Source organism: Polypterus senegalus, chromosome 1 (genome assembly GCF_016835505.1).
Source record: "Polypterus senegalus isolate Bchr_013 chromosome 1, ASM1683550v1, whole genome shotgun sequence".
NCBI lineage: Eukaryota > Metazoa > Chordata > Cladistia > Polypteriformes > Polypteridae > Polypterus > Polypterus senegalus.
The window spans coordinates 36,503,352-36,575,440 of NC_053154.1; the positions used below are offsets into that span (position 1 = coordinate 36,503,352).

General features: G+C 37.8%; 1 protein-coding gene across 1 annotated transcript; it reads right to left on the minus strand.

The window, feature by feature from the left end:
• Positions 1–15,131: 15,131 nt before the first annotated feature.
• LOC120524476 (matrix metalloproteinase-14-like) lies at positions 15,132–37,897 on the minus strand. The gene is made up of 10 exons (XM_039746319.1): positions 37,450–37,897; positions 30,110–30,258; positions 27,767–27,889; positions 27,365–27,672; positions 27,035–27,196; positions 26,752–26,936; positions 26,424–26,562; positions 25,316–25,466; positions 24,649–24,764; positions 15,132–19,154 (listed from the first exon to the last, which is right to left on the minus strand). Exons 1-10 carry the CDS (start codon positions 37,564–37,566, stop codon positions 18,802–18,804), a joined length of 1,803 nt encoding a protein of 600 aa, XP_039602253.1. The 5' UTR covers positions 37,567–37,897; the 3' UTR covers positions 15,132–18,801.
• Positions 37,898–72,089: the final 34,192 nt, after the last annotated feature.

Here is a 72,089-nt window from a genome sequence, read left to right on the forward strand (position 1 = left end):
TATAAAGCGCCTATTTACATATGATGACGATATAATTTTTAAGATGAAATGCAGCAAAATATGTTTATTATATTACACAGATAAAACTTTAAATTCATTTAAATAATTCATATCTATATATATATAATTCACTAAGGCAAGACAACCATGGAAAGCATGCCGGAAGGGGCGTGGATTCACTAAGCCGCCAACAAGTGAGACACCTATGACGCATGCAGGAAGGAGCCACGCCCACCAACTCCAAGACCATTGGATAAGACAACAACTCACAGAGCCACGCAACAACTCGGACGCTACGACACAGAAAAACCGGCTTCATTTATATTCGTCTGTCGTAGAGGTCACATGCAGCTCCGACCCACGTTGACTGTTAGAGGCATGTTTCTCGCGGAGGTGAATCGCCATATGCAGCGTGTAAAACTGTTTGCGAGGGGTAACCCATGGTATCCTTAAAACATTCCTTTACAACTGAGGTTAAAACACAATGAAGTGAGCAGTCTTTAAAAAACGAGTTTTCGGTTATGTGTGCTGGTTCATTCCGTGCATTGGTTAAAACCCAATGAAGGAAGCAGTCTTTAAAAACCAATAAGCCCTGTGCCTCTGTTTCATTACCGTCTCACCTGCTTCACCAATGCAGGCCCTGCAACAGTCGAGACGCTCTCTCGGCAGCTGACCTTCTCTGTGCCTGACCGGTTCACACAGAGGCACCACGTGACCAGGCAGTGTGTATGCTTCGAGAACAAGGGTGGACGCAACAGGACTATCTAAGAAGAAGCATGTTTGTCACGGATGTAAGTCGCTGTATGCAGCGTGTATTGTATGTTGCCCTCTCCAGAGTTGCATCTTTTCATTCACCTACAGTCGTATACACAATGAAGTGAGCAGTCTTTAAAAAATGAGTTTTCGGTTACGACGCACGACCTCGTGCAGCATAGCAAAGTGTTGTACACGCTACATACAGCAATTCGCATCCGCGACAAACATGTGTCTTCTTAGATGCTCCTGCACTTTGTACTGACCCCCCTCCCACCTCGCTGCTACTGTGGTCGGGTGTCTTGGTGGATTATGTATAGAAAGGCAGCCAAAACCGCACAGAGCAATGAAAAGTCTACGCGAGTCACAGCTGCATCTGGACTGTACAAAGATGACAACGACTCGAGTGACGAGTTGAAGGTGGGCACATGAGCAGGCGGTGCATACTGGACGAGAAATCAGCAGACTAGCAAGACGGAGGGAGCGGAGAGGATGTCCTTCTCCTCTCCCCCCGTTCCACCTTCCGCACCTGGTTCGTTCCGTGCATTGTTACAATTTTGCTTTTCTTGCTGATTTATTGCATTACCGATTTTTCAAATGTTAATTTTCTCCATGTGCTTAAAAATTATTAAAAAACCGGCCTGATTATGCAGCGTATGGTACGCTGCGGGTTGGCTAGTTGTTAATAATTAAACATGGTGCTGCAGTGCTAGCGAGGAGCTTGCGCTCCGTTCATGGATTGTTCCTGCCTCACGCTGTATTCTTGCTTTTGCTGGCGCGACACTGGAAGGATAGACGGATAGAATAATTAAACACATACTACGAAGATATTTCAATGTTCCTTAAAAGTTTTGAAGAATCGGCGTTCTTAGCTTACAGATGGCTTAACGTCTATTACAGAGCTGATTGTGTGGCGATTGGGTATTTGGAGAACGAAAAGTAAGGATAGGAATTAGGGGTTTGTACGTTTGAAAGAGACAGTACTGGTACAATAAATTATTTCATCGAAGGTCGCACATGGCGCAGCAAGCATCTTGCGTGAGACATGAACAATCACTGCGCCACCATGTTCCCATGTTTAATAACATGCTTTAAATCCTATCATCATGAAAATAAATGTATACCGATAATCCTCTTTCCGATCAGCTGCTCCGAGTGGTACAGTGAGAGTAATATGGAAAAAGATGATCCGCTGTGGCAACCCCTAATGGGAGCAGCTAAAAGATGAAAAAGAAGAAGAAGTTGCAGTGAGAGTAACAATGCTACAGCAGCTATTGTATTTAGATTAGTTTGACTATTCTGTGGACCATTAAATCGTTACAGGTTAATTACAATCAGATGCATTAAACTAATAAACAATATGCGGTTCATTTCAGTGTATTTATAAAGCTGCGTCAGGGATGTGGATCTAAAAAAGAAAGGGTAACCACACCGGAACAGTAGCTCTGCTTTGATGCTGGGTGCCGCCAGTCTGCAGAACCAAGCATAGAACTTGTGTACGTCAGGGTATGAACTACCGTGGAAATGTGCATGGCTTTACACCGAGCTTAGGTTTTATACATCATGATTTGAACATGGAAACAGGCTTATGCAACATTTTTGTGCATACGCACCGTTTATACATGAGGCCCCAGGGCTCTTCATGTTAACCTGTCTACAGTAGCATTAGCTTTACCAACTCCATGTTTGCAGGTGTTCCAGTTGTTAAGACCAAGTTTTCTTTTGTGGACTAAAGGCCTCTATGTGGTGGTTCATATATTTGAAAGTGTTAATGTATTTCATGCACAATTTTGCAGTTTAACCGCTTAATTTTGGTTCACTGTTATTGTTTTTTTCCTGCGTATTAAAAAAATAAATGAAAGAATATGTGGGTGTTCTTGTACTTTCCAGTTGGTACATATTTCCATAGGTTTGGAGACTAAACTAATGTGATAACTATTTCCAGGAAGTAATGAATAAAGTGTTATTGTTACAATTCAAGACAAGTAGTTAGTAATTTATAACAACTTTTTTGAGTAACAACCCCAACTCTGCTTCCAAACCAGTTTGATTTTATGAATAATATCATTCTGTTAGCTTTAACTCCAAAGCACCAAATCTCCTTAGCATTAGGCGGCACATTAAACAGCTACTAGCCTACCAGACCCACCTTCCCTTCCTTGGTTCAGGGACACCACTCCCACCTCTGCCTCTTTTTATGTCATGGGAAGCATCCATAACTGCCAAATACATCATCTCTTGTTAATTACTACTCTGTCACAGGTCTTCCATGTACACCCTAAGCCCACCCTTTGCCCACTCTGCCTCCCGCATTCACACAATAGCAGGGGCTCACTCGGGAAGTTCATTTCAGGCAGTGTTTCCAGGAGAAATCCTGTCGCTTTCCTTTACTTTGTTGGTTTAAGGATTTCTTTTTTTGACATTTAATGCAACCTTCCTTAGAAGAAAAGGCATCTTTCATCATCCTGCCAAAGTCCTGAAAGGTGTGGTTTCTCAAGGCTTGGCTGGGGAAGGTGGGAATCAGACCAGACTAATATTCAATTGTTGATGTGACCTCTGAACGGTGCTTTCCACAATAATGCTGATGTTGGAAAAGTGAACAATAAAAAGTGAAAGTTTCATATAAATATTGGCCATTAGGTGACTCAGTTGTCTGGGTTTGCCAGTATGGACCTTGCAAAGTCAATAGTAAGGCCTGAGCAAGTTGACCACTTCATACACAGTAAGTAAGACTGATGTGACCCAGATGACACGTATAAGACGAGCAAGTTTGACTAATTCACAATTACTGGTAAAATTCAGTAACTAGCACGAACTTCCTGAGAGGAGTAGGGAGGACTGAAACATGGTGACTACCTTATATTTTATTGGGAGTGACCTGTGGCGACTATTTCAGAAGAGTAAGGAAGGCCAACATTCAGTGCCCGCCACACATTAGGAATCATGTAGGGTCCAGATATAACATGAGCAGGTGATGGAGGCCAGCTTGTAAGTAAGTGAGTGGTGTGTTCCATATAGGCCACCTTTATAAGCAGACTGGACCGACTGATAAGGAACACTTCATAATTAACTGGGTGATGTGTCTATTGTTGCTCAGTATACTGGTAATAAAAATATACCCAACTTACAAATTTTTAAATGATACTATGCCATCGCCATGCTTAAGTTGATACCTGAACTTAATTTTGTAGTGCACAGGCACAACAATTTGCGGCAATCTGTGCATATCAGCATGCTTAAAATTCAGAGGAGAAAAGCTGGATTAAGAAACCATCATCCTAGGACAGACCCTGGCAAAACTGGGTAATAGTGTGGCAGTCAGGTTGCCTCTGACCCTAGACACGTGAAGTATGGTGGAGCTGGTTGGTGCACATGGGTGTGAGATGGGGGAACGAAGCAGCTGGGTGACAGGGGAGGGAATTGGGGGAGGTTTTGGGGAGTTATCCTTTATTTTCTTTGGTATCATTTTGGTGCTGAGGTGTAGTGTTGAATCATTGCTAAAATTTTCACTTTGGTGTCGTTACCATCTTTCGTGCCTCAGAACCAGTATCAAAACTGTACAGAAGCAAATAATGGATAACCCCTCCCCTTTCACCACAGATGCCTCATTCATCCATCCTGCAAATCTGCCCACCTCCCTGCCATGCCGCATTTTGCATATCATTAAATGAAGCCCCCTTTGAGTCTCCATGGTATTTATATAAATATGTGCATCTGAAGAGTGGGTGGGTCCCAGTCTCATGGAGTTCGGCTTATAAACAAGAGTGAGGAGCTGGAAATTGTTTACAGTTATGCCTTTCAATTACTTTTTTTTGCCCGTGATTACTGTATATTGTAAGTTTATTGCACTGAATAAAAAACAAAATTATGGATCACTGCACAAACATATCACATGTGTGTAGCTGGCTGATGAGAAAAAGATGCGTGGTGTCCCCTTGAAAAAGTGTGTAGTTCAGCTTTTCTTTAGTAAATTGTTACTTTTTACCAAATTAAACTTGTTATAAAAATGTGTGTGTATGTTTATGGTAGTAAACTTTAAAAATGATTAATATTACAGATACTAAAGAAATCCAACAAAACACTAAGCAGAAAACGATAAACACGACACAGTCCAGTTTTGCAGGTGATGGTAACTATTGATTGATCATAACTACAATGAAATGAAACCCCCTGAAACATTCTCTGAAAAGTTATGTAAAGTTTCATCCTATGTAAGTGAAGATTTGTAGAAGTTTGGCGTGTTTACCAGAGGAAGACATTCAAACCCAGACCAAATCACAGAAACAGGCTCAGGACAAGTGCTTAAATCCAAAGAAAACTGTAATCTGATGGATGTAATTGTAATTTAATTTGTGCAGTGAAGCATTGAGATAAAAAGACACTACAGATTTCGATCCTGCTGACACCTTATGGCTTTTAAAACTAGTGCCCTTGTCTTGTTTCATTGAGTAGCCCTCCTGGCAACTGCTGAAACTGCTCAATGATGCAGTACTTCTGGGGCTGCTGGGATTTGCAGTTGATTCAAGTAGCACTGCTCCAGCAATGTCTGTGGATTTAGGTTACAAAACTCGCAAAATAATTTCCATTTAATCATTGATGACAAACCTCTGAATAGGTGCATTTGCAAAACGTAAACCCGTATTTACTTCTGGTACCAGAATTAACATAATGCCGGTACCTTACCATTTTAAAATTTGGGTTTTTAAGTTACTTTTACAGTACCAATATACCACGCAACCATACTGAGGAGAGAAACCTGCTATCCTTCCATCCATCCATCCATTATCCAACCTGCTATATCCTAACACAGGGTCACAGGGGTCTTCTAGAGCCAATCCCAGCCAACACAGGGTGCAAGGCAGGAAACAAACCCCGGGCAGGGCACCAGCCCACCGCAGAGAAACCTGCTATTTGTACCCAAGTCAAAAGTTTAGTATAAATCCAACACTGGGTGTTGCCTACTGTATATGTACCACAAGTTAGAAGCAGAAAAGGCAGACTGAGGAGGACTACCTCATAATTAAATGAGCTGTGTAACCAATTAAAATGGAAATATACAAGGTGTGACAGATAGGCGATGATGTGGTGAGTCCTGACGCCGTTGTCTTCTCGGGGTTCTCTGCCCACAGAAAATTTTGATACAGGTCCTCCGCAATAGACGCTGGAGTATCCTGCCGACTACGCCACTGTGACAGATAGGGGGCGCTCTCGCTCCCTTGAACCCCTGTCCAAGACTCCAGACACCAGGAAAAAGTCCAAAGGTTGACTTTATTCATAAGCCACAGGGCACAAAGCACCCTCTCCTCCACAATACTCATTCAATAATCAATCACAAATACAATAATCAATCCTCTACTCCCAGACACGTTGCCACCCTTCCACCCAGCTCAGCTTGCCGTCTGGGAGCTCCCACAGTCCTTTTATATTCCCTCACCCAGAAGTGTTCCCAATCCCCAGTCCATGTGATTCTTTATCACTTTCGGGTCAGGTACAAGTCCTTTTCTTCACTGCTGTCGCTCTGCCTTTGACGCACTTCCGGGTTACAGGGCACATATGACTCTTGGCTCCTACCTGCAGCTCCCTCTTGCGGCCCCTGTGGTATCCAGCAGGGCTGTGGATAAAATGTCCATTGTCCATGATTCCCTGCTGGTCTTCGGGGCACCTCCATACTGCAGGGAGGGCTCCATCTGGCGGCCTGGGGATATTGGCTGGGATGACAAGCTGGCCATAGACCACAAAGGATTATGCTAAACTTTGTACCAGAAGTTAAAGTTAATTGGGTTCCTTACAGGCACCTCATTCTCTGAACTCCAAGGGGGGTACCAACACAAAGGAATTAAATCAAATAAAGATTTAACCTAAAAATGAAATTCATAAAATAATGAAAAAGAGTGCTCACTGAATGGAGAGAACTTGTATGTATATACAAATGATATGGCAAAAAAAGCCTCAGTTGAGGCTGTGGCCTTTAAGTGCACAAATCTTGGTTTAACTGGTAGATGCTTGCTGGGTCATCTTGTTCAATGTCTTTGAAAATGTCAAAGTCTTGGTTGAGGGCCTTGAGCAATTAGGATCCATTAGCTATATCAAGTAGGTCACACTGTTTGGCCCAGGTGACCATAAGTCAAAAACAAAAATCAGAAAGGAGACTACACCTCCTATTATTTCTTATTTCACTGACTAAAAATCCTTCTGAGTTCTAATGTTAACACATCAGGACTAAACTCACATTGGCTCTCGTTTGCTCAGTCCAGTGTGACCCTGTTAACAGCTGGCTGAAGCTTCCCTTCTCAGAGTTTACTGAGAAAACCCTCCAGGAACTGCTGCTGCTTCTGATGTTTTTATGTACTTTTTTTCTGAATGGGCTGCCTCAACAGGAAGCAGGTGTGGAGAGTGAAAAGCAGAACAATCAAAAGCAGCTGGCACAAAGCTGATGAGTTGCAAAGAAGTGTTTTACAGGATTGCCTCCACTCCTGTTATCCAGATCAAGAAAGCAAGCATCCGTGCCTTTGATCACTGTTAGGTTTGCCTGAAAAATGCCATCATTGAGGGCAATGGCGTGTGGCTGCCTCTGGGACTTCATAGATTGACATAGATTCCAGTTACTCATAATACTTGTGTAGTGTGCCATTTTAAGCTAACAAACTAGGCAGTATGTGACCAAGGTTAAGCTTTACTGTGCCTTGAAAAAGCTTGGAGCCAACAAAATTATGCTATTGCCTGCTGAAAAATCTAGAGTGTGCCCTTTAATTGACTGGCAGCCTGCCCATGATCCTGTCCTGGATTTAGTGGGTTTAAAAATGGATGAATACATGTACACCTTGAAGTCTGATTGATCACTTTGGAAGCAGAGTTCTTTCCGATATTCAATTTTTTTTTAACTTGATCCCCAAACTTTAATTGAGCAGGAGGAGCACAAGTAAGATGTATGGCTGTTGCCTGTAAGCTGTTGAATCCTAGCAGTAGTTACTTGTGTCTCCATAGTTGTTTTCACAGGATGAAGTATGGATCGATAATAAAGCCACTTTAGGCGTAATCCACAGCAAATATCTCACATCAACTACAGTGGACTGATGACTGTGAAAAGCACACCAGACAGAAAGGTTTTATTTAATTACACATCTGCCAAAGATAATAATCATAAAAACAGCTGTATGCCCGATATATTTAGGACATTTGGCTTTTTTTTTTACTGTTCTCTAAGCATCAGAAAGAAACAATAGCATAATTTATTGATAAACACAAGGAGGACTGTCTGGATGCAGGTAGTTAAAAGGGTAAAAAATATTGTTAATATAAATAAATGTTGTAATTGTTAATATATAACACTGCTCAAACCAGAATGTGCCAGTGAGGCCACATCTGTTTGCATAATTGAAGCTGTACAGCCAAGTACACTATATTGCCAACAGTATTGGGACACCCCTCCAAATCATTGAATTCAGATGTTCCAATTACTTCCATGGCCACACGTGTATAACATAAAGCACCTAGGCATGCAGACTGCTTCTACAAACATTTGTGAAAGAATGGGTCGCTCTCAGGAGCTCAGTGAATGCAAGCGTGGTACCGTGATAGGATGCCACCTTTGCAGTGGATGAGCGACTTTGGTGTGGAGGAACTTGACTGGCCTGCACAGAGCCCTGACGGCAACCTAATAGAAAACCTTTGGGATGAATTAGAGTGGACACTGTGAGCCAGGCCTTCTCATCCAACATTAGTACCTGAACTCACAAATGCTCTCCTGGAAGAATGGTCAAATATTCCCATAAACACACTCCTAAACCTTGTGGAAAGCCTTCCCAGAAGAGTTGAAGCTGTTATAGCTGCAAAGGGTGAGTGAACTCCATATTAAAGCCTATGTATTAGATAGATAGATAGATAGAAAATCACTATATAATAGATAGATAGATAGATAGATAGATAGATAGAAAATCACTATATAATAGATAGATAGATAGATACTTTATTAATCCCAAGGGGAAATTCACATACTCCAGCAGCAGCATACTGATAAAAAAACAATATTAAATTAAAGAGTGATAACAATGCACGTATAACAGACAATAACTTTGTATAATGTTAACGTTTACCCCCACCTGGGTGGAATTGAAGAGTCGCATAGTGTGGGGTCTCCTCAGTCTGTCAGTGGAGCAGGACGGTGACAGCAGTCTGTCGCTGAAGCTGCTCCTTTTTCTGGAGATGATCCTGTTCAGTGGATGCAGTGGATTCTCCATGATTGACAGGAGCCTGCTCTGCGCCCGTCGCTCTGCCACGGATGTCAAACTGTCCAGCTCCGTGCCTACAATTGAGCCTGCCTTTCTCACCAGTTTGTCCAGGCGTGAGGCGTCCCTCTTCTTTATGCAACCTCCCCAGCACACCACTATTAAGAATGGGATGTCATTAAAGTTCATGTGGGTGTAAAGGCAGGCGTCCCAATATTTTTGGCAATATAGTGTGTATACCTAACAAGACATTGCAACAAGTGTGTGCAACCTGTTCAGTCTTAAATGGAGGAGGCTGATACTGCAGGCACTATCTAGAGATTTTTGGAGACACCACCTGGGACATCTGACCTTCCCACTTTGCTGTGTTCATGTCAATTTCTGGTTAGTGTTCTGGGAGAAACAGGAGGTCCTTGTTAATATGCCCAAAAGAGAATCTGGCTCCAACCTTTTTCTGTTAATATTAAAAGGAAAATAAACGCATTAATTGTATACAGCATCACCCTGAAACACAATGAGGCCTCTAAAATACTATTTCTATATTTTTGTTTTACAGTACTGAACGAGGTGAATTTCAGTAATGTGCTTGTTTTCGTCTTTGTTTATTTTGTTTACTTTTTGCAGATGTTATTATTGTTATCCTTATTGTTCTTTAATTTTATTGTTATACATGTTATGTCATCACTGTTCCATTTTGCAGAGTGTTTTTTGACAGGCACCAATTAGTTTACATACATTGCTTCCAGAAGATGCCAGCTCATGTAAACAGATGGCTGAAGTCAAGGAAAAAATAAAGATTTTGTTTAGTTCTGTTATAATTTGTTTGAAGGTATGTGCATAAATGATACCAATAATTTTTAGTTTTCAGTATTGTTGTGTAATTGACTTATAATTTTAGTATTGTCACCACACTGCCATTTCGTAAATTTGCGTCTGCCACAATTGCTGCCATATTGTGGCGTTCTCTCTGTCTATTTGTGCTATTTTTATTGTTAGCAATGGTGCCGTTGGCAGTCGTGTGACTGGACATCAGCATTCATGTGCTGTCATCAGTGCTGTGCTTCAGAAGTCACAAGTTTCAATGATCTTTTGCGAAAATAATAGTGAAAGTCCCATTTAGTTAGTTTTTATCTTAAGGATTTGTTACTTTTTGCCCAACGTTTTGAGTTTGATTTCTGTCTTTTTTGCCTTCCTGGTTCTGATCTTTTCATGTAATTTTCAACTGCTCTTGGCTTGGCCCCAAATGCTTTTCATCTTCTAGTCCATCTTCCCATGTCTACTCTTGGACAGACTGTAGCCTAACTTTTTGGTCACAATAAATTATACACTAAACAGCCAGTGCAGGATTTACGTATCAGCTAGACAAGCTATAGCTTAGGGCCCCCGCCTTCTTGGGGGCCCCCAAAACAAATCATATTTGGCACTTACATAGAATATCTGGACAATAAAGGGCTCCATGTCTCAAATAGCTTCGGGCCTTATCAAGTCTAAATCCGGCCCTGTAAACAGCTATTAGGATGCCATTTAACAAAAGGTCAGTGATTGTTTATTGCCTTTGAATGTGGTTTTCATTTTTAGCTTAGTTGTTTGATTCTCTTAAAAATGTGCTCAGACCTGGCCAGCCTTTTGACTGTTCTTTTGGATTCCTCATTATAATGCTTTTCATTTCCTGGTTACAAAAACATTTCACGTCTGTTTGAAGCTGTCTGTTCATTTTACAAACATACGCTAAGGAAGAGGTCAGTGCTGCCTGCTCACTCATAAAATTTCCATCTTGTAAGCTCATATTTCCCATTTGTCTCTTGACAAGTAAACACTGTTCTTGTAGAGATGTAACTCAGAATTCTTCCAGTTAAATCGTGAATCAGTAATGGAAATCAAAAGAAAAAGCATCCAGCATAAAATTCACTAGCTTAATGAATTCTGCTAGGTTAATTAAAATATGTGGAAACAAACGAAAATAAAGGAGAAGTACATTCATGATGAATTGCAAAAATGTCTTGACACAAAGAATTATGGGAATCTGAAGCAAAGCACCATGTTATACTGGAGAATAATTATTCAAATTATTTTGATGAACAACATGGTAAGTCTGTGGATCCAATTAACTGGCAATGTTAAGAAGCTTGGTTTGAACGATTTTCTTCCCATTTGTACAATTTCTGGTTTTCATTAATACGTACCAACAGTGCTCACATTCAAGAGCAAAGTTCTTTTTTCAAGGTATACATAAATCAAATTTGTATCATTCATTTCACTGTACTTGTAAGGGTTTTTAGTTGTATGGATCTGTGACTGTAGCAGCTACACAATGAAGCATACAAAAATCCATCCATTTTCCAACCCGCTGAATCCGAACACAGGGGTCTGCTGGAGGCAATCCCAGCCAACAGAGGGCAGGAACCGATCCTGGGCAGGGTGCCAACCCACCACAGGACGCACACAAACGGGCCAGTTTAGAATTGACAATCCACCTAACCTGCATGTCTTTGGACTGTGGGAGGAAACCCACGCAGACACGGGGAGAACATGCAAACTCCACGCGAAGCGAGCCCAGGTCTCCTAACTGCGAGGCAGCAGCGCTACCACTACGCCACTGTGCCACACTACAAAAATCCAATTTGAAGAAAATAAATAACTTTTCATTTGTCATTTATGAAAACCCCCCAAAAAAATCCCCTTAGCTCTGAGGAACAAATGTCATCATTTAAAATCCTACACTGAGGTAATTAGACCATTATTAAAGCATGTGACAAAGAAGCATTTTTGTTTGCACAGTCTCTGTGTCATGATGTCAAAAGCTAACTGGCTGTCTTGGAGCAACAACACTTACATGATTTCAGGAAGAGCAGAAACCAGATGTCAATATATAACATCAGTATGGTGCTGTGCTTCTCAGTATTGTTTATAACTAGTTGCTAAATCAAACTGGTAACTGGCTTTATTCTAAACTGGGACAATTTAATGGATAAGAGTAGTGCCCATAACATTTGATCTGCCCCAATTGCCACCTAAATAAAAAGGTGTTTATTAGTATCAGCCTCGGTTTTTGCTGGTATTTCACAGAGACATTATAGGGCCAGTGTCAGCAATATACATAGCAAGTCAGATAACTGGCCTGTCCTGGGGATATACTGTAGTCACTGAGACATCATCAGAGCTCCTTTGTAATTTACCTAAAGTAAGGTGGTCTTACTACCATGGCAACGTTAAAAATGAGACTGTGAATTGCATCCCCTCCTTAATTCAAGCCTGCATGTTTCGTGACCTAGGATGTCAAACACACATTTTTTTTCGACTTGTCTTTTAAATACATTTCAGTCCTCCACTGCCGAGGTTTTAAAGGACCCCATTAATTCAGTTGTTATTAGTTAGTATGTTCTGACAAATACTCAGTAGGTTCATTGGAAAACTAAGACAGTAAGTCCCATTAACACTTGCATCATGAATTGATATGTCTGATTAAGTGCAAGCAAATGCACATCAACATATACAACGGCACAAAGTACTGTATGTTGTTCATTCCCATCCTCCTTTTCTCTATTCTTACGTAACAAAATGTATTATTTTTCAAGTAACACTGCTTCATCCACAGTCAAATGTTTGAAGCCTTTCCAATTTGGGAAATGTTTATTTTCCTCAATTGGATCAATGTTTGTTTTTCTTCTGCAGGAAAAGACTGGGAACACAAGGGTCACATCTTTCATTCTTGGTGCTTGGATTTTTGGCTTGTGGAGGGATTTGGCTAAAGTCCATGACATTTTAACTTAGCAGTGACTTCAATTGAGCACACTCCATCTTTTCAGCTGACAATCTCCCTTTATTATTATTATTATTATTATTATCATTATTATTGTAACAGTGCATTTTAGTGTCATATTTGAGCCAACCTAAAAAAATGAGGTAGATTGGGAGAATTGTTTAGAACAGTGAAGATTATTTTTAAGGACAAAATCAGAGAGCGGTCAGACGGGCACTGGTCATGAATGACTGGCCGACTAATCAAAACTCTTGGTCACACAATTAATACCTTAAACGTCTTTCTGTTTAGTTCTTTTTGGATTGTTCAAGAATAGAATTATTTACTTGGGATCGCTTCTCTATTTACACAAAGTCTGGATGTGAATTGACACACGGTTCAGACTTAAACAGCGGAATGCCATAATGTCACACAGTCGCCTATGTAGCAACATGCAGGCTCACAGGAAGTGTTGGTGCCCATGAGAATCCAGAAAAATAGCTAAAACAAAAATAGCATCACCAGAAAAAAATAGCTAAAACAAAAATAGCAAAGAAAATATGGCATTCTAGCTTAATGCAGAGTCAACAAAATGTTTGCTGTGAATGTGCTGATGAGGATTAACTCAAAAACGGATTTCTGTTATTTTTAGGCAAAGAACGTGGTGGCCTGCCCTCTGGGACATTCAGTACACTGTATGTAATTACTGCTGTAATAATACTGACAAACTGGGATAACAATTCATGTCTCTTGTGCATAGTGCCATGATTGTGTTGGGATTATAAGTTGAATGTGTGCAAGATCAGACTGTAGCAGAACTCCTGATCCAGGCTTTGGTCTTGTCATGTCTGGACTACTGCAACTTTCTGCTGGCTGGAGAGCTGGCATGTGTCAAAATGTAGGATGTTCAAACAGTCCAGGCCCATGTCAATCCTCTTTTTAGATCACTACAACGACTCTCTGTAGTGTCATATACTAAGCTCATATCCTTGATGCTTGCCTTCAGAGATGTCAGTGGGTCAGCACCTATATGTACAGAGACACTTGTGAGGGCCTGTGCTCCTTCTCGACCACTCAGGCTTACTGATGAATGGAGTCTGGTGATAGCACGTCTATGTGACATCAAATCACAATCCAGTCTTCATGTGTAGCTCCTACTGGTAAATTGAGCTGCCCATTTCCATTTGAGCTTCTGACTCCTTCAATGTGTTTAAGAAGCATTTCAGGACTCTGGTTAGGTGAATTTCTGTCTAACTGATATTAGCTGTTAAGGTTTTTTTTTAACCTAGGAATTGTAACTCAATTGCATTTTGTTCTGAGCTTTTTCCCTTGTGATCAATTCTGTAGCCTTTTGTAACATTTGTTCCAATGCTGTCCCCAACCTCAAGTTCCTTGATTATGTTGACCTCTTTTGTAAATTGCTTTGGAAAAAAACATCTTTGAAGCAAATAAATGCAAATGTAATTGCACCTTGTAAGATGATTTAAAATTTAATGAACCATATAATTGTGTGGATTATTAAATGTTGTCGTAGCTGAGGAAACTTACTTCAATCCATCTCAATACCTCGATGTTCAGAAGTATGCAGAGTTGTGCTGTCAATTCTAGTACTTGCTACCCACAAGGAGCCCCTTTAATTTTGAAGGCCTGGCTAAAGTCATCTAAAACAATATCCTGCTTCAGTGTTATGTTTAATCTACTTGGGACAATAGCCACTTGTGTTTTATATCTGTTTTGTATCTGTAGCTTGCAAGTGACCTGCATGAGTATCTGATTTCCATACAGACATATCTATCTATCTATCATATAGTGCCTTTCCTATCTATCTATCTATCTATCTATCTATCTATCTATCTATCTATCTATCTATCTATCTATCATATAGTGCCTGTCCTATCTATCTATCTATCTATCTATCTATCTATCTATCTATCTATCTATCTATCTATCATATAGTGCCTGTCCTATCTATCTATCTATCTATCTATCTATCTATCTATCATATAGTGCCTTTCCTTCCTATCTATCATATAGTGCCTTTCCTATCTATCTATCTATCTATCTATCTATCTATCTATCTATCTATCATATAGTGCCTTTCCTATCTATCTATCTATCTATCTATCTATCTATCAATCTATCTATCTATCTATCTATCAATCAATCATATACTACCTTTCCTATCTATCTATCTATCTATCAATCATATAGTGCCTTTCCTATCTATCTATCTATCTATCTATCTATCTATCTATCTATCTATCTATCTATCTATCTATGTGCTTAGATTTTTGGGTATGACAGTGAGAAGCAGCGATTTAAATATTAAAGCTAGACAGGAGTTAAGATTTTTCATGTATGAAATCTGATCAATAAAATGTAAACAAACGCTACAAAACACAAGTTGTCAGGAATTTTTTTTTAATTAAAAAAAAAATCATAGTTAACTGTCATCTACCAGCCCGCTCTGCAGGACTTGTTGACAGTTCAAATAAAAGCAAAAGAAACTTTGCTAAAGAAACCAGCAAGAAAAAAGTTTTATTGCTATAAAACAAAAGAAAAGACATGCCGACCACCCCCCACCCCACCCCCCCGAAATAAGCACACTGTGCTCCAGCAGAGTTCAATGGTGAACAAATGTTGCTATTTTTTCCAACATCATCAAAGCAGGTAAGAAAATCTGACAAACTGCTGTACAGAGAAATCAGTCAAATACTGGAATGCAGAATGTCGAATTGTTTCAGCAACAAGGATGTTTTTGTATTACGTAAACTGATAGAAGGCACGCCTAGGTTCAAACAGCACAATTGAAAATATGTATATATTCTTTATTAAGTGTTACATTTATCAGTCTTGTATTGATTTGTTTACCGACTGTATTCAGAGGGTACAAAAAGGCACTGCCACCTTGAAAAAACAGTTTGTCAGATTTTCCCAGAAACCTCCCACACAAAATTTAAAAAATATTTAATATACGAAAGCTGCGATACCTAGTTGCATTGTCAAGGAAAATGGGGAGGTGAGATGGTGGTGGAAGAGTGGGATTGTAGGAACCACTAGTGGAATATCACCTTCCTGCCAGAGATAACAGCAGAAATATTTTGCCTTCCTATTTATGTACTGGAAGCACAAAATCCAAAATAAAATTAAATCCATACAAAATGACAAACTGTATCATTTGCGATGAATAAAACAATAACAATAGAAGACATAAAATATTTAAATGTTATTCCCTTTATGTTACATTCTTTTATAAAAAAAAAATCTGAATTTTTTTTGAAGAATCAAAATACAATTATTTGGACCTGCCTGACCAGTTAACAACTGCAAGACTTCAAAATTAAGGGGGGTATGGAGGGGGTGGGGGTTGACTTTCACTAAGATTAAAATATTCTGAGAGGTCCAGTGGTTAATAATAAAAGAGTACTGGATCAAATCTTAAACCAGCCAGACTCATTGAGCGATCCTGAGGAAGTCACTGAACTGATGGCGCTCTATGCCTGCGACGAGTTGGGAAACCCAAGGCCATGTGCATACTGTAATGAAAAGCTTGCAACCTACTCTTTATAAAGTGCTTTGGGATGAGATTGGAATGAGAAATGCATTGACAATGTAAACATTATATTTACAATTATGAAGAACCAGTCTCTTCCCTTATTGGGTCCCAGTATTTTAAATTTCGGTTAATTGCCATCAGGCACTGAGACATTGACTGCTTTTCTGACAGTGGTATTCCTGCAATAAGCACTCTGAAATTGTGCATTGTGCATGATTTTCTACTTATACACTCTACAAATGGACTTTTTATTTTGCACGACAAATTATACTGGGTTAAAAACCTAAATGTCCCAATCAGTAACACCAGAAACCTTCAAGAAAATAAAAATAATTCAACGAGTACGAATAGAGTTAAAAATAACTAATGGAGAGCCCCACCTCTGAAAACAATGAAAATGAAAACAAAGGGGTCAATATACTCTAGGGGCACAACCACTAAATCCTGTTGGCTGTTATACTTGGGAAGTATCAGCAGTAAAACAATATGATGTGACAAAAACTAACACATATGTGCACATTGATCACCCTATACCAAATATTAGTATATGATTACAAACACAAGATTTAAAGTAAATAATTCATCTATTAGCTATCATCTCCACTAAAAGAGAGTAACATTATATTAATTAGCATATAAATAGGTTCCACTCTAATAATGTCTGTCACAGTCCTTGTTGTAATAATGATCATTTCTGTCTCCCTCTCTTGAGCCGAAAAAAAAAAATCCATATTGATTTTAGAAGTCACCTAGGTTCAGTTCCACCAACCCTCTAGTTATCACTACAGACAACAGCATACAAACAAAAAAATTACACAAAACAGCATTATCAAACCATTCCTGTGCTTCCGAATAAACCCTCATTAAAACTTACTATTTTTATGAGCCTCCACAATGCTATACTAAAGAATGTTTGCCTCCATTGGTTATCTTCAATCAACAAGCTCCTGCATTCCCTTTGGACACCTCTCCAAATGCCAAAATAAACAGTTCAGAAAAGTAGGGCTAAGCATTCGGTACTTGTGGAACCGAGAAGTGGCAGTAAGAAATTTTGATCCAAGTCAGGAGATTTTCATACTGCTGGCGCTGCTAAAATTTAATAAACAGACAGAAATTTGGAGAAACCAATGTGAGCTCATTGCTCAGAGGTGGAGCTCTATCTGGCCAACGCTACGCAGGCGTGACAGCGAGGTTGGTCAGTTTTACTGTGGTGCTTTCTTACTTTTACAGTGTGTTTAAAAACATAATGTGTCTGAATTAACAACTGCAGACTGTGGTTTTGGAGGCTTTGAATCCAGATATTAATCCATTAACCTAAGTGCTCCGGTCACCTGATCCATACTCTAACAAAGCCCCGGGGACTAAAACTGCATCAATAATTGTTTCATCACTTTTGTCTCTGTGCATCCAAAAAAATTAAAACATGATGAAAGAATTAAACATTTTACAAGGAATGGATAAAAATTGAGACACTATATGATCCTTTCCATTAGAAAAAACAAAGCTTAACATGGAATGTATAACTGGAATTACAATAGCACATGTTCTGGGAGTATAACAGGAGACTGGAATCCATCTTGTATGTGGTAGAGACATACATCAGTATTAAAAACTGGGTTGTCACATAATGGTAAAAACTAATTAAAATGAAGGGTAGGTTGCTGAAATCCCAACAGGTGTGTATAAGTGCAGAGAATCACTATTGGGTTAATTCCATTAGTGCCTAGTGTGAATACTACCAAAGGACCCTGAGCTACCGGTGGAAATCAGAACGGTAATCCTGCCCTCCCAGAGAATGGTACTTGTTGACACTAAGTAATAGGTGGTAGGTCTGAGGTGCTAATCCTGATACTGTATGTGCTTAAAGAGAAATAAATATCAAATTCTTTCACTCTGATGCGATGTAAAGAAGCTGAAAAAGGGAAAAAGGTCCTTTCAGCATATACAGAGTGAACATTACATTCTGCATTCAGATCATTTCCAGGGATGCAATTAACTATGGCTCTATGGCATGGTTTATGTGAAATAAACTATTCTTTCGTTATGTCATTTGGATTTAATGTGGGGGTGAGACAGTAAATAAAAAAAAATATTTTGCCTTTAAGACACTGCAGTTGTTACACATGTCCACTATGTGGCGCTGTATGCTAGGAAATATTCCCTTTAGAATTAAGGTATATAACTAGAAATAGACCACCAAACAGGTAGAGAATACAATTTAGTCCTTACGTACTGTCACACTCCCCTCACTCCATTATTACCCTGAAAGAGCAACTTGAGATGGCCCAGAGTATTTAGTTATGGTTTAGGGATGAAGAGAAGGGCTTACTTTGGAGAAAATGCGAGACCCCTCAGTGAAGCTATCCCCTGTTTCCTGGTGGTATACTGTGATCAGTCTCAGAGTAACCAGGAGTAATACTGGCAACAGTAAGGAAGGACGTGATTATAAGAGTGACAGACAAGGTGATCAGCAACACAGAGGTCCTGCCCAGAGCTGTCCTGCGCTCTGCAGCTTGCCTACAGCTGACTCACACCTTATCCAACAGAGAGCGCTGACAGTACAGCAGTCGGCGTGGTGTACCATATCTTTTGAAGAAGATGATAGCACCAAGAGCAGCCAGAACACACAGAAGAAGGAAGATGGGGATGATTATGGCGGCAGCATTAACTCCTTGGTCTGCTTCTTCCACCTCGATAATAATCACTTCTGTGTCTTTGCCATCTTTTCCAGGACCACCACCACCACCAGTTTCATCAAACTCTCCATCTCTGTCGCAGCCCATCCAATCACGAAGTACAGATTTGGGAAAGCCAGGCTCTACTTTCACATTTTGGTTGTTCAACTTCCAGTACCGATTGTCCTTGTAGAAATAGGTGAAATCTGCAAGAAAGGCAACACAGAGGTATCAACTGAAATAGCCCCACCCTACAAGTGGTGAACTGGTGTACAAAACAGTAGTCTTCCCTAGTCGTGGAATCATCTTGTTTTAGAAGATTGGCATCTCATTATTATTAAACACTAGTGGAACAGGCAGACATCTAATAAAAGGGAACGGAAAACAACCAGATTGACATGAGGGCTTAAAATGCATAGGTGTCAGGGTTTGTCAGCTTTGGACTAAATCTGTTTCTGGTGGAGTTACCGGTTGTTTGTCATGAAAACGGCAGTAATAGCATTGGATTTTGGAACAGCGTAATGTCGTTAGTCTTTGCCAATTCAGTTTGAAAGTACATTTTTACTTCTTGAACCTCTCTGTTGTCTATGTGTGCTTTTTGTTTTGATGTTCGTGAACTGTTGTATTTGTAATAGTTTATGCATAAGGAATTTTTTAAATCTTGTATTTTTAGGCCTTGAAAGTCTTTATCGAATTGTTTCATTCTGATCTATAATGTAAAGATTGGTGTAAGCTGTAGGTTGGTTTTTGTAGGGGTGTGGTCCACCAGTATAATTTTGAACACACAGACATCTTGTCCTGGGGGCTATCAACAAAAGGCGGAGTGGTGGCTCTGAGGCGAGGGATCTGCACTGACAATCGGAAGGTTGCCAGTTTGAATCCCGTAAATGCCAAAAGGGACTCTGCTCTGTTGGGCCCTTAAGCAAGGCCCTTCACCTGCAATTGCTGAGCGCTCTGAGTAGTGAGAAAAGCGCTATATAAATGCAAAGAATTATTATTAAAAGCCCCCATGAAGGCAAAAGATAAAAGGAGCTGTTGATACTGCATGTGTGTTCTAAATAGTGGTGTATTGCAGTCCTTGTGGAAGTTATGTCTTTTAGTAGTTAAGCAGTGCTCAATAAAAGTAGAAAGCAATGTGTGTTATAACTGCTTTGATCTTCTGTAAAGGTAGTAAAAAAGTACTTTTCAACTCTTGAACCTGTCTATTCTCTGTCCGTGCTTGTAGTTTTTATTCTTGTTCAACATGCTTTCTGTTTCTAAAGGCTTGTGCACAAGGCATGTTTGCATTAATCAAATCTTGTACTTTCCTAAGAAAATGAGGAAAGATGTATGCATTTTTAGGCCGTGAAAGCGTTGGCTTAAGCATTTCATCTGAACAAGTATGTACACACAGTAAGTTATTGAACCTGTCAGGTGTCTGTGCGTGGTGGTGGTGGTTATTTTTCTTCCTCCATTCAAGTAAATAAATATGCGCCAAACGTCATCAGTGAGGGCGACACGGTGACGCAGTGGTAGCACTGCTGCCTCGCAGTTAGGAGACCCGGGTTCGCTTCCCAGGTCCTCCCTGCGTGGAGTTTGCATGTTCTCCCCGTGTCCTCCCACAAACCAAAGACATGCAGGTTAGGTGGATTGGCGATTCTAAATTGGCCCTAGTGTTTGCTTGGTGTGTGGGTGTGTTTGTGTGTGTCCTGTGGTGGGTTGGCACCCTGCCCAGGATTGGTTCCTGCCTTGTGCCCTGTGTTGGCTGGGATTGGCTCCAGCAGACCCCCGTGACCCTGTATTCGGATTCAGCGGGTTAGAAAATGGATGGATGGATGGACGTCATCAGTGAAATGGGTTCTGCTTTGCTGAGGTTGTGGATCCCGTTTTTCTTGTCCAGATGGTGTATATGACTTGGTTTTGGCATCAGAGTGCAAGTTTGTGCAGGAAGCTGTCAGTGTTTGTTGCCCCCACATTATGTGTCTTGTAGTTGATGCACGTGTCATCGGCGTGTGTAATTTGTCTCACTGTCAGCAGTGGTTGCAAGGGTAGTTGTGGCAGTGAGGACCCACTACCCACTTGAACTCCATGTGCCTGTGCCTTTGTTCTATTTTTGTGCCTAACATGCGGTGTGATGGTTTGGCCATTGTTTTCATCTCGGCTATGTTGCGCTGGAGTTGAGGCCTAATTTTGAAGCTACTGTGGGCTGGATGTTCCATTCCTGGGTCATGTTGCATGTGTCATAGCATAAGCTGTCGATTTAAATTCAAGATGAAGCTTGAAGGACTGGTGTGCACAACATTTTTGCATGACAAAAAAGACAAGCCTTGTATATATCTGTATTTACAGATTCAATGCAGTCATTGCATAATTGCTTCCTTAAAGCATAGTAAAGTTATTTAGATTGTTAAGCCAATCTTTTAAAAGGCACGGATATTAGAGAAGATACAATCTGAAAATAATACTCAACACTAACATAGTGTTTTTATTTATAAAATGATTGAATCGCACACCACTGAATCAGACAGTAACCACTCCTGGAATCATAAATAACATTAGGCAATCTTTACATGTATATAAAACCAAGCACATACTGTATGTACATAGTGTATTCGATCTCATCAAAGACACTGAAACAGTAGAAGGAAACAAACACTATAGTATATCTGAGTTATCTTTTTCATTAAAATGCAGAATAGGAAGCCTGTTTTGTTTAACAGGAGTAGCATGATGGAACAAAATAATGGTTAGATAAGACAACCAAAATAATAAAAAAAAAAAAAAAAATCACAACAACTGCCCCTTTGCCATATACTTTTTGCAAATCCAATCATGACTATCTATCCTAACATTTTTTGAACCCATCTATTCCATTTCATGACAAAGATAGCCAGAGCCTATGCCAGAAATATCAGGCACAAAATAACAATCAAACTAAGATGAGATGCCAGTTTAACAATGAGGACACTGAGCCATATTCACTCATACTGGTTTAATTTAGGTAGGCCAATCAATTTAACATGCAAATTTTGGCCTGTGTTTTACAGTAAACCTGAAGAAAACAAATACAAGTTGGAATGTTTAGGCTTTACGCATCCATCCCTCCATTTCTTAACCCAAAGCAAGGCCAACACAGGGTGAACAGACATGCACACACTAGGGTCACACATATCTATATGAATCTATAGCCGTGTGGCAGAAGCTTCAACTACTTCACCTCTGTGATACTCCATTACTAAATATACTGATGAAAATTGTTTTTGCACGTCACTGAGAAGCACAAAGGTGTTACTGAAGTAAGCATTAAACAAAAACAAAGCGCAACAACTGAAGAGTGATAATCAACCAATCCTTCTTAGCAGGTCGCCACATTAGATTTACCGTGATCAACACTGGTCATAATTTTTTATCCCATACATATTTTCATCCTTACATTGCCAGATCTGATTTAAAGAGAAGTTTGATACTATACAGTAAGTTCCAAAGTATAGTGCCTCTGAACCAGCCTCCCACATCTGTCAACCAACTGGCATCATATCTGACCCTCACCATACCTGGAAGGGGGTGGATGAGATAAATGGCCTGTTTTAATCAGATCTGCACAGGGTCGGTTTGATCTGAACAGTTCCAAATTGTTATTAGATTCTTGTATGACTCGTGGATTGTGTATAATATAATAAAACATCATGTCTGAACATAAGGCTGCTCGTAATTGTACCTGTTACCACAGCACCTAGTGCCAAAGACAAGTAGTGTATTTTATAATTATGATATGAGATCTGAGCTTTTATATTGTGTTCATAAGAATAACTCAGGAATGCTTTGAAGTCTAGTTAGACAAGACATCAAGCTTTTTGGGGTTATTTTTGGCTCACTAGACCTGAAAAATACTTATGTTTAGCTCACTTTTTGTATCATATTTTACGCAGGAAATTACAACCATGTAATTAAGAGTAAACTCATAAGTGTCTTCAGCAAAAACAATCAGAAGGACTTAAAGTTGTGTATGCCACATCAACTGACACCAGGGGTTCACCCCCTAATTGTATGTGAGGGGTCAAAGTTACTAATTTTTACAAAATTTTGAAAAATGGGGATTGGTAATATAGGCATGTGAAATAGTATTTAAATACTAGTTTTGATGTTTTGATACTTGATTCTTTACTGATGTTCGTAGCCCTCTAAGAGCCACTCCCAGAAGGTTAAAAGTGACAAATTTGAAACATGAGAATATGGGGTACTGCTTTAGACTATTTCAAGGTCAGTGATTGTGAATATGATGTTATTTTTTATCCTTTACTAGGGTTCTAGTCGTTTATGGACTATTACAGGGTGAAAAAAGACATTTATATCACAATCGAGCATATTTAGACTTTCTAAACATTTAAATTGTAGCACACATTTTAATATTTTAAATATCTGACACAGCTGCACTTGCTTATTGTGTACTTCTACCTCGTGAAGTAAATCATCAAATTTCTTATGCTAATTCAGACTTTTTAAGGTTAAGTCTAAACACAGAGCAGTTTTAGCTCCTATATGCTAGCATTGTCAGCTTCCACACTAAAGCACATCATAAACAACCTGAAATGAAAAGTAGCACTTCTTTCCTACAATTCATGCATGCCATGATTTTCAATTCATTGCAAAAGCTCGAGTGTGCTAATACTATACTGTATTGAGTAAGTTTGCATTACTAGTCTCATTGTGGATGTGTTCTCTGCAATGGTTATATTTGATGTTGGTCCAGATTTATATTGTACTCATGAAAGGAAGACATTTGTGATATCTGGTACAGTTTAATCATCCCTGAGGGGGAAATGTCTTTTTGCTTGACCTTTGTCAAATTACATTGTATACTCATTTAGTAAAGTGTGAAGCACATACTATTATGAATCTGTGAACTCTAAAAGGAGAACAAAAAATAAATAAATAAATAAAGGGAATATCCATCCATTTTCTAACCCGCTGAATCCGAATACAGGGTCACGGGGGTCTGCCGGAGCCAATCCCAGCCAACACAGGGCACAAGGCAGGAACCAATCCTGGGCAGGGTGCCAACCCACCGCAGAATAAAGGGAATACTACATAAAAAATCATATGCAAATAAGGTAGTAATTGAATGACATATTCAACTCTACGGCATAGCTAAACTGATGATTAATAGCTGTTTCTAATAAATATGTTGTTGAGTTTAGACTTGGTGCAGAAATAGATCCATGCAAACAAACTCTGCTGAGACAATTGAAACTCTCCAGTAGCAGCTTAGAATCACGAAATAAATCTCAGTAAAAGTGAAACATGCTTAAGAACAAATTACTGTGACTTTCCATAAAATGTTTAATAAATGACAGTTTATTTGAATTTTGCAAGGCCTCTAAAATGCCTTGCAGTTTAAAAGGAAGATTTTAAAAGTGCCACTATGTGAGTTTTACACATCTGGATGTGAATTAACTAATCAAAATGTTACTGCAGAGGTGCTGGCAGACCAGAACAATTAATTGTGCTTGTATTCCTGTGTAATTAGTGGAGATAATGTGGACTTTCACAGCTAAAGACTTTTGCGTGAACTAAAAAGCTCTGCATAATTACTGTTCTGCTCCTGGCTGAATAAATACCTTGCATTGTGGTAATCCCTTACTATGCTTGTCTTAAACTAGGCATATCAGCACCCAAACAGTAAAGCTTCTGCCTAACTCTGAAGAAGGAAGTGCATCTTACCTCCATTGCCATCCATAAAGGCTCCTTTGGGAGATTCTGGTACTCCTTGCCAGACACTGATTAACCTGGGATAATCAGTATCAACTGATCTTGTTTCCTCTGTAAATCGGTAATACCTAAAAAACAATAAATTGTTCATTCAGTCCCAAGGTACCTCGTTTTTAAACAGCTGGTTGCCTTTAGATATTTGCTGTTCTGTCATTGTAACCAGTTGGTGGTATGTATGTCATAAACTGCAACCCGCAAACAGAAAACCACAATTCCACAATTGTTAATAATTAGACAAGAAGGCGACATCAAGTAGAGTGGCAGAGTTTCCTGTCACTGAACTGTGGCTGCCCTGAGGGGGTAAATTGCAGCCTTGGAATGTTAGGGCTGCTAAATATCAATGAGCCTGTCTTAGAGTGGTGAATCACATGCTAAAATGGGACAAAAAACAAAAAAACAAACTGTAAGCCTTCAAACAAAGAAAACAGAAACAGAAGATGAGTCAGAGATAGATCTCAGCGGGATGAAATAACTTTAAAAAAGAAGATCTGGAAAGACTAAATGAAAAAGGAATATTCAGATACATGAGTGCATACGGTATTTACTTCAAACTAATAGAACAAGAAGTAGTCAGGATAGCTTCAAATTTCAAGACAAAAAAAAATGACTAGAGACTCACTTGTTACCCCTAAAAAAATATGTTTTTCCATTGTTCAGCCAGTAGAGTGCAGAGTCAATCCTATCGCTAGGCAAACCAGTCCCCAATTCCTTGAGGGATTTAGGGAAGCCTTGCTCTAAGTTGGCTTCATTGAACACCCAATATTTATCTCCTGAAATAAAAGAACAAAAAAATCCTTTCAAATCAAGTTTCATTAAACCGTATATGTTAACTTGAATGAGTGATTAATTTCAGCAGACATCTGGCTCAAGCCTAGTACTCGGCTATAAATTTAAGAAAATCACATCTGTTCCATATTGCAACTATATTCAGCCAAAGCTCAAAAAGTGGTATGCCAGTTTGACGTATTGTACATTAAAATTTTGTGTTTTTCTTAACGTGACACAAACAATACTCTCAACTCTGTTTGATCTAGTTAAGGCTTTGTGGGTATATTGAATGCAAGATAGGAGCCAACCCTGGACGGGATGCCAGCACATTGCAGGAGCCCACTGAAGTACACACCCACAATCATATGAAGCAAATTAAGAATTGCCAATAAATAATAATAATAACCCTGCTTTTAGGATGTTGGAGGAATGCCCTAACAAGGCCTGGCTCTCCACAACCCTGCCGAAAATTGTGAAAATGGATAGGCAAGTAATCATTTCATAATAGTAAATAAAAAGAATACAATAAATCTACTAAGCATAAATATTGTAAAGCCAACCTATGGAGAAAGGAAATACACAAATTTCAGCAATAAAATTACAAATAAGGGCTCATAATAAGAATAAAATCCTTTGGCACATAAAACATGTAAAAACTGCAAAGGTTTAGTATACAATATGCAGACATAGTCCTATTGGAACTATGATTATTACTAAATGTAATATTAGATTTGTAGTCCATAAATCTGAAATTACACAATTACAAGGTTTATTAATTTGTATAAGGCATAAGGCAGCTGAAATTTACAATTCAGTGCTGTGATAAAGTTTTGTAAAAGAAAGATAATCAGAAAAAATGCTGAAGATACACTTAACTGCTGTAATTACTAGTGCAAAACAGTAAAGGTGTTGCTCAGATAGCTGATTTCTGCACAGATTCTTAATATAATGTGTCTAACCTTTGAAGAAAACAAATTTTCCATCCTTCCGTTCATAGGCACTGTTAATTGAAGGAGGAAGTCCTCGCCAGAAGTGACCAATTGGCATGGGGTACCCATCCATCACACGATTATTTCGGACTCGCCAGAACCACTTTTCCTGTTGGGAGGAACAGTACACAGTGATATGACAGTGATAAAAGTGTGCTGATGCTTTTATAGATATTATTGGTGGCTCTTAGCATTTTCAGTAGAAGTAGCCTCATAAATAAAATCACTACATCATGTAATTTCTTTTGAAATCCCACGTGATTTAAGCATTCTCCACCTATTGTGGACAAAGAAATACCTTGAAGACAAACATCTCTCCACGCAAAACTGCAATAGTGTCAAAGTTGCCATCACAAATGTTGGGACTATATGGTGAACCAGGGTTTACAGGAACATCTGGTTTACTTGGAGTCTTTGGTACTGAGGGTCGCTTGGTGGGCTTTTTAGGGGGCACGGTTGGGATAGGTTGTAAGTCAGGAGACCCTGAGAATAATAAAGGAAAAATTGAAATTAGGGTGATATTATTGTCATATGACCCAATAGATAGACAATTTTACTATCAGAAACATTATACTTCTTACCGTAAAGTAACTGGATTCCCCTGCGGTCATCTTCAGGTAGTTCAAAATTTTGAGTATCCATCCACTGGTAGAAGGGAGCCATAATGGCCGATTGGTCACCTGAGTGTTCCATTCCAAGGGCATGGCCTAACTCGTGAACTGCTACAAGGAACACATCATTGCCTACAAAGCAAACCAAATCAATGTTATTTTTTACTGTGACTGATGAGTTTTAAATATCGAATTAAATGAGTAGCATAACGAATCAGATTTGGACGATATATGAAATCTGATGCATGCCTAGTGGTAAAACCTAGCCTTAGAGTTTTATCATAATACAAATATTCTTACCATTTATGTCAATATCATTTACAGTCCATGGCTCTGATGAGTCAAAGTGAGTATCTCCCCCAATGCCAGGTCCTGGAAAATAGGCATGTGCCAGGAAACCACCTTCCCCGTCAAATGGTGTGCTGTCTCCATGGAAACCATCAGCAAACATGATCATGATATCAGCAAACTTCTCATGTTTGTCTCGTATTAGGTAGTATGGTATTTCTCGGAAACGCAGTGGAGTAACACTTTCCCAAACTTTGAAGGCTTTGCGGATTGCCTGGTATGTTTCGTATTCACCCACCTTTGGAGTATAATTCTGTATGCTGTAGAGAAAAAGAGGTTAGGAAGGTAACATATGTATTGTCTGACACATAAACACAAAAATAACATCATCAATGACAAAAGTATACAACGCACCAATAGGTAATTTCTTGATGATTCCATTTCAAACCCTGTAAAGCATAGCGCTTTCTTCTAACATTTGTTTTGAGTTCCGAGCCAAACTTGTCAGGGACTCCACATCTTGGTCGTTGCATGGCCCTGTAGGTAAGATGGAGTGTTAAAACATATTTCACAACATACATTTTAGTCTTCAAAGAGAATATCTCATTTTGACTGTCTTAGTTCAGGTCTTACCAAAAAACAGTCACCATCTTACTCTCTCTTTATTAGTTCTATATAGTCAATCTATATTGAACCACGTCCAATTGTCAAGATACAGCAGAACTGCAGTGAGAATGCACCTCAAGTGCATCTTAACTTGCCCAGAGGGGACTGGGCGGTCTCATGGTCTGGAATCCCTACAGATTTTATTTTTTCTCCAGCCGTCTGGAGTTTTTGTTTTTTCTGTCCCCCCTGGCCATTGAACCTTACTCTTATTCGATGTTAATTAATGTTGATTTATTTTGTTTTATAATTGTGTCTTTCATTTTTCTATTCTTTAATATGTAAAGCACTTTGAGCTACTGTTTGCATGAAAATGTGCTATATAAATAAATGTTGTTGTTGTTGTTAACACAAACGGGGCTGAGGGGGAAACATTCTGCTGTGTTTGTTTACCCTTGCTGTAAGAGATTATCTGTTTATTTTAGTGGATTATTGCACAATAAAGTCATGCTGTAGCAATAACTCTGTTCATATGTCACCTGTGTGTGCCTCACGATCACTGCATAACATTTAATGTTTCACTATTTCATGCCTGCTTTAATGCTGTTGGATGACATAATGGCCTTGTACGATAATTTATTAAAACTGTCCTGTTGTACTATGTATTTAATATACATTAAGTGTCCATGCATGTTAAAGTTGTAAGGTTTATCATTTTTTAGTTATTCGCTATGGTTGAAAATGTGTGTAAGTGCTCTCAGCCTGTACTCAGTGAAATGTCCATCCATCCATCCATTTTCTAACCCGCTGAATCCGAACACAGGGTCACGGGGGTCTGCTGGAGCCAATCCCAGCCAACACAGGGCACAAGGCAGGAAACAATCCTGGGCAGGGTGCCAACCCACCACAGGACACACTCAAACACACCCACACACCAAGCACACACTAGGGCCAATTTAGAATCGCCAATCCACCTAACCTGCATGTCTTTGGACTGTGGGAGGAAACCGGAGCGCCCGGAGGAAACCCACGCAGACACGGGGAGAACATGCAGACTCCACGCAGGGAGGTCCCGGGAAGCGAACCTGGGTCTCCTAACTGCGAGGCAGCAGCGCTACCACTGCGCCACCGTGCCGCCCTTCAGTGAAATGTGCACTACTGAATTGAATCTAATTTTGCTAAATGCTGCTTGGAGTGTAGTTTACAGTATGTCAATCACTTTTAACACCATGACAAAGCAAATTTGTGCAGCAACAAGACAGCTTTGGTAAACCCATATAATAGCCGTTTAAATAAATTGCTCTTGATACAAATTATATCACCAGTCACCAGCAACAGCAATTGTACATTCTAGCCTACAGAGAGTGCAAGATATCAAACTGAATACTTCACTGCAATAGAGGGACATATTGTAACACAGTTAGTGTAGCTAGTACAAATGTGATATTAGAATAAACCTCCACAAGTACTTGCTTTCCTAGTATATGTATTTACTGAAGTTGCCTCTGATGAGGAGGTATTGTTATTTCCACCATATACTGTATATCCTGCAGCCTATTCCTCATTTATTATTCTCAATCTGAAAGGCACATCTCCTCTTTATTGTAATGTCTATCCAGTTATTAGATGCCTTTCTTCATGCACAAATACTTTGGACAAGCTAATCATATGTGAATTTTCTCACCCAATTAATCCATTCTAGGATTATGGGGAGTAGGGACATATATTTCTTTCTTAGATTACGTGAAACGCCTTGAGCATGGGAAGGCACTATATAAATAAAATGTTTATTATTATTATTATTATTATTATTATTATATCTATGTCTGTGTCTATGTTTATTGACCTGGGAGACTTGAGTACATGGGAAAAATCATCCCTGAATAAGATAACCCTACTGTAGGACCAACACACAGAAACATGAACTCATATGAGGTCAATTTAGAGACACTAATCAGCCAGCACAGTATGCAACTCTTCCACATATGGGAGGACTTGCAAACTCTATCCAGTGTCTTCAGTGGTTTTGGGGGACATGAATATGTTAAACAATGAAACTAAACATGAAACCAGGTGAGCTATACAACATGCACAAAACTTCATGGAAGCTCATTTGAGAGCATGTATTCAAGCAGTATTATGAAAGTAACTTACTTCATGGTGTTAGCATCAAGTTCTCCTGTGATGGTCAGCCCATAGAATTTCTGCATTGTTTCTATTGCTTCTGTGACAGTTTGTGGGGACCGCATGGTATGTGTCCGCAAATCCCCTGGGGGCAAGTAGCCATACTGTTGGAGCCAGCCCTATACAAACAGACAAAAGAAGTACAGATGGTTGTGACATTGAAAAGATAGGCAGGAAGTACCACATCTCTACTGTGCAATATGCGAGGTAATACAAGAAAGGTATTCTCTCACTTCAACCAAGAAAAAATGGAGCTGATTCAAAGAGCCATTAAAAACAGATGACAGAACAGTGTGTACTTATAAACCACAGAACGAAAGCTTCTTCCTGAATGTTCAGAACACGGGGTTACAACAAGATTTTTCACTTGACAATTGTTAAATTTTAATGTTTACTTCTTGATTATATTAAAATGAACATGTTAAATAATAATGATTTAATTTTCTTTATATTGTAGGGAACAAACTGTCAATTTTTACAGTTTTGGCAGCCTACTGATGCATGTGACAAATACTCAATGAATGGAAATCGCATAAACTGGGCATAAGGTGCAAAATAAGTTATGCTTATTTTAGTTAGATAAAGTGAAAAATACAAACCGCTTCACCTTTAAATTTGCTGAGACAAAGAAGTTCAAATGGAACACAAAGTGGCTTGGACACCAAGCTGCATATCAAAAACAGGGTTGTACAGCTTAATATGAAATTAAACTTGGGTAATAAATAATTCCTTAAACATACATATTTGTCTAAGAGTAATAAAGATACTATTCTCTCTGAAAATTCCTTTTTTCAGGATATTGTTGGCACTTTTTCAAGATATGATCTCTAGATGGAAGACATTCATGTTTATGCATTTTCACTTACTCTGTCTCACTTCCTGACAAAGATGTTGATCTCTCTTCTTGGCAGCAAAAATCTCTTGAGCCCATGTTATTTTACTTTTACCAAAATACAATGGATAAAGAAGAAACGTAGGCTAGCTACTTTGATAAAGCCCAGCAGAGTGTTGGGGAACTTGTCACACAATTACTTCAAAACATCTCTTCAGTGACAAAACAAGAACTTGTACACCCTTATGAATGCTCCAAGCTCACTTTACTCTCAATTATGACTGCCTTTTATTCAAAACATTACCAGACAATATAGAGAAATAAAGATAATCCTGGAAAAAACAAATATCAGGACAGGACAAAGAGGATCTTAAATTTACACTTATGAATTTATATTACACTTCTAAACCAAAACTTCTACAAGTGACGCACTGGAAAGTAAAGTGACTTGTTCAGAGTCCCCAAACAACATTGAGGTTTCCGGTCCAAAAGCAAAGCTACTAAGATGCACTCTCCACCCAGATCTGTCAGCTATTTTCTATCTTACTTAGTCCTGAACAGGATTGCAGGGTGTGCTGGAGTGTGTGTCTCTGCTAGCAAAGGGTACAAGGCAGGAACAAACCCTGGACCGGGCACTGGTCCACCACAGGGTAAACACACACATAAATACCAACAACACACTAGGGCCAATTTAGTATCACCAATTCACCAAGCCTTCGTGCTTTTGGACTGTGGGAGGAAACTGCAACACCCGCAGGAAACCTAATCAGACATGGGGACAACGTGCAAACTCCACCACAGAGAGTACCTGGGACAGGAACCCAGATATCCTTACTATGAGGCAGTAAGCTGCCACTGTGCCGCCCTCTCTACCCAGATGTACTCTGAAAATCTATAAATGTATTTGTGATCAAGCTAGTAAGAATAGTTACTGGAACTGACTGTTCAACACGGTCTCTCTGGCATCTGGGCACACATATGGGTTCTTGTGGTTTTGAGTGGAGTATGTAAGTAAGAACTATTATTTAAATCTGATGTCAGGTTCAGGTTGGTATACATTAACACTTTCTCCAGCGTAGCTCTAGTTATATAAACGCAATGCTGCTATTCCAGAATATCACCCAGTATGTTTTTCCAACTTCCCCCTTTCTTTTTTTCACCATTTCACTTCAATGACTCACTAGCTCCCTGACTTTAATTACTACTGTATTTTAAACTGAACTGAGCTGAGGTAGTGTCTGTGCCCCCCCATCAAACCTGTGTCAGCACCTTTCTCTCCTCGCAGAACACGAAGAAAGAGGCAAGCAACACGTCCCCCAGCAAACACATACTTCCCAGCCAATCCCAACAGACACAGAGACAGACAGATTGCAAAAGGAAATGTAGGACTGTAGGATAACCAAAACTCCAGAGTTCTCTCCTCATAAACCGAGTTGCGCTTTTCCTAAAAAAAAAAAAACAACAAAACTGACAATTATACAAAAAGACAGAATGAAAATAACTCTCATTCAAAGAGACAGAGGAGGCGGGAAGCCTGGGATCCAAAAAGAAGTTACCAACTTTGCTTTCACCCACCCCCACCCCAGACCTGGCAAGACATCTTAAAAACACCTCCAGTGAACCAACTCCACTCCAGAAAAAGAGGCTTTTCATTTTCATCTGGCAGGGTTTTAAGACAAGTCTTTGTGTCACAGGCACAGCAGCAGGTCTGTCCCACGCATGCTACTTGGAGGTCTTTGATTACTTCAATGAAATGATTTTCCTCTCTTGCACTGCACAACACACTTTGTATATTTTACATCTACAATGCAACCAGCTTAAGAAACAATCTTAAAAGGGTTTATTTTTGGTCAAAGTTAAGTCATTCTCTCAAAATGTACAGTATCTTCCAAGTCAAATAATTTGCAGATCGAGTCTATAAATACAAACTACTCTGCCATACAGTCGATGACTAGGCCTTAATGTCAAATGCCTTGTGAATGTACACATTTTTTCTGTTTCATCTTGAAAAGTCTTAAAAGAAATCAATTCTCTCTACTTCAACTATTAAATGCACTGATTATTACACTGAATCATTGGATGTAATTTAATTATTTATGCTTCTATGTTTTTGTGTTAGTGAGTTAAGAATGCAATAGTAATTGTTAAAAGTATAACAATGTGATAAATTCACTCATCCATTAACACACATCAACTAAAACTTAAATTTGTTTTCCATTAGGTTGCTTCACGTGATGCCCACTGCAACAGGAGACAATGTGTAGAAGATAATGGTAAGTCATGTGTAAGTTCAGACTGACACCGTATCTTTCTTTTGGCAAATAATGTATTTATTCTTTTAGATCTTTACTTTGCTAAATATAACTGCCTGAAGCTGAGCCTTTTTGTATCTATGTAGAGTACTCCAAAGGAGGCAATGCAGCCCAAGTGTTGTTAAGACGCCTGATGGGCTCATTAAACCGCCTATTATACCTAGCCTGAGGCACTGGCTTGAAGTTGAGTGCCTTTTCAAACAAGTCCCCAAGCATGCTAGTGATGAAAAGAAGCGTAGTCTGCATCACTTTACATTACTAATTATAGTGATCCGCTGATTGTGCCTTTTTTCCATCATCATTCAACTAATTTTTCACATTTACTTGCATCAAGTTGTTTATTGACTGTGGAAGGAAGCATTTTATCTTCCAGTTTACTACAAAAATCCCTTATAGATGAAAATAACCCTAACATTTGGTTATTTTTCTGACTTATGTAAATTATAGCACTGTTTTTCTGACTTAAGTGAGGCACATTACAAATCCCTTTATTTGCACAATATAATGAGATACATTTTCTGATTTGGTGAACATTTTACTCATGCATGTTTAAAACAGCGAATTGTTGAATTTCCAGCTGTTGTCTAAACTGGATGGTTATTCTGCTATCTATCAGTAATTGAATGCTGTATAATTTGATGTTGTGTTTATACATCAGAACTGGTTTATGACTGGGACTTTCCACAATAATGATTCTCTAACGCACAGCACACAATTTAGGGTGAATTTTTTACTTGAAGTTGTGATATTTCATCACATACCTCTTGCCTCATCACTGACTTGTAACATGGGTGCCATTAGTGCATTGCTCATTTCAAAGCAAATCATACTTTTATTTAAGCAGCTCATTTTATCACTTCTTCACACATAAACAATAGTAGAGAGAATCACCACAGGTAATTTTCTGTTAATAACAAGAAGTCAGAAATATTTTAGTAACTTCCATGTTAACTAGTAGTTTTAACAAAAGGATCACTTGAAAGTAAGAAAGGTTTACATTCCAGTGTTATAAGTGAGAATTATGAAGATCTAATAGGCATGTAGGTAAGTGGTTGTTACTTTGTTATGAAATCAGCGACATGAAGTAATAAATTGTGCAGTGAATACTAAAATGATTTAATTTACAATAACTTTCTTAAAGCTTACTGTAGTTGTTTTCAGTTTTATATAGGGTTCTTTTTAAATACAAAATGTACTAATATTTGTCAAGGAGTAACACAAGTCAAAAGCATTGCTTTAAAAATGCAGCTAGGCATTCAGTTTAGACTTGGCCGCTTGCTGTGAAACCTTTCTACAAATGAGATCACGGAAACTGGAAAAGCACACAAGAGAGGGTCCTGGCAACCATCAGAGGGAAGGAGTGGCATGGATCATATGGCAAAGAGAAAAAACAAAGGAAAAACAGTGCAATCAAGTACAGAGGGAAGAGAAAATGAGAAATGACATGACTGAGCAGCTAAGGAACGCTTAATCTACAGAGTTCGACATCAGAATGGCTTTATTTGTGACATATTTTGAAAAGGGCCCATATTAAGATAAAATTAGAATGAATATAAATGTTTTTGTTGTATAAACATGTCACATGAAGGAATGCGTCTGCATAACTCCAAACAGGCAGACTAGGCTCGGCCATTTTACAAAAGATTTTGACAAACAGGAAATTAGGCTGAAACAAATTATCTTCCCCTGGAGCCTGTGGGCACTAGGAGATCGGGGAGATGTCAAAGCAGCCATAAAGAATATGACAAATGTCATGTGGAATGTAAATTGCTCACCCAAATACTCTCCAAGTACTTTTCACACAGTTAAGTTTCTTGTTGCTGTTGGTTTTTTTCCCAATCAGCTTGATAATGTGACTCTGGTACTTTAATTTCAATCACTGTTTATACATCCAGTTCTAACAGTTCCTTTGTTTCACTTTAGCAAGAAGTTTAAGAAATATGTCTTCTTTCTGTGGCTTTCACATAAATTATTTAGTCTGTTCTCTCTTAAAATTTTCTATGCAATGTGTAAATTACTGTATTGTTTGAAAGAATCGCATTTTCATAACTAAAAATTGTGCGAATTAAACTATTTAATCATATGCACCTATATTGGTTGTGAAAACTTTTGTCATAAAAAGTATACATTTTTAACAAAAAAAAAAAATCATGTGTTCAGGGCAATGCACACGTGTCTTCGTTATAACAGCAAATTACGTATTTTTACCTGCAGATATTAATGTTGACCAGACTACCAGAATTTTTTTTTTTTCAGTTAAAAACAGCAATTCACCACCGGTTTTGAAATTGGTTGAGACAGAAACCAAATCACACAAAGCACTCCAAGATCATAGCTTTCGAAGTCCTTAAATGCAATATATCCAATCCTGCTGTGACCTTGGGGATCAGCTCCTTGGCAGCGGGCCCAGCAGCATTTCGTGCCGAAGTCATTATGAAAATATGTCATCGATTCTTCAAAGCCGGACCCCATGCAGACTTCCTTAATAATTTTGAGGTCATAAAATGTGGCCTCGGGCTGTATTTGTTGCTTCAATTCTTTTTGCAGAGCTCTGCCCTTGCGCCACATTTCGACCTTTGCTAGTTTCATGTGTGGTTCAAAACTGTAGTCCCGTCATCCTCATGATGGTAACTCGCGACTTTGCAAAATATGTGACTAAATTAATGGTCTATTAGCGCTAGAAAAAATGAAACGGGGTTCCACACGACCACAAGCTAAATCTGCAAACGGTGTTCATTCCACAATGGCCAACACCCAACGAATCGGCAATGCTGCGAGTTGTATGGGTTAAAACACACACGCGGACAAAGGAGCAATCAAACCAGACCAAACCCTAACACTGAAGGAATATAGAACCTTCTGACCCAAACAACTTCTTAAGCCAAACAGACCCAGTTAGTACCGAAGAGGCGGGCTGGAAAAACCATCGCGATCTCGTGTCTTGCGCGCAATAAAGGGTTTTGGAGGGTTACGCAAAAACATTGACACGCACTGCGACAATCAAATTCCAGCCATCCTCAATAAACATGCTGACCGAAACAGTATTGGAGCGCAGGAACCGGCGGCCGAACCTAAAAACTCTTTGGTGCGTAGAGGAGATTGGGCCCATTGCGCAAATACTGTACTAGCCTCGTGTTTAATGGGACATCACGAGCCAGTTGAGAGATGTTATGTAGGTCTTGACCCAAAATACTGACGTCAGAAGGCTTTCAGACCCATCGCACGAAAACTAACGAGCCTCATGTTTAATGAGACCTCGAGCGGCAGCTGACAGTCGCTATACGTGTCATTGTACTAGTCGTATGATTAACACTGCTCGACTTAAAAAAGTGGCGGCGCCCTCGAAGCTATCTAACCCAACACCGTTAACCCGAATTAAACAGAAGTAGGACTCGGGAGGTGGTAGTCCCTCAATACACGTTAGCCTTCCGCGGGGTTGCTTTCCTCAAATCTTTGGCTTTGCAGGTTGAGCCGGTTTGATTCAAACGTTTATAGCAGGCAATCTATGTTTGAAGCAAGGATCAGAGATTCAAGAATCGGATGATTAAAAAGGAGTTCAAGAGGTGACCGAAACCAATCACCGATACCGGACATAGAATCTTTAAAAATACTTGGGTCAGTTAGTCAGCCTGCACCGTCAGCTAAGCACAACCCAAAGTAGGTCGTTCACACTACGCTGGAAGGCCTCTGTTACGGTCACGCGAAAACAAAATTACGAAACAACTGAAGAGTCACTGGAGTTCGTCCATCTGCTAAATCGCCAGAGACGTATACTTAAAAATTGTATTAAAAACGATCTGTTTTTCAATGGCATCATCCAGTATGGCACCGGAATATTTTTTTCGAATTCTGGAAACACACGTTTCACAGTAGCAGACAAAACGAGTCCTTCACTTAGTGACAATCGGGAGGTGGACAGTTGTTACTGAGAACTGTATTCTTAACAACTGTATTCTGTACATCAAAATTAAAACTTGAAAAGTGTAACAAATGGGAACAGTGACTGGTACAGTTCAAAGTATTACTCGTACACAGGCGGTTTATATACACTATACTCATGTCTATATAAACACACATGTGCCCACAAGTGGGTAACAAAAGATCTGGGCAGATTTCCTCCGACAGTCCGGCACGTTGTTTACTTCGTTTTGTTCTTTTCTACTCACCTCTGGGCTGAAGCTCTGTTTAACGGATGCTTCACTTAAATGCGAACAGACAATGCATAGGAACCAATGCAACCAGCAATACATTCGGAGGAACGTAGGAATCTTGAAGCATCTCATTTCTCACTTCACGTTATTCCTTGCGTACCCCAAATTGTCAGTGACGCGTGAAAATCAGAATTTTAAGAGCAGCAAACGAAGTTGCGATTGGAGTGAAACCGCGTTTCCAAGGGGAATGTCCCCGTACTTAAAAAGTTATTTAAAGCTTATTTTCCAAGCTGAAATCGTCTGGGTCTCCCAAGCAGACGCACGTCTTGCCAAAATCCGAACTTTTCTTTCCTTGGTAATTCTTTTTTTGTTTTGTTTTGTAGTCTTCCTCTGAGTTGAAGACGTGGTACTGCTTCCCCAGAGAAATCGGATTTGGCAGCAAGTTTTCACTGAAAGCGGAAGATGAAGAACGAACTCCAGCCCCCAAGTTGCGTGCTGTATTTTGCTGGAGGTGGAGTTGGGGTAAAAAAAGGGGAGTTGATTTTGGAAATCTTTTTTGTCCTCGACGAATCTGAAGCAGAGAGCTACACTTTTAAATAAGTATATTTTTCTTACACGAGACTGATGGATAATCATTGTAAATATTAAATGATGATTTAATTCTTAAAGAAGATTTTTGCTTAACAATAAAATTATTTGATCGTTTTTATGGCGGCTTTGCGGCTAAAATTCACGAAAAACAAATACCTATCGCCATCTTCTGGGCATCCTAGAAAATTGGAAAATATGTATTTACAGCGTCCTTTACCTCAGTCTTAGCGAGACACAGAAAATTCTATCTATCTAGATGAATGGCTTATCGCCTAATCCATTTGACACTAGAAGACATCTTCAATTACAGGGTTTAATATGCTTAGATTGTTTGAATATTCAAGCTATGCATACAAATATAACAGTTTTCAATTCTGAATATGTTTTGTTAGACTTTTGTCCAATAATAATAATTCATTTCATTTATATAGTGCCTTTCCCATACTCAATGCACTTATTTGAAAAGCAGGGTATATGTTACATTGGATACAAATATTTTCTGCATAGAACACTAAACAGATAAATACAGGATATACAAAACATTAAACAGAATAAAAGAAAAAAAAGTAAAATACTAAGTTTAATACTAAAAGAAATGCCTGAAACAAATAACATCATTTGTGATATAACTCACAAACACATATGATGAGTATAAGGACAGATAGGTAAACTGAAACAAAGGGGCTAATGTTAGGTTAAGTTAAAAGCCTTCCTGAACAGATGCGTTTTAAGTTGTTTTTTAAAAGAATGTACTGAGTCAGCTGATCTCATTAATTTTGGGAGGTCGTTCCAAGTCTGGTGGCTATGCATCTGAAAACCCTGTCATCCTGGCAGAGCAAGATTGCCAGAATCAGAGGGCCTTAGTGGCCCAATAGGAGCATAGTGATGGAGAAGGACACTGATGCAGTCCGATGCAATGCCATTTAAAGCTTGAAGGTTATTAATAGAATTTTATATTCATTCCTATAAGACACAAGGAGCCAGGGGAGGTGAAACAGGATGGGTGTCTTTGCTCACAGTTGCTGATTTGTGTAAGAACTCTTGTAGAAAAGTTTTGAATTATCTGGAGCTGTGATATAAGATTTGAAGGGACACCTGCAAGTAGGGAGTTACAATAATCGATGCAGGATGTTTTAAAAGCATGGCCAAGTTTCTTATCATTAGAAAAAGAGAGGAATGAGCAAACATGGAATATGTTATGGAAGTGAAAGTAAGAAAGTTTCTTAAGGTGGCTTATGTGGGTGGAGTAAGAAAGGGAGGAATCAAAAATGACACAAAGATTAGAAGGTCTAACTCAAAAGTGAGTTATGCTCTATCCAGGTTTTCATTTCACTGAGGCAAGTTGTGAGTTGAGAAAAGCTTTGATAAAGTGTTGCTTTTAACATTGAAATGAAGTTGGGTATCATCTACACAAAAATGAAAACCCAATCCATAGATACAAATAATATGGCCAAGCAGAAGCATATACAGTAGATACAGAAAAGCAGAGGGCTGAGAACAGAGCCCTGAGGAACTACTTGTGTAAGTGGCGGTGAGCTGGACCTTCTGTTGCCAAGACTAAGAAACTCTTGCCTATCAGTCAGATAGGACTTAAAGTTTAAGTCTTAAACCACTGGAGGGCAGTATCAGAGATACCCAGCATGTTCTCCATTTTGGACAATAGAATTTCATGTCTGACCGGAGTGTCAAATGCTGCACTGAGGTCTAATAGAATTAATATGCTGGTGTGTCCTGAGTCCGCTGGCATAAGAAAATCATTAGTTACCCAAAGCAGAGGAGTGTCACAGCTGTGAAAGTGTGAACGTTTTTGATACAGAGTAAATAAAAGGTGTCAAGGTCCATACTTTCAGGTAATTAAACAACAAATACAGTTTTAGAAAATTAACATACAGTGGACAGCACAATTCTACACATCTTTAATTTCAATCTTTGTTGATTTAAAGCTTGAAGTCAAGATCATGTGAGACATTTTTTTCAGCTTCAATAAAATGTTATCAGCAGTAATACTTATATAGAAATATACAATATTAATTTTTAGGGAGAAAAATTTTAAATGTATTAAAAAATTTCCAATGTATTTGTTTTAAAAGAATACACAACTTTTAAGTAATAGTAGAAACAGTAGTATTGTAGTATAGTAGTATTGTTAGATGTACAGAGTACAGCGAGAATCTTAACTGCAAATACTACCAACATGAAACTCTTTCTGGTGCCAGGATTAAAAAAATTAATTAAAATACGTAACATTATTTATACTTTGCAGAATGTTTTGTTGAGAATAACACGTTAGATCTGTTTGGACAAATCTCCATCAGTCTAAAACATCTAGATTTTTCAATTATCTCATGTTACCTCAGTCCTCAATGTCAGTCAAGCTGCATTTGGTATGGATTGCCCTCTTTAGGTGGGTCCACCTAAAGTTCATGTCTGACTGGGCCATTCCAAGACATTGCTCTTCTTGTTTCTTAAGCCATCACTTGTTTACGTTGGCTGTGTGCTTTAAATCTTTAAATCAAAAGATGCAATTTTTATTTAAATACAATATTGTAAAAGAGGGCAGCAACTGTTATGCAAACTATTTTGATATTTGGAACAATTTATTTTCTCCTTCATCCTGATCTAAGTTCTTGGTCCGCTGAGAAGAAGCACTGCAATACGTGATGCTACCTCCTCTTTATTGTGCTTCAAAGTAAGTACTTTGTTCTTTGGGTTTACACAAAACATGTTTTCTACTATTGAGGGTAAAAAGTTCTGTATTCTTTTAAAATGTAAAAAGAGCTGGAAGTTCTTGTTTTTGGAAAAAGTGGCTTGTGTAATACCAAATAGATTGTGAACAGTTGTTGACGTTCTTTTTGTCTCTTGATTTCCTCTGAGCTGAGCTTTTTCCTTTCCTGGTCATACATTTTGGAGAATTATCCCGATCTTTGTAATGTCCTGATTGTGCAATGTCTCTTCAACTTCTCAATTTCCAGAATCCCAATGTTCTATGCTTCATGTTTTGCCTTTAATGTTCCTTTGTTCTGCGGTGGGTTGGCACCCTGCCCAAGATTGGTTCCTGCCTTGTGCCCTGTGTTGGCTGGGATTGGCTCCAGCAGACCCCCGTGACCCTGTATTCGGATTCAGCGGGTTAGACAATGGATGGATGGATGGATGTTCCTTTGTATCCCTCTGCTTTTCTGCACCAATCATCAATAAGATCCAATAGATATTTTATTATTTTCTTGCTTGTCGTAATTGCCTTTGCACTATGCAACCACGAAACCTTCAGAGGACATCAGAAACAACTGATTTTACTTAGGGCCAATCAGAATCACTTTGGCTGATATCAGGGGAAATAGACTACCTTTGAATATGAATCTCAGCACTGTTATGAACTCTTATTTAAGAGGATGTGTACAATTATGCAACCATGGCATTGAAAGTTGTTTTTCAAAAAATCATTTGTTTATTTTTCAGTGAACAGTGAAATATTGTTGGTCATAATATCTTATTAAAGGTGAAAAATGTCTGACGGAATTTGTCCATATTTAGGTCTTTAAATCAGCCAAAGCTAAAATTTCAATACGGGTGTTTAGACCTGAAATTCATTGTATTATTATTTTGTTAAATGTCATGAATCCTAACATCTTTTGCTTACATTGCATCAGAAAGTTTCACCCTTGTGCAGAATGTTTTTGTATCCAACAAAATACAAGCAGGATTAAATCAATTTTTTGAGTGCATATGTAGCACGCTTAAGCAACTCAAGTATATTAAACTCCATAACTTGAATTTGTTTTAGCATATGCGATGAGTTCTGTAGTAGATCATTTTTGTAGTGGTGGCAAGGTGGGGAAGTGGCTAGCAGACTTGTGCCAACAAGGAGAGAATATTCACAACACATTCTGGCGGTTCCTGGCTCTCAATTTAAGCTCAGAACTGAAGATTGCAGGTTCTCGTTGTGCTTATGTGGGTTTTCCTCTTACAATCCAATGATGTACAGGTTAGGGTATCGATAGCTCTAAAGTGGCCATGTATTTTTGTGCCTTGCAATAGCATGGTAAAGGGTCAGTTCCAGCCTTGCAATAAATTCACTTATGAGGGGCAAAAGCTTCCTGTGACCCTGAGTAAATAAGTGATAAGAAGACTTATGGATGGATAGATGTATGTTTGAATCATACTCTTAGTAAAAAAGGATATTATCTTATATAAAATTTCCATTTGCAACAATTCCCAAACATAGACTAGAAGTCACTTAGAGACCATCTGCCTCACTGGAGCTTTTATTTTTTCCTCTCCTCATTTTCCATTTCTCATTCCTCCTTTCCTCATCTAGAGTTCTAATTTTTAAACCTATATTTCTGTCTGTCACTATTGTATCATATGGAAAATGCTTTGGACTAATTTCATCTGTTTATCCATTTCTAAATCTGTGCCGGGGGGAGCTAGAGCCCAACTTGACTAGACAAGGTATTAACAAACCTTGAAATATTTAATGAGCTCTTCACAGTGCATACAGTTCTCATGTAAACACCTGCACTCTCGTATGTCATGCCAGTTAAGAGTCACTAAATGACTGAATATAAACACTTTTATGACAGCGGAGGAAAGCAGAGTACCAGCAGAAAACACATGACAACAACAAGAAAGCTTTCAAATTCAGCAAGGTCTTTGATGAGGTCCAGATGGAGATTCAGATTCATCTCCCGTGAACAATAAGGCAGCTATGCTGATCACTGTATCACACAGTGCACTTTGTACTCTCTTATTTTATTTTTATTTTCGAAGTAATTCATGTTTTCACTATTAATGTGTTGCTCATATAATATAAGTAGTCTGTTTGAATTTGCTAATCTTATTTAGTGCTTTGAGCTGAGGTTTATTATGAAGGATCTGTTCAATTCAGCTATTCATTTTATAAATGTTGTTTTTCTTTTATCTGGGTAGAAGCATGCTAAACAAGAATAAATTAAATTTAACATTTTCAAATTAACCATTTGATAATATATTATTATTTTTCCAATTAAAATATATCTGGAAACACATTTGTACTAAGGTGTTGCCAATAGAGCTTGAACATAAGTATGAAGTGTTTTTTTATTGTTTTTCCAATGATTTTTACATTGTGTTAGAAAATGTCCTTTTGTGAAAGTGACTTGTCATTAAAAATGCTCAAAGTACCTAGAAATTCTAGAAAGATATCAGTCCTAGGTCAGTGGATATGTCAGGTTTGTTATATTTTATGGTTACCTTGAGTTTCCATTTTCAGAAATGTCAAAAACATGAAGAGGCTACAATGCATTTTTGGGCTCCTAACTATAGGTAGGTGCTTGTGCCTATCTGCTGCTTCCAGGACTCTCTTAGTTTTAGCTTTCCTTAACACACTTAATAATTATCAAATTAATTTTTCACAGTTCAGTTGATATCTCAAACCTTCGAAGCATGCATGTGTGGTTTGTGCTGTGGTTAAAAGGCAGTGCTTCTTAGACGGTGATTCAGCCTTACCAGCTCAGACGGCATACTTATAGTTTCATGAAATCAGCAGTGCAGTTATTCATACTGCAACATCTACTGGTGAAAAGCTGCACATATTGTCAATAATATCAGATTCAATGCAAATAAAATTTACAGGCTCTCAATCTTTTTAATTGATTACCAAATTTCAAGGCAAATGCTTAAACTAAATTGATGGGGTAACGTTTTAATGATAGTTGAAACATATTTAGTAATTCTTCTTCTTCTTTTTTCGGCTGCTTCCATTAGGGGTTGCCACCGCGGATCATTCAAAATTGTTATCCGCATATTGATTTGGCAAAATTTTACACTGGATTCCCATATTTAGTAATAATAAGTACATAATGAAAAGAAGTACAAAAGTAAAAGGGAACAGTTTTGCATGGAATTCTAAAAATTTTGGGTATTTATCATACATTTATTCTAGAACATTTATTTTGTTCAAAATTAGATATAATCAAATTATATATATTTCTGCAAACATTGCAATGAATTGAAAAATCATTAGATAAAATGTACAACTACAGCTATAGAAATATTGAAAAATTCTTTCAAAGGTGTAAAAAAATCCAAATAAATAACTAAATGTCTTCAAATAATAAGGTGGTGAATTCATAGACAATGGCTTTTTAAAATAAATCTCTATATATAGTCGTCATTTGGATCTTGATCTTTGTTTGTCCGCGAATGAATTAGAAGGTGAAGCACTAGATGGCAGTAGAGAGACAGCTAAAACATAGGCATTGCATTAAGAATCTCCTCCAGACTTATACTACTGAAGACTGTAGTACTCTAGTAAATAAATAAAATGTTAGATATTTCCAGTTTGTGTCTTAGAGCAGTGCCAGTGTTGCTGGAATTCTGTCCGACAGTTTTTAAATCATTTGGTCATATCCTCCCTTAAAATAAATCTGTTTTTTTTCTCAGTGCCTGCATTAAATGTTCTATTAAGGCATACCCCTTATTATTATGTACTTTTCTATAAAAATAAAAAAGGTATACATTATTTTTATCACAGCTTGCAATTGTTAGGAACCTTATTTGTTTGGTTAAGAGTTCAGCTTTTGCATTTTTTTGTTTCTCTAATGTTTGCTTGAGCTACAGATTAGCCATTCACTGACCCAGGAACATACAGTATATTCCACTCTGTAACATTAATTGTTATTTGACATACATTTGTTTATTTGCTTATTTAAATCACTAGATACTAGGAAATGACGGGACAGCTAAACCTACAGACTCAGCATAGGAAAAGTGAACCCCGTCTTTGATATAAAACACACATCTTTTAGATATTTCAAAAAAGATTAAAGACAACAAAGACATTTTCTAATACTGAAATATAAAGGAAGAAACAGGGAAACAAGAAGTTCAACCAAACAATGATTTGAAGAACATACAACAGTATTTGACTTAAAAGAATAGCTAGAATGAATCATTCATCTCAAGGCTGATGTTTGACTGAAATTGTCAATAGTTTATAGTTTCATTCCTTCAGCATGAGAACATGAAACTTGCTAAGCTAATTTTCACATGAAAAATATTCTAAAATTTTTAAAAATTAGTTCAACATAGTAAGTCTTAGAGTACCTCGGTGTTAAGCATGATCATGGAAAATCTAATGTGAAGTTCAGATAAAAACTAATTTAGATAATATGCTTTTGATCTCATTTAGCTATTGGGAAAGAAAGCAGGAATGCATTTCTAAATGATTCAGAACACAGAGAGAATCTCCCAAGTAGTGAAGCCATACTTAACTATTCTATACTTATCCGTGATTGCTATATTTAAATAAACAAGGTGGATTTTGGTAATGAATATGCATTATCCCAGAGATGACATGCTAATTAAGCATATTGTAGAGAAAAGTAAACAAAGAGAATAGTGTACAGTATCAACATAGAGGAGGTAGGGTAATGGAAAAAATTCAGTGGGACTTTTCGGCAATAGACCTGAAGTCACTAAACAACCCTTTAAGTCTTTTTGTAGCAGCAGTAATACTGGTAGTAGCTGTGTTATGTGTACAGAATTCAGTGAAATTCTTACTTTCGTATCTGACCTTGCAACATATCACCACTGTATGGCACCATGATAAACAAGAATGATTTACAATTACATGTTGAGAAATTAAAAATTATAGGAGTATCAAGATGAGTTCTAGGCCATAAATCAGCAGTCTTTTCCTTATTAAGACCAGCTAATTCCAATATATGGGTTACAGGGTGGTGAAGCCTATCTCAACAGCATCAGGTTCAATGGAGAAGTCAGTCCAGAATAGAATGCCAGTCTATCACTGGGCACACTCAATTACTTTAGATCAATTCAGAGTCACCATTCAGACTAAACTACACATCTATAAGATGCTTTAGGAAAACTTGACTACAATGAAAGAAACTTACTCAAATGCAGGGAAAAAGTGCAATCCCCACAGATAGCAGCCAGGCTGGAAATCTAATTCATTTTCCTAGAGCTATAAAGAAGGAGCACAGCACTGTCCACTGCAGAAATCAGTGACCAGTAAACCTAAATATTGTAGCATGGCTTTACTTTACATTTTCAAAATCTGAAATAAAGTAACCATGCATATTTTTGATGTTTATAGTAATATTTTTGATAAAAATATTGTGTAATTTAAATAATGGCAGGAAATATTGCTGATTTTTTAAAAATTGCTTATTTGATTGAAGTCTGAGGTTATAACACCATCATTTAAAGAAAGACAAGAACCAACATTGCTGTCATGAAAATCCTTGACAGAGTGCACTCACCCTCACCGGGTCAGTTTAGAATCCTGACGAAACCTGACCTGCACATATTTGGGATGAGAGATTAATTTTAGGTTATCCTGATGAAGACTCTGAAACACAGGAAAAAGTATTACACAGATAGTGATCTGGGTGGAAATTGAACAAGCGTCAATAGAACAATAATAAAAGTGCCCTAATAACTTGCCACTCCTTTTTGTATTTAGTATATTTAAACCAAAAAAGGATTAAATGCAATTTGTGCAACATTTTATTTGTGTAGCTCACATTTGTGGGGAGAAATACATATGCAGAATATTTGTATAGCTGCAATATAGCTAATTAATTAATGCTACTTGTTTCAGTACTGGGATATGAGGTTATAATGATCAATATAGTTTAATACCACTGAATAGTTTCTTCACATTAGTGGTAAAGACAAGCCTTTCCCCTCCTCTCCTGACAGGTGTCATGATGTTATTAGGGTAAACTAGACATCACCACTTTTCTGATTAAATCATTTCTAGTTTTCAAAAGTACCTCTCCTTGCCCAGCCTCCTGCCTCAGGAACTATATACGTCAATTTGTACAGGGTGGTCCAGATCTAAATATGCAGATCCAGATCGTCTGGATGACTTTGATTTATGCGGGGACGATTCTTCATGTCGTCAGTTCACACTCTTCTTGATGGTCCGTGATTTTTCGGGGGATTTTCTATGTAATAAACTTAATAAGTTATAGCGTAATGAAAATTGCATAATTAGATCTGGACCACTCTATACTTGATGCTAATATATAAAGTTTAATTTCAGGCCCAACTATTCTGTGCTTTGGATGCTTTGCTTGATTTTGGTCCTTCTGGTACTCTTCCTTTCATTATCATACATATTCTCAGTCTCAATCAGTTTTACCATCCATTAACTTAACTGAAGACTAAGCCTAGCAGATAACATCAGCCCATATTGCTGCATCACTTTATATATTTGCTCTTCCTGACCACTCTATACATTTTGACACTGTTGACAACAAAATCCTCCTGAACAGCATGCAAAATTATTTTGGAAGAATGAAATCAACAACCTTTGTTGTCATCTTGAAACTTCCACCTGCAGAGACCAGATGGCTGTAAAGACAGTTCTGGAGGACCATAGAGGCTGCAGATTTTTTTATAACCTAATCTGCTATATAATAAAACAATAAGGTTTGTGTTTGTGTATGTCCAGTTCCTCTGAGCAATATCATTGGTTAGTTTGGCTTTGGTGACACATGATTGAAAGAGAAAGTGCAAGTGTAAGACACATGAGGAGGAGTAAAGGCATAGAAGGCACTGTGGGAGTTGTCTTCAAAGACGGAAAGTGTAAAAGCAGGCAGGAGGAAAGCAAGGCATCTCGAAATGAAAGTCTTGAGCGAGGGAGTGATGGGCAAGAGAGGTTCAAACACACAAGGATACTGAGGAAAGGCACTGATGGTACACATAGGGAAAAGTATATCAAATGTTTTAAAATGCATTCCATTACCTGTCTTTGACAGGTAACATGGCTAGTTTTTAGTAAGAATTCATTTATTGCTGTTGAAGCACTTATTGCTCAAGCAAAATGTATATGCTGCATTATAGTTGTCTCTCTTGTTGAGATTCATTAACATATACGTTTAATCACTTAGCAGACATTTTTATTCAAAGAGACTTACAAAAGAAGTCAACTTAAAGGAGTAAACATCAGTCTGGGGAACTGTTAGGAACAAGTATTACAGGACAAGTTTACAAAATTGATCATCACAAGTGAGGAACTCTAAACCAAACAACACAAAACTAGTTAATCGTACCATAAGAACAAGAACCTATCAAAGCCAATATCTGTTAGACAGGTGCCCATAGAGGAAGAGACTCTTAAAACACTAAAAACATTGAGGGAGTCAGCAGTAGAATAGAATTAGGCAACTTATTCCACCAGCTCAGAGGTGCAAATGAAAAGAGTCAGTTGAGATTTGATGCTACGCAGAGACATGGCATCAGTGAATTCTGTTCAGTAGCAGACTTGAGTGGGTGAGAAGGAGCATAGGACCTCAGGAGTGCCTCCATATACATAGGTGCTGAGCCCTTGACTACTCTGTATTACAAGCATTAAGGATTTGAAGTTAATACATGCTGCTAAAGGCAGCAATTGTAGCAACTTGAAAAGAGAAGAGATGTGTCTGTCTTGGCTAGTTGAACACAATACATACTACTGCATTTTGAATCATATGCAGTGGCTTGGTAGCACATGCAGATACTCCTGCAAGTAGACAGTTGCAGTAGTTCAAATGTGGAATACTCGGATCAGAAGTTGTGCTTCATACTCTGAGAGACATGGTTTGATCTTGCAGGTGTTGTACAGAATAAATCTGCAAGACCAAGGGACATCTGCAATGTGGTCAGTAAAAGACTTGGCATGTGTTACCTATAATGAACCAAGCTGAACAGAGATGGTTGGGAGAAAAAAGGATGTCCATCTTTTTTAGTTTGAATTGGAGAATTTCTTTCTTCTGTGTTGGGATATCAGGAAGACATGCCGTGATTCAAGCTGATACTGCATGGTCATCTGTAGGGAATGACAAGTACAGCTGTGTACCATCAGCTGATGTGAGAAACCATGGAATAGAATGATGCAGCCTAGTGAGATGGTACATAAAGAGAAGAGGAGAGGACCCAGTACCAGTCCTTGGGGTACTACCATGCTTCTCTGATGTGCCCTTGACATCTCTCTTCTGCATAACGCACGGGAGGATCTACCAGAAGGGTAGGGTTCAAACCATCTTGAAAGCAATCTCAGTGATATAAAGGTCAGAGAGGGTGTCGAAGGTAGATGAGAGATCTAGGAGAATGAGGACAGATCTGTAATTGCTTGTTTTAGTCTTAAACAGCTGCATTCATGTTTTTAGTGCTCCTTATAAGCTGTAAGATACAGATAATAAAGGAACCAGCAGTTCTCCATCTAGCTTTTCATTAACACCTGTGTATATCTATCATGAAATATCTGGTTTAATTAAATATTTGGACGGAAACTGAAGAGAAAAAACTGAAGGACTAATAATAACTCATCCACTTCAGGTTTCAAATCATTTGGATGATATCCTTGGAATGGAAAAAATATACAGTATAAGAATGATCTAACATAGAGTAAAACACTACCAAGCTATAAAATCAAATAAGATTTGTTATTGGCAAGGATTGGTTTCTAATTAAGCAATCAGGTTGGAACAAAACCTGCAGCCACTACAGCCCTGCTGGGCTGACTGTACAGACCCCTGCTGTAGACCCTAACCATCTCTATTTTAGATTTATAACTTCCCTACTATAATTTCATTACTTCTCTGTTGGATTGATTCAGGCATTCTCATAACCCACTTTCCACAATAAATATTTCAGTTCTTGAAATATTATTTGTAGAATCCAAGCATGTACCATATTTTGTAACTAAGTAGCATTCAAATATTCCAGGACCACTGGTATCCTTTTTATTTGTCAGTTTTCTTAAGGGCTCTGTAAATCACTCATATAACTGTGAAACTAAGCATCTGTCCTCATTACTCATTCCAAATAATTTAAATCTTTTTAATAATTCTAAACATCTCATTGCTCCAAAACCACACTGCACTATTCATTTAGCTCTTTGGAACTCTATCCTAATGTTTTTCTCAGAATCTCATTCAGCCCCACATAGCCATAACTCCCAGCCATAGCCAGTTCTCCTATTTTGTTGTCTATTAATTCTAATTACTTTTAAGATGTAACACCAATTATTACTGTTATTTCATGCAATCTACTATTGACATAGTGTCTGTATCTAGTTTTACAATCTTTCAGTACCTATCAAAAGTATTGACTGACCTTTTAACTTTTACCTAATTATTTTACATTTTATTGAATAGAGTAGACAAGACCTTGTAGCATCCTTTCAAATCAAGATAATTTCAAGTAGTCCGGAGTATAAAAGGAGAGTGTGTTAATGAAACATAGGGGAGTCACAAGAAAGGGTTTAGGTAAAAGTATAATGTTAACAGAAACAAAAGTGAATCCTACACTTTCTCTGACCATTTCTAGCCCTTCTCTCACCACACTAAACTCTTTTTCTCTCATAAGAACAGTACTTACGAGTAAATTTCTCCTGAACCCACACACAACTGGCAAGTGAAATGGAGTGCCATTTTAGCCATCGCCCATGGCTACTTCTGGGGACATTTCATTTATATTGTGTCCTGACTCCTGCAGTTCGTCCCACCATTAACAGAGCCTTGTTTGTGCTAGCAACATGGGATAGTCATTTATTTAATTCAGATTTATTTGTAATTGACCAACACGCAAACATTTCAAAATTATTTTAAAAGAATTCAAAATTACCTTAAGTATTCACATCTTGAGTCAGTATTTGGTAGAAGTAGTTTTGGTAGAAATTACAGCAGTGTTTCTAAACGGAGAAATCTAAACCAGCCTTCCACACCAGACATGGCCATTTTTATTATTTATTTTTGGAACTGGTGTCTAGTGGCAGGTGGTACAAGAGTAATCAACTGCTGTTACTTTTTCTCAATAGGAAAGAGTTTGGACTTTGATTGGACCATTCCAGAATATTGAAATGTCTGGTTTAAACATCTATGGTGGCTTTTGTTTTATTCTAAAGGTCAATGTTCTTCCAAACCCAATGTCTTTTTCAAGATGTGGTTTCAATGTTTTCCTCTAGAATTTATCGGTACTCATGTGTGTCCATTTTTTCCTTTTAATCTCCTTATTGGAAAGGATTATATAGTCATTGTGCTTCATCATATGCTTGCTGTTCTCTAGATGGTGTGCTACATTAAACTTATACTAAATATAAAGCTTAAAGAAGAGACCAACTAGGTCAACATTAGTCTAATCAGACAACAGAGTCTTTTTACAGTTGGCGACCAAGCTCTTTACTTGCTTTCTTGTAATCTAATGTCAAAATCTAATGTGAATTTCTCCCTGACAGTAGCTGTTTTGGTACTCCATTGCTGTTAACTGTGATATGGGTTATTTTCCCATCCCATCTGTGAAAAACTGTAATTGTTTATGTTTTCCATATCCCTCTTGGTGACTTCCCTGACTAATTTTCTCACTCATTTTAGAACATGCCCTTCCTTAGAAAGATTCACAGTAGTGAAATATATATTCTCCATTTCCTTATTGCAATTTAAGATGGGATTCTCAGTGCCTTGGGGAGTTTCAACAAGCATATGAACTTTTTAAAGTGTTTCTTAGTCTTAATGATGTCATTTTTGTTAGGAGCTATTCTAATTGTGGTACTCCCCTGTGATAGGTACATAGGTGGTCTCAATTCGTCATTCTATATTATGTAATATATGAGGAGCCAATTTAGGTGTCCCAGAGTATAGGGTGTGAGCACACGTTGGATATCAAATTTTTTCAGATTTTTTATAGTTAAAATTAAAATGATCTTGCAATTTAGTTTTTAGTTTGACATTATTAAGTTTACCATGCAAATCACGAGCAAAATTTCAATTGCGACATAATTGGACATGTCCAGCTTTTGGAGTTTTTTTTTTTGTTTTTTCTGTCCACCCTGGCTATCGGACTTTACTTATTCTATGTTAATTAATGTTGACTTATGTTTATTTTTTATTGTGTCTTCTGTTTTTCTATTCATTTTGTAAAGCACTTTAAGCTACATTTTTTTATTATTGATAATAATTGTCAAAAACCTGCCAAGGGGAAGTTTGTTTCATTGTAATCTATAAAATGTGCTATGATAGAAGGCAAATAAGAGGCTAAAATAAATAAGGTTAGAGTAGGACTATATTAACTTTTATCATTTCCTTCCATAATTAATAAACATAGATAAGCTTCATTTCACAACAGAGATGTATATAAAAATAATATTATTTAAAATGAATCTTTTAACCTTTCAGTTGGTTTTCCATGTAATGTTTTTCTTAAGAGGGACAACAGAATTGAAGCTAATATTCTTGAGGAGATGTTGATCAGTTGCTTTATTTTATATCTATTTTACATTTAAAGGATACTTTATTAGTTATACCTATCTACAACCTGGTAGAACCCCATTTTGTCTCCAGAACAGCCTGAATTCTTTAAAGCATGGGTTCAAAATAGTACATGAACAAGCCCTAGAGTTTTTTTTTTTCTTCTTATGTTATATCATTACACAATTCTTACAGATTTGTTGGTCACACGTTTGTGCTGTGAACCTTTTGTTTCACTTTTTCCCAAGAATGGTCAGTTGGACTCAGATCTTTGGACTATGCTGTCAAACGGATTAAATTAAATGACTCACATTTCTTGGCCAGCTTCAAGTGATTTGAGCTTTGCAACATTGGTGCATTATGCTGCTGGAGGTATCCATTTGGAACAGTGTAGACTAGGGTCATAAAGGGATGTATGTGGTCAGTGACAATTTTAGATATGTTCTGAAGCAGAGATTTGAAGGTCACTAAAGTCCTACTCTTCACCACACTACTTGATAATGTATTCTATATGTCGATGGTTCTTTGTGTGAAGAAAAATGCTCTAATATTTGTGAAATATTGTCTTTACCAAGTTTCCAACACGTTCCCAGTGTTGTTGTTGTTAGAGAATTTATTTTAAAGTAACAGCAAGGATACACTGTGCTAATTCCGTTTTTAATTTTAAATAATTCAATCATGTCACTTTACCTGCTTAAACTAAAATGTTAAGTTTCTTCATTCATTCCTCATAGATAATACCTCTCAATCTTGGAATCAGCCGTGTCACTCTCCTCTAAACTTTCTAAAGCACAGCTATATATATATCTTTTTGATAATATGAACATCAAAACTGAATATAGTACTCCAGTACTCCAGAATAGTGTGTTACATACAGTACCTTAAGCATAACCTCTCTAAGTTGTCTTATTTAGGATGGGAGTCCAAAACCTACAGCCACATATGGTCTCCATGACTGAGTTTGAGAAACACTACTCCAGAGATTGTAGCATGTGAAAATTCCAAAATGGCAGCTGTTTCTGAGATGCTGGAAGGAACCTACTACAGTCATATGAAAAACTTTGGGAACCCCTCTCAGCCTGCATAATAATTGACTCTACTTTCAACGAAAAAGATAACAGTGGTATGTCTTTCATTTCCTAGGAATATCTGAGTACTTGGGGGAGTACTGAGATTTTTAGTGAAGCAGTGTTTAGTTGTATGAAATTAAATCAAATGTGAAAAACTGGCTGCGCAAAAATTTGAGTACCCTTGTAATTTTGCTGATTTCAATGCATGTACAGTAACTGCTCAATACTGATTACTTGCAACACCACATTGGTTGGATTAGCTCATTAAGCCTTGAACTTCATAGACAGGTGTGTCCAGTCATGAGAAAAGGTATTTATGGTGGTCAATTGCAAGTTGTGCTGACCTTTGAATTTCCTCTGAAGAGTGACAGCATGGGATCCTCAAAGCAACTCTCAAAAGATCTGAAAACAAAGATTGTTGAGTATCATGGTTTAGGGGAAGGCTGCAAAAAGCTATCTCAGAGGTTTAAACTGTCAGTTTCAACTGTAAGGAACGTAATCAGGAAATGGAAGGCCACAGGCACAGTTGCTGTTAAACCAGCAGGTCTGGCAGGCCAAGAAATATACAGGAGTGGCATATGCGCAGAATTGTGAGAATGTTTACAGACAACCCACAGATCACCTCCAAAGACCTGCAAGAACATCTTGCTACAGATGGTGTATCTGTACGTCGTTCTACAATTCAGCACAATTTGCACAAACAACATATGTATGGCAGGGTGATGAGAAAGAAGCCCTTTCTGCACTCACACCACAAACAGAGTCGCTTGTTGTATGCAAATGCTCATTTAGACAAGCCAGATTCATTTTGGAACAAAGTGCTTTGGACTGATAAGACAAAAATTGAGTTATTTGGTCAAAACAAAAAGTGCTTTGCATGGCGGAAGAAGAACACTGCATTCTAAGAAAAACACCTGCTACCTACTGCCAAATTTGGTGGAGGTTCCATCATGCTATGGAGCTAGTTCAGGGACTGGGACCCTTGTTAAAGTTGAGGGTCAGATGAATTCAACCTAATATCAACAAATTCTTCAGGATAATGTTCAAGCATCAGTCACAAATGTTTAGTTAGTTGGTGAGTCTAATTGTCTCTGTTTAACTGGGTATGGGCCTTCACGTGTGTGCATCCTGCAGTGAAATGAGTAGTTTCTGTCTTATACCTGTTGATGTTGGGATAGAATCATGATTCCAGCAGTCCTGTAATGGGCTCAAAACATAGATGGATAAAAAATATTCAATATATTGTATATCTATAAAATAGGTATAATTAATCTAATCTGAGATTTCTCACAATAATCGAAGTTTACAGTTTCTGGCCAGATATATGTGACTTTTAGATTTTGATCATTCTCATTGTTCACTTTTACCAAACAGAAATGTCATGAATGGAAGAAATTAGATAAGTAAGTGTGTTGGTTTTCCACAATTCTACTAGTATTGTGTATGAAGACTTCTAATGCTACTAGAGGTCTTTGGCTTTTTCAGAATGCTGCAGCTAGAATCTTGACAAAACCAAACAATTTCACCACATAACACCCGATTCTAGTTTTCTTCACTGATTACTAGTACAAACTAAAGCTGATTTTAAAGATATTCTTTTAATGTATAACGCCTTGCATGGACTTGCACCACCTCACATACAGTAGCTGAGATAATTACACCATTTACTTTGTTACCTCCTCTTTACTGTCTTAATGCTGGTGTTTTGATCATTCCGCCAGTTAAGAAAAAAATCACTTGGTCATGAAGCATTTGCATGCCATGCACCTTGTCTTTGAAATGCCAACCATTATGTGTAAGTGAAGCCCACTCAGTTGATATTTTTAAATCAAGACTAAAAACTTATCTTTACTCCTTTACAACCTGCCTTAGAATTCAGTCAAGTCGATCATCTTTGACATAATCCTTAAATGCTTGAAGTATTTTTTATTACTTGTTGGCATACCTTAAGTTGGTGTTTTAATGTCATTTTATTTACATTTTATTATTAATATTCTTTCAACATTGATGGTGTTGTTTTATTTTAATTTCCATTTTTATTTGCTTATTTTGTATATTGTCCCTTGTAATCATTTGTACGGTGTATTGGGACTGTGCTGCATGGTGATTCTGCACTTTAAAGAAAGTTGATTGATTGTTCGATGTATAATTAACTTAATCTAAGATTTCTGACAATAACTTTGTTTTGCATTTTCTGCCCAGATATTTGTGACTTTGGGAGTTTGGTCATTCTTGGGACAGAAAAACACATTTGTTCACTTGTACCAAACAGAAATATTATGTTTAGAGGAAATTAGGATGAATAAGTGTGTTGATTTTCCACAAAATACACTGTCATTTAAAGTAAAGATTTTGTCCTTATAGAGTTATCTGTACTGAGTACAGAATCAGAGTAATCAAATAGAAATGTATAACTACAATATACAGTAATGACAGCAAAGTACACATAAACAAACATAATGTATCAATGGATAAAAGCAAAACTAGACAAATATGAGATAATAATAATAATAATACATTTTATTTACATAGCGCCTTTCCCATGCTCAAGGCACAATGATGAAAAGCTAGCTCAGCTCAGCCTCTTTAGCTAATGTAACAGACTTTCCCAAGTGCAGGCCTGGGGAGCTGCAGTTGCTGCAGGTTTTCATTCCAACCAGTTTCACAGTTAGGGTACCATTGTTACTTTTATGTGGTCTGTTGTTAACAAGGTGTGGCAGTGTGAGATGTACATTTATAACAAATTTATTAAGATTTGTATTATTGACTGACTGCGGTGGGCTGGCACCCTGCTTGGGGTTAGTTTCCTGCCTTGTGCCCTGTGTTGGCTGGGCTTAGCTCCAGCAGACCCCCGTGACCCTGTAATTAGGATATAGCGGGTTGGATAATGGATGGATGGATGGATGGATGGATTATTGACTGAACTTTAAATACTTGAATCTTTTTTGTCATTTTTTTGTTATTTCATTTTATTTTTTGGAGAGTTAGTTTATTCACTGTATCCAACATGCAAAGTAGACATACTGTACTTGAAACATTTTATAGAACTAGAATATAAAAATGAGTACAAAATCTTCTAAAACCAAGAAAATTAATTCTAACACAAAAGCACTTTAACATTCCCATAAAAGCCATCATCTTGCCTGTGCTCCATTTGTAAAAAGTATGCATACAAATTGTAATGAGTTATAAAATTGTTTGTGTCTATCCCACTGCGCACGATGCGGGAACCAACATTGGATTGACACAAAAAGGCAGGAACTTAAAAATAACAGTATACTTTAATTAAAGTGAAAACCCAGTTCAAAGCTGAAATAAGCCAGAATGGCAACCTTCAGCCACAACCGTTAGCGGACTGATTTAAAGAGGCAGGCCGTTCAAAGCTGTTTGCGTTAGGTTCAGCATAATAACAATGACACCTGGTGGTTTGTGGAAGCATTACCCTAGTGCTGCTGAAAGCAAGATAAAACAATTGACGGCCCTTCATTTGAAAACATGGACAAACTGGAGTAAATGCCCAAAAACTAAACATCAGGTGTCTTCTGCTGATAGGTCACTATATCACGTTCCAGTAATTACACCTGGCATCAATTGCAGTCCCGTGCTAACTATACTGTGGTCAGAAATTAAGTTACAGCTGCTATCAGCATATGTCTGCTATGTGAAAAAATAGGTAAAAGTAAATTTTTATGCCAAAACATAAGTAAGTTTGAAGCAGACACCCAAAATGTATTGTTTCTGTTATTCTTTCTTTCTTTTGTTCCTTTTATTTTTGGTGCTGTTATTGGCTTTTAATTTTTAGACCCAAATTTCACTTACAATGTTTGACACCCATACTGGAATTTTAACTTCGAAAATGTGCATACATTACAGGTCATTTATGTATTGGTATAAATGGTTTAATTTTCAGTTTGTATTTTATTTAGTAAAATCTTTAATCAGCAATTTACAAATATGGACTGACTCCGTGTCAAGGGTTGGCTCCTGAATTTCCTTGTGCCAAATGCGACAGCTCTGCATCAACCTATATTGGATAAGCACATCAGAAATGCATGAAGATAAGTCCCAGGGAATCTTCTTAATGGTAGCTAAAGTATGGTATCAAAATTCATTGATGAAAATTAAGTAGGTGTTAAACATAGTAAAACTGTATGAAAACTATAAGAAATATTTAAATTAACAACTGCAAATGTCTAGGGCTTGGCTAATGCTCTAGTCTTATAGCTCCTCAGACTCACAGGTCTTTGTGAGTGTGGAGTTTGTACGTTGACCGCATACTGTACTTGTGTGGATTTTGTCTGTTACCCCAACACTGCTTTTAAAATGAGTACTAACTCTCTCATACACATCCTTCTCTGGTACATCGTTCTCTCTCATGCACCGTCAGACCTCTTGATGTGGCATATTTTATCATAAGCCTTTTCCAATGCAATAAAGACCATATGCAATACTTTCTGTTTTTCTTGATGCTCCTCTATCAGCTGTCTCAATGCAAAGACTGCATCAGTTGTTCCTCTCCCAAAACCAAATTACTCCTCCGCTATGATGGCCTCTTCCCCAAGCCTTCTCTCTATAACCCTTTCCCAAATTTTCATTGTGTGTAGTACCCCTTATTAATGCAGAGTTTTTGCAAGCAACATGAACTGGTGTTATATTCATTGACTGAGGTGTACAGTGTGAGTAGAAAAGGACTGCTTCTTCTGGTGTTCCAGTATTGCCCGCATCCACATCAGGGACACAGTTCATGAGCCTCACAAACTGTTGTCTGCTTGGCAGATAATCCATTATTAAGGACGCCATAGGTTCATCCACCTCCATATCTCTGAAGTTACCCTTTAACAGGGATGGCTGGATAGTATTGAAGGCCCTAGAGAAATCAGTGTAATTGCCACAGTGCTGTCAGCTTTGTTCAGCCTTGTGGAGCAGGTAGATAGTTGTATCTGTCACTCCAATCTTTGTCCAGTTGAAAAAATGCAGTGGGATCAAGTGGTCTTTCACAAGAGGAAAAGAGGCCTTCATGATGTGGGATGTTAAGGCTGCTTGTGTGAAATCATTAGGTGAAGAGGTGATTGCCTTTTTTGGAATTGGAACAATACAGGATGTTTTTCCAAAGCAGCAAAACTTTTTGGAGCCTTAGTGACAGACTGAACAGATGACAGAGGACACCATAAAATTGGTCAGCACAGGTCTTAAGAATATGAGGAGTGACGCCATATGTTCACACAGCTTTTCCTGTGTGTAGCCTCCTCACTTGGTCACCATACTGATGGTCAGAGATGAACTGATCACTGGTCATGCTAGCTGAAGTGATAGGAGCTGCTGATGCAGTAGGGATGGTGAGGGGAGACTGGTCATTGCAAGAAGGTGGAAAAATCTATTCAAAAATTGTTTTAGGATATTAGTCTTGTCCACATTTTTCTTGCACCTGAGCCGTGGATTGAGTCCTTTAATTATGCCCAGTACACTCCAAACATATTTTGTGTTACTCCAAGTGTGTTTGCTTTTTATTTCAGCTCGGTAAGCTTCCTTATATTTACTCATCTTTTTCTTCAGCACTCACTGTACACAATTAGAGTTTATTCTCACAAGGTTTGAATGTTCTCTTCTTTTCATTCAGGAGGCTTTTTAACTCCTTAGCAATCCAGAGATTGTTGTTTGAAAATCTGAACATTGAATTTTGAGGGTACAAGAGTGTTGATACAGAAGTTAACATGTGCAGCATACAATATATTTCACGCACAGACTGCTTCTTCATTGGCTGCTGGCTTGTCACACAATGATGGAAACAATAAGGTGTTATGAACGATAAATCTTAAGGTCTTCTGTATTATGTTTTAGCTGTACCTATTCCATATGTTATTCCTTAACTCTCTATTCTTGCCTGCAGCACTCAACTGGAGTTGTGCTTTGTGAAGTATCAAGATGGGTCATACACACTCAATTAGTAGTCAAGTAGCTGTGTTTTTCTTTTTTAAAGATTAATAGAAAAAAGAAGAAGAATTGATTAATGACCTAATTTAATATGTTTGAGCAGTCACCAGTGATTTTGTTGTTTTAGTGTGCATTTACAATGACAATGCAGGTGGTACCCCATTCTGCTTTCTCTTTGATGACTTCACTTTATGTACCCAGAGCAATTCTTTTTTTGTGAACAGCTGTCTTTTCAGGTGTCATTAGAAGACTTAAGCAACTGTCTGTGAATCATAAGCATTTCAAGCTTTGCAGCTGCACCACATTTTTACTTTCTCGTAAACAAAGTATAGGGAAAGTATTGTAATCGTTCAAAGATTTCATGTCGAGATTTTGATGAATCTCAACATTTTAGACCTCCTGAGTCCGAAAATATCATTTTTGGAATTTTGTCTGTGTGTCTGTCGGTGTGTGTTTGTGTATGTAAACATGATAAATTGAGTACGCTTTCACTTAGGTCAACCACATTTTGCATACAAGTATTTGGTACAAAACATAGAATGTTATCAACTTTTGGGCCATTTCTGCTAACCGGAAGTGGTACTTTACCTTTTATTTATGCAACTGCAGGGTCCAATTTATTCAATTTTATTTTTATAATAATTGTTCAATATATCATTATTTGATTTGATTTGTTGTTGATTGTTCTATAATGTACATAATATAAAAATATATTCATTGTCTTGCGGTGTACTCCTCCAATATCCATCCCCATATCTGTGTATGCGAGAAAGTCTAGGGGAGACCACTCCCAACTTTTATTTTATATATGAAGTAAAAATTAGAAGATAATTTTTGCAACATCTCTTGACAGCCAATTTGGAAAGCTCTACTCTAGTCCAATATCTCTCTTTATCTGGCACTATTTTTCTCTTATTTTTAGGCTTTAGCACAGTTGCCAGTGGCTTACTAAGTTTAGGCACTGCTTCCTGTGTGTGGCTGGCTTTTCTTATGGGTTCTATTATTACAGTTACTGCCATTTAAGACCAGCCAAGTTTGTTTGAATTTTATTTTTCGCCTAGACAAACAAACAGACTTATTTTACTCTATAGCAAACAGCATCCCAAGGTACTTTACAAATAGAGATCCGTTGTATAATTTTTACATTTTATTTTTAACAGCTAGAAAACAGACAGATTAAATGACATGTTCAGGGTCACAAAGTGAATCAGAAGCAGGAATCAAAATGATTGTCTTTTGGTGTAGGGGACAGTTTTGTATTCACTACAATTCACAGCCTACCAAAGAGAAACTGATATCCATGCTTAGTTACATTTTGAACAGGTGAGTTTAAAGTCCGGTGTATTTTTTTACAAGTGTCTAATTGATTGTTATTGTGGATTCAGCTGTATGTCATCTGTATTTATACACAGTGCCAGAAAACCTGATCTTCAGCCTGGGAATCCACATATCTTAACATTTTCTTTTTTTTGTCAGTGTCTCCTATTGTTATGCATTACTTTTAAATAAATATTCTGATGTCATTTGGCAAAGGGCTCAATATACTGTATATTTATTTATCTATTTATTCAATAGATCTATTAGAGAGCAGCAAGTGAACTCTGTGATCTTTCGCCCCTCTTACTAGACAAAAGCATTCCAAAACTTATATAGACAAAGATAAGAAAGACAGCTAACAAGTACTAAATTATCCTACAGACTGAGGAGAGTTACTTGTAAAATATCAAAATACAAATAGTTATCACATGATCCAAGCTATGCCATCTTTTAGGCGAGGCTAAAGGAAATCCTTTGTTGTAACAAGAGCAATATATTGTATATGTGTATTCATATACCTATATATATATATTTATATAGGCAAATATGTAAAACAAAAAGCTGAGTAGGACGGCACAGTGGCGCAGTGGTAGCGCTGCTGCCTCGCAGTTAGGAGACGTGGGTTCGCTTCCTGGGTCCTCCCTGCGTGGAGTTTGCATGTTCTCCCCGTGTCTGCGTGGGTTTCCTCCCACAATCCAAAGACATGCAGGTTAGGTGGATTGGCGATTCTAAATTGGCCGTGGGTGTGTTTGTGTGTGTCCTGTGGTGGGTTGGCACCCTGCCCAGGATTGGTTCCTGCCTTGTGCCTGGGGTTGGCTCCAGCAGACCACAGTGACGCTGTATTCAGGATTCAGCGGGTTAGAAAATGGATGGAAACGCTGAGTACCACACCAAAATACCACATCTATTGTCAAATACACAGGTCCAGCAATTGTCTTATGGGGACTGTTTTAAGAGTTTAGAAATGCCTAGTAGTGAAGAGAGAGGTGATTTCACAGTCACTAACATACTTTTTGCTTCAGGTCTTAGAATGGAGAAGATTCTACCTGATGATCAGTAACATCACTTTCTCCCCATCCTCAACACATTGTCTTTCCGATGCCCTATTTAAGAAATGATACAACAGGAAATTGTCTCTCCAACCAAGATATTTTTACTGTTCTTTTGTGTTTCCTTTTGCCTATGACAGTTAAACAGGATTTCCCTGACAGGAACCCCAACACTGACATTTTGCCTGTCCTTCCATTGCAACACTTTAAAATTGAATGCAGTCATTTTTATTAATGTACCCTAGAGGAAATCTCCAAGGATCACCAGCCTAATCTTGAACTTGGGTCGCCATCCCTTCTTATTAGTACTTTACCACACTTCCCAAGGCATAGCGAAAATAAAATAACGTGTATGAACCTCAAGCAAATTTTGTTTCCTGCTGCTTGGAAGATTTCCACTGGTTCATATGCAGGATATAACATTTAGTTATTTGGCTGCCACCTTTATCCAAGGCAACTTACAAAATTTATGATACAATAGGTTATATTTCTTTTGGTTTCCAATTGGAGTGCAGGCAGGTCAATTGAGTTGCTCAGAGTTACACAGTGTCAGTAGAAGGACTTGAACCCACAACCTCAGGGTTTGAGGTCCAAAGCCTTAGCCACTACACCACACTGCCTATAATGTAGAGCTCCTTCATCAGGTGCTGGGCCTGCTCTGAGGTCTCTTTTAAACATCTAGTACAGAGGTCCCCAACTCCGGTCCTGGAAGACTACAGAGGCTGCAGATTTTCATTCTAAGCCTTTTCTTAATTAGAGACCTGTTTTTGCTGCTAATTGACTTCCTTGGAATTTATTTTAATTTACTTGTTTTTTTAAGATTTGTTCCTCTGAATTTCTTCATTGTTTCCTGAATTGCTTAATTTATTTTCTTAAGTGGTACCCAAACAGAAATGAAACGTGGCATGAGTGAGCCAACAGAAGACAAACTAAGACAGGGCCTGAAACTCCAACCAATTTCACTCCAACCAGCTGCTTAATTAGGCTCTGATGCTTGTTGTTAATTAAACCCGTTTTTTAATTAAATGGCTCGTTGCTGCTGTCATTGTGCAATAACATCCATTTTTGAAATGGCTGAGTTTCTCTTTTCTAAGAGCACAAAATGTTTCGGGGACCTGAGCAGATCAACATTCTTGAGACCTTCACCTTTCTTTATTTTCAGATATTGTATGAGGGACACAGTTTGCTGGTCATGTTTTGGCTCATTTTGCGTCTCAGTATTGTTTGCCAGCTAATTAAGGAAAAGGAAACAATTAAGGGGTCTGGGACTTCAAGAGCAAGTCAATTAAAATTAATTCAAAAGAAGTTAATTAGCAGCAAAAACAGGTCACTAATTAAGAAAAGGGTTAGAATAAAAACCTGCAGCCTATGTGGTCCTCCAGGACCGGAGTTAGGGACCCCTGATATAGTACACCAAAGCAGAACACCTAAAACAACATCAACATGCTAACACTTGATCTTTGGGAGCCGCACACCTACTTAAAGGATTTCCTGAATCTACAAGCTTATTACACTATTCTGAAAAGTTACATACAAACCAGAGAAAATTATTTTTGATACTCATTCCAGTAATGTTATATCATAAACAGGACAGACTAGTTTGTAATTTAACAGTTTCAACATAAAATATAACAGCTCTGGCTGTGTTACAGTATTAGTGTTAAATAAAAAAGTAAGCCAAGTTTAACAAGATGTATAAGAGAATCCTAGGTCTTCTTTCTGTTCATTAATGAGGTATTAGTAGGTTTATGGTTAATTTGATAGTCTAAGAATGAGAGTTTAGGAAAAACATTTTCACCATTCAAGTTTTTGTAGCTTCATAAATACAATGTCAAAAAATGAACACCTTCCCCTAAACATCAAACAAACAGACTTGAATTTCCATACATTTTATATAATTGCTAAGTGACCCTTTTGCCTTTGAAAATTAAAAAATCCTAAAGAGAAATGAGAGTCATTGCATGTACAGTATTATGATGGTATTATAAAATCTTTAGACCTACATAAAAACTTGGGTCTTTAATTATGCTTCTCCCAAAACAGAGTAGGCAGTTAAAAGTATATAAAAAATAAAGCAAGATTTGATGTTGTGTGTCCTAATACATTTTAAATAAAAAAAAATAAAAAAACAGAGAATGCACTGAAAAGAAAGTAAGTTTAGAAGTATTGTTTCATTGGGGGTTCTTTCTTAGTATGATGTAATTATTAACAAGTCTGCAAGCTGAAATCAAACCACTATATGATGATTTATTTTGCAAACTGTTTTGAGGCAGCACTTGTAATTATATAATAATAATGGATTGATAAATTTACTGTTAGAAGGTAGATTACACTTAAAATACAAAGAGGGAGATGAGAGACAGCTTTCACAAAACAACAAAACTGAGAGGTGTGATTGCAGGAGGTGGTGTGTTTCCAATGGGGGGAAGGAAGTGAGAATGGGTGTCTGGATGGATAAAATGGCTAACAATGACTGCAAATTGAAGGGAACCAGTTGATCGTTAGGAAAGCCAAGGCAGGTGACAAGCTTGTTTTTATCATCAGTATCACATGAAACTACAAAATTACACAAATGCAAAGGCTAGCTTGTGTTTCTAGTTGAAGGAGACGATGGGCTGTGTCAGCGTCTCCATTGTTGGCTGGAGATTAATGTTCCAAACATCTCTCCAGAATACACTAGGGAGAATTATCTCGGCAGGTAAAAACAGAAAGATCTAAGGATATATGGACATTTATTTTATATCTTTTGGGTGTGTCTAGAGAGATACGAGGTGGAGTCTATCTGCTATGGTGTAAAACAGAGCAAGACTGGTCTGAATGAACAAACCACCTTTATTTTATATAGTGCCTGATTCATAATATAAATCAGGGGTTCTCAAAGTCGGTCCTGGGGACCCCCTGTGGCTGCAGGTTTTTGTTCCAGCCAGATTCCTAATCAGTGACAACACCTGATAGAACTGATCTCATTTAATTAGCTGGTATTTTTTTTGTCTTTTATTCGACATGCAGAAAAGCATAGCAGCATGATTTTTACATTTATAAGACATTTATAAATATTTCTGCTTTTGCTAGAGATTTAAATGCTTGACTCTCTTTTGTCGATTTCATTATACTTTGCCCTTTCTCTGTGCAGTTTTCTTTCAGTTTTCTTTTCTTCTTTGCAACTTTCTTTTGGTGATTTCATTATATTTTGTACTTTCTCTGTGCAGTTTTCCCCCCTTCATTGTATCTTAATAATGACAACTTAAAACGATCAGAGCAGACACCCAGGCAAACAACACTGAATAATCAAAGGCTGCAACTACTTTAGAGTCAGACCCACTAATTAGTAAATAACGGATTAATTAAACAATTTGAACACCTAGAAAAGTAGAATGAAAATCAAGATGAAAATACTGTTAAAAAGAAAAAAATACATTATTCCTATATAACTGCTTGGTACATTTTAATATTTCTTTTTTTAGCAAACTTAGTTTTCTAATTAATATATTGTTCCTTAAACATAGAACTTGGGAAATATCAGTTCACTTAATTAGCCCAGGAGTTCAATTAAAAACAGAAGCTGCTTGGAACAAAAACCTGCAGCGACAGGGGGTCCCCAGGACCGACGTTGAGAACCCCTGATATAAATGTTTACATCTATTTTTACAATCGGCCTTAGTAAGTAAAGTGATTTGCTTAGGGTCATACAGTGGATAGGAGATGTCAATTCAGCTGTCAGCTTAGTGGTTCAAAATGAAATACTGTATCCACTGTATTGCTAAGATGTGTTCAGAAGCAGAACTGGAGTATACACCTGACAGGCAGTAGGGTGAAAAGGCAGACAGCATTTGGTGAAATGTGGGAACTAATCTATTCAGTTATAACAGTGCCCACTTGCTGTAAACACTCATCCTCACTCACTCAGTGCTTCTCAGTTTAATTTTTCCAGGTAACCCAACAGACTACATGGCAAAAATCTACATGAACAGAGGAGGATGTGCAATCTGGTTCTAGTCAGTGGCTGGGAATTGAACAAAAATAAGTGGGTCTGTGACAAAGCAGTGCTAAACCACTATGTCACCCTACCTACATTTAATATGTCTAAAATTCACACATGGCTTACAGAAAAACTGCCCTGGGAGATGATAAATCCAGCCTGTTGGAGATGTGCACTATGTACTGCATTAATAAGTACTCTATACAGTGATCCCAGCATCACATAGTAAACTCTGCACCAGTCAGTCAAAAAAGGCACATCTATGAACAATAAATGAGTAGTGCATATTTAAAGAATATACCTATGGCTTTTGAAGTAGGCTTAGTTAAAACAACAAGTAGAATTTATGAGTGGCCACCAACAATTTTGCCAGTTTAGCAGTGTGGAAGCATGTTGAGCATCCGAATGAGTTATGTTAATACGAGGTGCTGTACTTTCATGAAATTGATTATTTCAACAGTAGTTGGTCCCTAAAGGTAATTCTTGTCAGAAATGATGGACAAAAGCAAAATAAAATGTGAATATCTTGGGTTTTTAATTGAAGAAGCTGCCTTTGGTTGAGGAGAGTTGAGCTCAAGGTACAACAACCTTTTTGGGTTTCTCATTGGTACCCCATGACTAATGGATCCTGCTAATGGTATACCTTTCAGACTCTGCTAGAGAGAGAGATCAGGTTAAAGTTAGATGTGCGATATGTTTAAAAATTGATTCTGTAAAAAGAAGAAAAGGAATAACGGCTTTATTTTCTCCTTTCACTAATCCTGAGATACAGTAAGACATTATTTTGAAATCAGTATTATTCTCTGAAGCGTTCCTGTTTCCTTCAAAGGCACTTTCTATTTGAAATAATTAATATAAGTAATGCAAAGGCATAATGAAGCAAGTTATATATGTTGATAATTATTCCTAGGGTGCACTTTACAGGTATTTGGCACTTGAAGAAGTCTTTACAAGAGCCTTTTCATTGGAATAGTCTCAATCACGCTTTAGCTGTCTGATAGTTTGCCACTATTCATGTAGTGTACGCTTTTTTCTTGTATCCACATTGGTCTTCTCATGTGTTTTCATATACTTCGAGAAAACATGCATGATAAATGAACTGGTAGCTCTAAACTCACCTCGTATGTGTGATTGTAAAAATTGCCTGCAGTGGACTGGCATCCTGTCCAGTGCTGGTTTCTGTTTTGCATACAATTCTGGGAAGAGTTTGTGAAGAAAATGAATGGATAGTCTCAAGGAAACAGGGTAAAAAGCTCTTTGTCAAAAATATAATTTAGCCAAAATACTTGTGCTCTACCTTTAAAAATATTTTCTAAAGTGTGGTATGGAGGCACAGTGATAAGCAATGAGGCCTCACTGATCCAGGAAATGTATTTAAATTGAGGAGTAAGTTTTGTTTGTGTACAATACAATACAATACAACTTATATTTTCTATAGTGCTCATCAGTGATTGCAGGAACAGAGCGTTGTGAACAATTCTCAGTTAAAATACAAATATAGATTATACTAATTACTGAATACAGAACTGGTACACATATACATGCAGATTTGTTTAAAACATAAAGAATTGATTAAACATAAACAGAAACCACATGAACACTGCACATTTCTCCTCTTGTCACTGTGAGCTTTTCCCAGGTACTCTGCTTCCCTTTATATTTCAGAGATATGCATGATGGATATCACAGCTGGGATATGCTCAAGCCTCCTCACAAGCCTGTAATAGAATATCTGTTCAGAAAATGGATGGATATGTATTTTGTATGTCTTTTTATTTTTCTAAGATCTTTTCTGTTCATCTTATTAACAGATTAACTTGGGTTATCTTTTCAGGTATGTCCATTGCTATTGGCTTTTTACAATGAATTGCCTTATTTTACAAATGTTTTGCATGTTTTTTGCAAAGCAGTTCTGTTATTTCACAAAAGACCTGTACTGTTTTGCAATAATTATTCCATTATTTCATAAAAGTATTTCACAAAGATATTGCCTGCTGCTGCATGAAATATCTGACATGCGCGAGCTTCAGTCATCTAGTGACAGCTATTTAGGGGCAGAAGAAGTACGCATAGCTTGCAATTAAATGAGAAGAACTGAACAAAGCTCATATGTATACATTTATTTAGTACAGATGTTTTAACATTGGCTGAGTGGTAATGCAGAGGTACAAGTAGCATTTCTGTCTCACCCTGCCAGGGTCTGCGTTGAGTTTGTATGCTCTCTCTGCACATGTGTGGATTGATCGGTATCGGTGAATTTGCTTCACTGTGGATGATTACCTGTTTAACAATTAATACTAGAAATGTCAGCAATACTTCTTAGTTGACACAATATGGTTAGTTCTCCACTATTGAGGTGGACTGATTTCTAGCATTTAAGTTGATAAATATTTGATGTGTTTATTTGTAAACTAGACAAAGCAAATGTAATATTAGATAGTGTTTCAGGAGGCATGTTTTACTTCTTTGATGAGAGCAGCAGTACTTTGATGTTTACCTAAAGAACTCCATTCATTCCCCCAAGTCTTTAGGACTGACTCAGGCTATGAAATTTATGGTGAGGGGGCTGGAGCAACAGACCAGCTTGGCAAGGGTGACTGTGTTGGACTTACATGAACATTTAATCCATTCACCACAGGAATGCCATAAACTGACTAAACAAAGCAACTGAGGGATGAGACGCACCTGAGCACTTTCATTAGTAACTGGTCAGGAAATTTACTGGAAAAACTAATTCTATTGGTTCAAAGTATGGCTGTTTATGACTGGTTTTGAATCGGAGGCCATTCTGTACTAGGATGCCGCACTAGTTTGTGTTTTGTGGTAAGAATGGTTGGTCATCGTGCCTTATATCTCTCTTTGACCATCTGGCAATGAAGAGAAGACCATGATGAAGATAACTCTCTCTCTCAGCAGAAATACTGAGACACACATGTGGCCTGTTTCAATACTCCATTCAGAGGCCACGTGGTGGCAAGCAAACTAGACCAAAGCTAAGCTGACAGCCGCCTAGTAGTAGATGTACTGCTACTTAGGCTGTAAGGGTTTGGTTTGCCAATATTCACATAGAATTCTGCTTCTTAATATTTTTGGGCATTTTTATCAATAATAAATAATTAAATGTGTAAATTAACTCCTTTCTATTTCTTTCCTATGTCTATTTGCCTGAAGTAACAGATGTAGAAGGAAGGGGGAAGGAAGTGATAAAGTACCTGATGACAGAGTGGTAAGTATATGTGATTTTAGATATTTTATTAAGATCTACACAATAAAGAATATAAAAGGGGAAAAACAGGGTCAGCATAAAGTAATATGATAAAGTAGTTGTGAAGTAAATAACATCCATCCCCAAGGTAGATTAGGAGATCACTCTGTTTCAAAATACTGTACATGTAATGAATGACTGGATTAAAATCTAACAAATACTTTATTAATAGACTTCTGTAACTGGATTGCACACAGCAGAGTCTTTTCTGGTTGAATGTGCAAACGACTGGCCCACCACATTTGCTTCTTGCTTTACACCCAGTACTGCTGTGCTAATCACTGGCTCTCTGTGACCCTAAATTGGGCAGATTAAATTTGCCCCTCAGTACATGTAGGATTAAATGTATGGTAGACACCTATAGCATTTGTTTAATTGTCCTTACTTGATTGCATGCTACACTTGTATATAACATCTTCCTCACTAGCTGACATTGGACTACTGGAGAATGGATGTGCACAATGTTACCGACCACAGCAGGCAATATCTTAGTTAAATTGAATACATTTTTGCAGTGTTATTGCAATTAAAGTTATTTGCCACACTGCAGGATACACCTGCAATAGAAGCTGATTTAATGCTGATTTTCTTTTTCAGGTAAGGCATACTCTATTTACTTCGGATAGGACGATTTGACACGCATTGTGCCCTATTCAATTTTCTGTAACAGACATCCATAACCTTTCTATATCATTCTGGTCATCCTATACTGTGAAATAAAGGTGGAATAAAAGTGCAATGTTTAGCACGTGTACTTCAAAGATCCTTGGTCCTGAGATCAAATTCCACACCCAGTCTTTGTCCTCATGTGTGAATGGGTTTTCCTATCACATACCTAAAGATGTGTAGCTTAGGTTAAGTATTAATTGGAACAGTATGCGTGTGTGTATGTGTGTGTGAAGTGGGCTCTGCAAAGTACCGACTACCAAACCAGAGCTATTTTTAAATGAAAACATAGTAGCGTGGACATAGTCTAAAACAATCATTTTGCATACAGAGTCTTAGTTTTTCACGTTAATAATTCTGCATTTTGCTCCTTCAATTTAGATTTTTGTCTTATGTTTTGAGTTTTCATGCAGGGTTATTTTTGCCCTTCTTGTGTTGACCTCTGCTTATTTACAGCTTTCATTCCATCTCCTTATCTTCTTCCCCTGCGTGTTGGCCTCCCCGCTACCATCTAATGGCAGAATATCAGTAAATTTCAGGGCACAATTTAGAACATATTCAAGTAATAGATGGTGTCATCTATCCTTGGGCTGGAAATGAGTGTTGTGACATAACCATATTGCCCTGAAGAGGCAGAGGTGTGTCTATTTTAAGTGTAAATGCTATGGTTGATAACAAAGCTCCTTTTCAGTGGAAAGCGTTTGCACTTTTTAAGTAGTTCACTTTCATGTATTGAACACCCTTTAAAGCTTTGAAATCCTCTATGATTGGATATTAAAACACAGTTAATAACACTAGATGGATATTTTTTGGAAATGGGCCATTTCTTCTGTTACTTTACAGTCTTAGTGCGGGAAGTCGTGAAACAATTGATGTGTAGCTGGTTTAACAATCACTATTCAAAAAAGACACACTTTACATCCTCCACTTAAATACAATAGCAACAAGAGAAAGGAATAAACAAAAGAGGCTTTAAGATGTGTGAGTGTGTTCAAAGAAGCAAGGATGTGTGCAATCTCTCAATGCCATCTATGATTGTTTTTACCTTTTGTGGTTTTGGAACACCTCTTCTTAGCCTTCAGTCAGAAATTTTACATTTATTTGCTTGATCGGCGTAAGACTGGTTGAACAAAGAACCAGCTGCCTTAAACTGTATATAATGTTAAGACAACGTTTGGCAACAATAACTTTCTTTGTATTCCTGAAAAAGATATAATCAAAGTTTTACATTTCATTCATTAAAAAAAAAACTGTGGTAAATGTAAGTACATTTATTTTAAAAACTAGCAATATATATGTTTACTGTTACTGCATTAGTACAATATATTTATATTTATTTAGTACTGGAAATTATAACAAAATTGTCTTACCATTCGAAAGTGCATAAACAATAGTTTATATTATGAGGAACAGACTGCCATGGTGGAATGTCATCAAGTTGAGACAGAGCTGCTACTCCTGAGTAGGTAAAAAGCTACACTGGCTGCCAAAGAGGTCCCATAACACCAGGATTGAAATTCAAACCAGTGGTTGCCAGGGATGCATGCCACTCTTGTAAAACAGAGGGAAAATGAGGCCCAAGTGGCAAGGAGGAGGCTGCCTTACAAAAAAAGGCTGCAGTACAAAGCTATTAGCTGTGGAAGAGGTTTGTGGAAGGACAGGCAGAAGGCAAAAACTCTTTTATGTAATCCTCCAAGCAGAGAGCTAAAAACTGTCACTTCAAGGGAGCATGCAGCTCCACCACACTGGCAGGAACTCAAGACCTGTTTAGTATGGGTCAGAGAGGGTTTTGCTTCTGTTTTGTTTAATTTGCTCCCCCAGGGCAGTTTTCACACAGTTCTCACCCTTTGGTATCTACTACTAGTGAGCTCACAAATAATTTATGGACTACCACCCCTCAGCTCTGGCACAACAATATACCTCAATATTGCCAAAATCCGGACTTCCTTTGTTTTTCAGGACCTTTCAGGGTCAAGTCCGGAACCTGTCTGTGGCAGTCACTGTGGTCCTGTCCAAACAGTCCTTTAACAGTCCTTTATTTTTAACTCTTTGTTAAATAATAACCAAGTTTTTTAACTGCAGTTTTTCAGTCTATTTTACATATACCAGTAATGGCGTACTGCACGATAACGTGCAGCGAATACACTTGACTTGAGCATTAATAGCTTTCATCTTCTTTCTCTGTACGTTTAGCATTCGTTTGCTCAGAGGTTGATGCGCTTGCTGCATCCCGAGCAGCTCTTCTTTTCTTCACCCTAGCGGCCCGCTGCTTCTCTTCTTTCGTCGACATCTTTTCGCATTAAAACTGATTAAGTCAGTGTTTGTGCTGCAATTACTTAGTATGTTTTCTTTAATTTTTCACTTAAGCTGGCACCTAAGTCTTCAATCTGCCTCAAGAATGATTTAAGGTATGAAGAGCTAAAGAAGTGACCGCGAGGGTGGTAGGGAATGAGAACGGCGCGCGGCAGAGAGTTGATTCTACAATAAAATAAAATAAAAATAAAAAGAGTAATAAAAATCATCATCCCGAAAGCGGATAGTAGACGTCGTATA

Coding starts and splice junctions, on each gene's coding strand:
- LOC120524476 (XM_039746319.1), bottom strand. CDS start 37,566: ATGAGATGCTTCAAGATTCCTACGTTCCTCCGAATGTATTGCTGGTTG. Junction 30,259..37,449: donor AACAGAGCTTCAGCCCAGAG/GTGAGTAGAAAA, acceptor CTGTTTGTATAG/GGCTGGCTCCAACAGTATGG. Junction 25,467..26,423: donor AAAATTTGTTTTCTTCAAAG/GTTAGACACATT, acceptor CTTTTATTTCAG/GAGATAAATATTGGGTGTTC.